This window comes from Aquarana catesbeiana, linkage group LG05 (assembly GCF_042186555.1).
Source record: "Aquarana catesbeiana isolate 2022-GZ linkage group LG05, ASM4218655v1, whole genome shotgun sequence".
In the NCBI taxonomy this organism is placed as follows: domain Eukaryota; kingdom Metazoa; phylum Chordata; class Amphibia; order Anura; family Ranidae; genus Aquarana; species Aquarana catesbeiana.
In genome coordinates, this window is record NC_133328.1 from 488,251,386 (window position 1) to 488,323,474 (window position 72,089).

Here is a 72,089-nt window from a genome sequence, read left to right on the forward strand (position 1 = left end):
CAAGCACAACAGGGTCACAGTTATCCTAATAAATAAGACACAGAGTACCAGGCACACTCTGGGAACTGAGTTCTTTGACAAAGACAAACCTCTCAAACTTTTCCCTAAATTCACCCACCAGGGCTCCTCCCACCTACGCCCCAGAATAAAATCATTTGACACTATATCAGTACAACTGTGCTGATTGGCTTTATTTCACATAATGTGGACGGTTTTAACGTGCTGGAAAAAAGGACCAAAATCCCAAAAGCACTGAAGAAAGTCAACACACAAATAGTCTTTTTACAGGAAACACATTTCAAAGCCACAAACCTCCCCCGTCTTACAAACAATTATTTCACAACTGCCTACCATACCACCAACCCCACAGCAAAAACCAAAGGTGTCACAATCCTAATAAATAAAAGTTCCCCTTTTATTCTTACAGAGTTAATCAATTAATCGATCCGTATGGCGGTTACATCTTCCTAAAAGACACCTGGGAAGGTAAACCAATAACCTTAGCTAACATTTACTTCCCTAATAAGTCAAACATAACATTTTGTCAAAAAATAATCCACAAACTCAAATGGTTTGCCACAGGCTGCATCTGAGATTTTAATATCCCACTGAACCCCCTTCAAGACACCTCTACAGGACATTTCCACGTAACATACAGGATACTAAAACGCATCAAAAAACACCTACAATCCCTATCTCTTGTAGATACGTGGAGAACCACACAACCATCACCCACTGACACCACTCCCTTAAACAACTGGGAAGCACATGAAAGCATGATCGGGTGGTGAACTGATAAAATGGGATGCAAGGAAAAAAAAAAACATGAAAGAGAAATCACAGCATTATCCAATAAAATAGCAGGATTAGAAATGACACACTAACAGTCCCTCTCCACCAAATTAGGGGTGTACAATGCAGGAAATCCCTTAAACATATACTAGAACATAAAACCAAAAGATCCCTTTTTTTCTAAAAAAAAAAAAAACATATTTTATGAATGGAGACAAAAGTGGGAAATACTTAGAAAAGGCCCTTAAAGACACCAAAACAGGATATATACACGCCATCTGCAATAAAGAAGGGATATTAGAAAACAAGCTGACCTCTTCCACAAGTTCTATACCAAACTATATAACATACAACCCCAACACAAACCCCCTCACCTGTCAAAAACAAAAGTAGAAACAATCCAAGATTTTCAGAAAGATAGCAAAACCCTTGCTATCAAAAATCATAGGACCAAAACAATTAGGCTTATGCCAGTTAGGGAAGCCAGAGATAACATAACCAAAACTTTGAACCTGATCCACCATACAAACAACTCAAAGATCAAAGGCCTTATGCTGTCCACAGACGCTGAAAAGGCCTTTGATAGGCATGGGAAACAACATGCTAAATGGGATAAAAGCCCTGTACCAAAACCCCCAAGCCAAAATTAAGATAAACTATATCTTTTCTGACCCAAAAATATAAGTAATGGAACCCGACAGGGATGCCCCCTCTCATCCCTCCTCTTCATATTGACTCTTGAACCACTTATCAGAACAATAATCCTTGAAAATGCAATACATGGATTTCAAGTCAATAATAGTGAATACGAAACTGCGGCGTTAGCAGACGACTTGTTATTTTTTCTTACCCAACCCCATATCTCCATTCTCAACCATAACAAATTTTTTTAAAACCTTTGGGTACATCTCCAACTTTAAAGTCAACCAAAACAAATCTGAGGCACTTAACCTAACGCTAACTCCCGATCAACTACACCTTACACAAAGGAAACAAAACATCCTCAAATAAATGGGAATTAACCTGACACCGAACATAGATTCCTTATACAAGCCAATTTCAAACCCTTAACTCCATTTCTACAGATCTTAAAAAATGGACTTCCAAACAATTTTCTTGGTTCGGCTGGGCATCCATATTAAAAAATGACAGTACTCCCAAGACTATTATACTTCTTCAATGCACTACCCATCCAAATACCACCCATCCAAAAGCTATCGGGATTGCAAAGGAAATTTCTATGGGCAGATAAAAACCCAGAATCGATCTCTGCCTGCTCACCCTCCCTAAAACTAAAGGAGGCATTGGTCTCCCAGATTTTAGAAAATATTATTTCGCAACACACATTTCTAGACTGATTGACTGGCACTGCCACGGCAACAACAAAGACTGGGTAAACCTAGAATTATCTAACAGTAGACAATAGCTTTTATTCTACCCTTGGACCCACTACTCCCAATTCTCCAACACCCTAAAACAACACCCACTGATCACAACAACTTTAAATATATTCCACAAGATTGCCTTACCATACAAACTAGCCTCCATTCCAGGTCCCCGATCATCAATAACCCTGACTTCCAACCAGGTCTTAACCAAAAATTTACCGAAAACCAGAACATATCAAAAAGTTCCTAGCAACACACTGCCTCCACAAAGGCAAACTAAAAACACAAAGGTAAACTAAAAACACGAGAGTCGTTGAAGTAGGAGTTTTGGGAATAATTTCCTGGCTATTGGTTCTACATACAACTCCATGATTTTCTTCAAAATAGCAAATATAGAGCATCATACTGTCTTCCCATGATTCCCTTAGAATCAATATGCTTCAAGAGATCTGTGACTCACAAAAACACCTCACTAGCCTATATGTGGCTAAACCAAATAAATAAATAGTCTAGATTATGCATATATATTATATGCATAATCTAGACTATCTATATACATGGTAATCTCATTCCTTAGGTCCTTACAATCTAAACCTCATTAACTAAATTTTAAAAGGCCATTCCTTTAATATTATTAACATGGTTCATTTACTTAGAATTGTTTATTTAATTCTAAGAATACTTCAGAAAGGGCTATATTTTATTTGACCATTAACATGTATGTTCTCCCTCATGTTTCCCCAACCTTAATGTACCTCCAATGTTAATCTTACTACATTTTGCCTCCCCCCATTCGTAACCTTTTACATTTTTTTTCCTGATGTACAATGTAATTTGTCGACCACCATTAATGTAAACTGACATTATTATTCTTGTGCCTTATCTGATATACTGTATGTCACACTGTCGATCTGTACGCATTTATAAAAATTTAAATAAATCTTGATTGTGAAAAAAAAAGGATTTATATAGTGCCAACAGTTTGTGCAGCGCTTTACAATGTTAGGGCACACAGTACAGTTACAATACAACTTAATACCCACTTCAATACTGGGCACTTTCGCCCCTTTCGTTCCCAGGCCAATTTTCAGGTTTCAGCGCTCTTGCACTTTCAATAAGAATTGCGCGGTCATGCAACACTGTACCCAGATGAAATTTTTATCATTTTGTTCACACAAATATGACTTTCTTTTGGTTGTGTTTATTCACAAATCAGTTTTTTATGTTTTGTGATATAAGCAAAAAAAATAGTCGAAATTTTGAAAAAAAATATTCTCTACTTTCTGTTTTAAAAGAAATCCAATAAAAATCTAATTTTTCATAAATTTAAGCCAAATTGTATTCTGTTACATGTCTTTGGTAGAGAAAATCCCATTAAGTATAATAATTGGTTTGTGTGATCACAGACAGATGTACACAGATGATCATGTACAGATGTGCGCAGATGATCACGGACATATGTGTGCAGATGAACATTGGGACATATGATTTTACTGTTACATATCTTACATATGTGGGGGACAGGTGTTTTTACTGGGTGGGGACATGTGTGTGGGGACAGTGTTTTGGGGACACTATTTTGGGGACATTGTGTGTTTACATTGTGTGGGGACATGAGTGGGGACACTGTGCCGGTGATCAGTGTGTAAAAAGCTGTAAAAAACAGATCGTACTCACTGATCACCGGCCGGCTGCAGTGATCTGCTCTCTTCTCCTCACTGACAACTTATGTGTGAGGAGAGGAAAGCCGATCGCCTAGCAACCAGCTCTCTATTTACATCACATGACAGCTGTGATTGGACACAGCCATCATGTGATCAGGAGGGCCAATCACAGAGCCCTCTTACCGATCGGAGATGCGCCGTGTCCGGGTGACACAAGCGCATTGGGATCGCGCTGCTGTGCGGGCACTCGTGCACAATCCCTCTCCTTCTGAGGGGCATTCCTGAACATCCACTCAGAATAAGGAAGCACCCACCTCACCGTATATTTGCAGTGGCTGGGTGGGAGGTGGTTAATAATATACAGTATCTAACAAAAGTCAGTACACCCCTCAAATTTTTGTAAATATTTTATTATATCTTTTCATGTGACAACACTGAAGAAATGACACTTTGCTACAAATGTAAAGTAATAAGTGTAGAGCTTGTATAACAGTGTAAATTTGCTGTCACCTCAAAATAACTCAACACACAGCCATTAATCTCTAAACCGCTAGCAACAAAAGTGGGCCCAATTAGCCATTTTCCCTCCCGAGTGTCATGTGACTTGATAGTGTTACAAGGTCTCAGGTGTGATTGGGGAGCAGGTGTGTTAAATTTGGTGTTATCACTCTCACTGTCTCATACTGGTCACTGAAAGTTCAACATGGCACCTCATGGCAACGAACTCTCTGAGGATCTGAAAAAAAGAATTTTTGCCCTACATAAAGATGGCCTAGGCTATAAGAATATTGCCAAGACCCTAAATCTGAGCTGCAGAATGGTGGCCAAGACCATTTAGCGGTTTAACAGGACAGGTTCCACTCAGAACAGGCCTCACCATGGTAGACCAAAGAAGTTGAGTGCACGTGCTCAGCGTCATATCCAGAGGTTGTCTTTTGGAAATAAATGTATGAGTGCTGCCAGCATTGCTGCAGAGGTTGAAGGGGTGGGGGTCAGCCTGTCAGTGGTCACACCATACGCCGCACAATGCATCAAATTGTTCTGCATGGCTTTTGTGCCAGAAGGAAGCTTTTTCTAAAGACGATGCACAAGAAAGGCAGCAAACAGTTTGCTGAAGACAAGCAGGCTAAGGATATGGATTAATGGAACCATGTATTGTGGTCTGATGAGACCAAGATAAACTTATTGGGTTCGTATGGTGTCAAGCGTGTGTGGCGGCAACCAGGTGAGAAGTACAAATAGAAGTTTATCTTGCCTACAGTCAAGCATGTTGGTGGGAGTGTCATGGTCTGGGGCTGCATGAGTGCTGCCGGCACTGGGGAGCTACAGTTTATTGAGGAAACCATGAATGCCAACATGTACTGTGACATACTGAAGCAGAGCATGATCCATTCCCTTCGGAGACTGGGCTGCGGGGCAGTATTCCAACATGATAACGACCCCAAACACACCTCCAAGACAACCGCTGCCTTGCTAAAGAAGCTGAGGATAAAGGTGATGGACTGGCCAAGCATGTCTCGAGACCTATATAATAATAGGCATCTGTGAGGCATCCTCAAATGGAAGGTGGAGGAGCGCAAGGTCTCGAACAACCACCAGCTACGTGATGTCATCATGGAGGAGTGGAAGAGGACTCCAGTGGCAACCTGTGAAGCTCTAGTGAACTCCATGCCAAAGAGCGTTAGGGCAGTGCTGGAAAATAATGGTGGCCACACAAAATATTAACACTTTGGGCCCAATTTGGACATTTTCACTTAGGAGTGTACTCACTTTTGTTGCCAGCAGTTTTGACATTAATGGCTGTGTGTTGAGTTATTTTGAGGGGACAGAAAATTTTCACTGTTATGCAAACTGTACACTCACTACTTTACATTGTAGCAAAGTGTCATTTCTTCAGCGTTGTCACATAAAAAGATACAATAAATTATTTACAAACATGTGAGGGGTGTACTCACTTTTGTGGGAAACTATATGTAAACTCTCCTAGGGGGTCATTAACTATAGTGATGCAGCGCTAATTAGAGCTAATTACCGGGAATTAGCGCTAATCACGCTAATTGGTGCTAAAACGGTATTCACTATAGTGCTGGTAAAATAATACTGCCAAAATCAAATTTACTCTAGTTCCCTGAAAACAAATAGCACCCAAACCCTTATGCCCCTGTACACACGGTCGGATTTTCCAACAGAAAATGTGCGATCGGAGCTTGTTATCGGAAATTCCGACCGTGTGTGGGCTCCATCTGACTTTTTCCATCGGATTTTCCGACACACAAACTTTGAGAGCAGGCTATAAAGTTTTCCGACAACAAAATCCGATCGCGTCAATTCCGACTGCGTTTGGACAATTCAGACGCACAAAGTGCCATGCATGCTCAGAATAAATTCCGAGACGGAACTACTCGGTCTGGTAAAATTAGCGTTCAAAATGGATATACCACTTTCGTCACGCTGCAATGTTTTAAAATGTTTAATGCAGTGCACTCTCTTCTTTTTAATGCTAGAAGAATGAAGTTGTTTTGCTGCTCCTATTCACACAGACTTCTCACAAACTTCTTTCTTTATTATTTATCGTGATTTCATCAATATAATATTTTTATTTGTCACATCTACCGAAAAACATTATTTTTTGTATGTTTTTAAAATAAATATGTTTTTTTTGTTTTTTTTAAAGCCTGATCTTGTGTTTTATTTTTCTTTTTTTTTTTTTTACTCCAGAATAGTTTTGTGTGTGTTTTGTGTGTCAAGTTACCACAACACCATTATTATCTTGTATTATTTAATTTCAAGGAGGTTGCTTGTTGTTGGTGTCTCTTGTTAATTTCATATTGTATTTTTGAAATGTACCTGCCTCCTCACAAACAAACTGTCCTTTTCTAAGGAAAACACACATAGGCGAGTATTATAAAACAAACCAAAAATTTATTAAGGGGTCCTAACCAAAGAAAGAGGGAGGCAACGCTGGAGAAACAGCAGAAATTGGTGAAGCCTTTGGCCCCCAGGGCACACATCAACTATTTTACTGCAAAATTGGTGGGCTGAGGGAGTACAATCTGGTCCAGAAGTCCAAGAGATCATGAACAACAGCAGATGACATGTATGTCCCCAGGCTGTGGTCATACAAGAGCCTGCATCTTTTGTCAGACCAGACTGAACCCAGGCCTTCACTCTCTTGTCTTCCTTCCATGCTTACTTCCACGCTGTGGCTGTGGTGGTGGAGTTGTGGCAGGAGGAGGAGGATGATGATGCAACCCACTCAGGTGGGTATTGGGTGTGATTTCGCCCCTCAACCCCTTATTTAATGTTTTATAAATTATTTCCTCACACATGAGGCATTGGCCCTCCTGCATGTCCTGCAGTTTTGTGGCAGCCATGGAGACAAAGGCCTCTTCACGAGTGGGGGTGGTTCTGAGGGACACAGAAGCCTCCTGAATCAGCCTGAGTGCTGAATCCTCCACGTTACTCCCCTTCCTGGGTCTTTTGTTTGGAAGTTTGTCTCTGTTACCGATCTTGACGTGTCCCCGACTATCCCTGTCTGCTTGTGACCCTGACCTTTGGCGCGTTCTCGACTATCCCTGTTTGCCTATGACCCTGACCTTTGGCGTGTTCTCTGTTATCCTTGTCTGCTAGTCACCCCAACATTTGGCTACCTCCTTACTATACCTTGCTGTCCTGGGCTGCTGTTTCCTCTCCATCCTCCTGTAGCCTACCGTGACCATGAGTGTGAGCTGGGAGACCCTGGGGGCTGCGACCTGGAGCCAGTTGCAGCCCAGTCCATCCTCACCACTAGAGGCTCTGGTGAACACCTGCTGGCTCTTAGACTCCGCGCCCTCGGGAATCTATGCTCAAACTCCCTGTGGGATCTGTGTTGGTGCTCCTTGGGGTGCATCTGTCACCTGGACTCAGGTGACCTGACAGTTTGCACGACCATGGACCCGGCTGATGTGCCGCTACCTGCCGATGATCAGCTGCAGGGCATAGTCCACAGACTCAAGACCCAGGAATCTAATCAGACCCAGGTGAAGCGATTCCTTCAGAATTTGGCTTCCCCTTTTGAACAACTTCAAGCCTCCTTGGGCTTCCCAGTTTCACACTCGCAATCGGCTGCTATATCAGCTCCGCTTACAGTCGCAGCCGCTAACCCTTTGCACTTACCAGCTCCGTCCCGTTACTTTGAGGATTCCAAGGCCTGCAGAGGGTTCCTTATCCAGTGTACCATTCATTTCAAACTCAAAAAACTTCCAGTCTGATCGGGCAAAGGTAGCTCTCCTGTCCAGCGAGGCTTTAGCTTGGGTTGCCCCTATGTGGGAGAGGAAAGACCCAGTGGTTTCCAGCCTCTCTAATTTTTTGAAACTCTTCTGGAATATCTTTGAGGAACCAGGTCGTGTCTCTTCAGCAGCCAGCACCCTTTTACGTCTCCGCCAAGAGTCTGCTTTTATGGGACAGTATGCTCTTTGTTTCCACATACTGACGGCTGAGCTGAGCTGGAACAACGAGGCCTTAGTCACAACCTTTCTGCATGGCCTTTCTGATAGAGTGAAGGACGAATTAGCAGGAAGAACCATCCCCACTGATCTGGACGAAGTTATTTCCCTGTGTAAACAGACTGATATTCGTTTTCAGGAAAGGACCCTAGAAAAGCGATGCCAGCACTCCTTGGTCCTTAGTCAGCCCGAGCTCCCCTCTTTTCATCCTGTGGAGCATCTCCTGTTTACTGAGGAACCCTTGCAGCTGGGCCAGACCAGGCCATCCCATGAGGAACGTGCTAGGCGCAGAACTCTGGGCCTGTGTCTCTGCTGTGGGGAAAAAGGTCATTTTCGTAACACGTGCTCATTTCGTCCAGGAAAAGCTCGGGTAATACATCTGGAAGGTGGAGTATTGGACCCAGAAAAGTCATCTTCTCATCTCCTTCTTTCAGTGTTTCTTCATGTTGGCATTTCCTCCCACTCGGCCTTGGCTTATCTGGAATCGGGAGCCGCTAGCAACTTTATGGACTGGAGAACTGCATCTTCCATGAACCTTACCCTTTTACCCTTCACCACTCCATTGGTGGTCTCAGTGATTGATGTCACTGTTCTTCCAGGGGGCCCTATCCGCTTCCAGACCCCTCCTGTTAAGATGTCAGTAGGGATACTCCACCAGGAGTGGATATCCTTTCTTATCCTTCCTAAGGTCTCAACCTGTATCGTATTGGGGCTTTCTTGGTTGCAGCTACACTCTCCACACATTGACTGGACTTCTGAGCAGATCCTGGCTTGGGGTCCCTCCTGTTTCTCTGCCTGCCTACTCAAGGTTGCCCCTAAGGGGAGGGGAGACTTCCCGTGGCTACCACCTCAGTATCCTCTGCCTTTCCTGCTGCATATAGCGATTTCCGGGATGTGTTCTGTAAAAAGTCATCTGAGGTGCTTCCTCCTCACAGGTCCTTTGACTGTGCCATTGACCTTGTTCCCGGAGCAGCTCTATCCAGGGGTCGTACCTACCCTCTGTCCATCCCACAGACCCAGGCCATGTATGAGTATGTTGCGGAAAATCTAGAAAAGGGATTCATCTGGAAATCCTCATCGCCTGCAGGAGCAGGGTTCTTTTTTATTGCCAAAAAGGATGATACCCTAAGACCCTGCATTGACTACCGAGGCCTAAACGCAGTAACAATCAAAAATTGATACCCCCTACCCCTAATATTGGAACTATTTGACAGGTTGAAAGGTGCCTCCATTTTTACCAAGTTAGATCTCAGGGGTGCATACAATTTGATCTGAATACGGGAAGGGGATGAATGGAAAACTGCGTTTAACACTAGAGATGGGCATTATGAGTACTTGGTCATGTACTTGGAGTGGCGTCATCTCTTGGAGGGTTCCCTACATTCCATAACAATTTGCACTGACCATAAAAATCTGCAGTACATACAGAATCCAAACAATTGAATCCCAGACAAGCCAGGTGGAGTCTCTTCTTTTCCCATTTTAACTTCACCATTACATTCAAACCTGGTTCCTACAACAGTCGGGCTGATGCACTCTCTAGATCTTTTGACATTCAGGATGAGGAGCCTACCATTGAACCTGAGCCAATTATCCCTACTTCATGCATGCTTGCCCATTCTACCACCCTAAAGTCAAAAATTCCTCCTGGCAAGACCTTTGTCCCACTGAGCTAAGAGCTAAGATCCTTCGTTGGGGGACATGACTCCAAGGTGGCAGGTCATGCTGGGTTTCTTCGATCCTTCCTCCTCATAAGTCACCACTACTGGTGGCCTACTATCCATTCGGATGTCAAAGACTATGTTAAGTTCCATTTGAAGTTCCCCTCCAAGCCTGGTCCAAAGCGGGGGAGGGGGAGGCCTCGTAATAGTAGCAGTAATACATTCATGACCTGTCTGTCTCTTACCTGGTCTGTGTATCAGCCTTGAGGTTGTACTCTCACACCTGCATGCTTAAGTAATCTTCCCTCAGTGTGGCTCCACCCTAGCCTCAACAGGAACCACTATTTAACACCGTATTCTCCAAGCCTGCCTTGCAATATTGTGTGTTTGGCTTCCTGTTTGCCGTGTGCTCTAAGTTTGTCTCTGTTACCGATCTTGGCGTGTTCCCGACTATCCCTGTCTGCTTGTGACCCTGACCTTTGGCGTGTTCTCTGTTATCCTTGTCTGCTAGTCGCCCCGACATTTGGCTACCTCCTTACTATCCCTTGCTGTCCTGGGCTGCTGTTTCCTCTCCATCCTCCTGTAGCCTACCGTGAGCGTGAGCTGGGAGATCCTGGGGGCCGAGACCTGGAGCCAGTTGCAACCCAGTCCATCCTCACCACTAGAGGTTCTGGTGAACACCTGCTGGCTCTTAGACTCCACGCCCTCGGGAATCTATGCTCTAACTCCCTGTGGGATCCGTGTTGGTGCTCCAGGGGACCTGCTTTCCTGAACCACCCCGAGTTCCATCTGCAGCAGTCAGCCTTAGGGTCCACTATCTTAGTGGTGGACTCGTGACCCCAATGGGGTGCATCTGTCACCTGGACTCAGGTGACCTGACAAACACTTTATTAAATCAGCAATTAGTGATCAATAATAACATCTAGTAAACATCATTTATTTATTGACCAGAAATCTGTAGAAGAATGCTATACCTGACTCAAGCTGGGCTCCTCCACTTCTTCCTGACTGGAAGTCCCAGGTTGGACATCGGAAGCCTCAGCTGGGGTGAAAGATAGGGTGGAAGGAAGGGTTGAGAGGGATTCCCTGACTTCAGTCTGGTCTGTCAGAAATCGCAGTCTCTCATAGTACCACAGCCTGGGGACATAAACGTCATCTGCTGCAGCTCCTGATCTCTGGGAATCCTGGACCTTCTTGCACTCCCTAAGATAAATGCTCCTCAGCCCACCAATTTTGGCTTTTAAATAGGGGATGGTTGCTGTGGGGACCACCGGCTTCACCAACTCCAGCAGTTTCTCCAGCACTGCCTGCCTCTTTTGTTTATGATTATATTGCAGGTGTTTGACCTGCCACAGACAGGGCAGCTCCCTGTACTTGTCTATGAACAGGGGGAGGAAGTTATGTTCATTGAAGCCATCCATTTTATCTGCAATACACAAGACAAACCTTAATGTCAGGCTAAAGTCTCCTAATCTTGTCCCAATATAGGCCTCAATCTCTAAGCAGTATAGGCCCAAGTTTAAATGTTACCTTCGTTATCACGATCGGCGCTTCCGATACTCCTTCCTCCGCTTACAGATCGTACATACTATGCACGCGTGTTACACTTTATATACACTGCGCATGCATGAAACTCCGCCCGCCCCTGACGTTCTTTATAGTCTATACCCCGCCCCTTCTCAGCCGGTGCAGTGGGAAAGAGCACTTGGCAGAGACAGAGCAGGTGCGTGCTAATTACAGCAACGAGGAGGAGGAGGAGGGAAGCCCGGAGCCAGAAATGTCACGATCCCGGAGAAAACAAATTAAGGCATCAAATATGTCCTTTGTTGAGATGGTGGAGATGGTCAACATGCTGAAGAGGGCCGACTATGACGGGAAGTATGGACCCTACCCCAACCCCAATGTCAGAAAGGCCAAGATCATGGCGAAAGTTGTGAAGAGTCTGCACCGAAATTTTGGGGTACGGCGATCCAAGGATCAACTCAGGAAGCGGTGGTTGGACCTCAAATTAAGGGAACGATCAGTATAGAAGGATCAGGAGAGTGCTTCAAAAAGGTAAATAGTTGTCCTGTGTTCCTATTCGTTATTTTTATAACGTCCGTGCTGCTCCATGTGCTTTTCTTTACTGTTGTACAGTTTAAAATGGCAACTTTCATGTTCATGGACTATTCGTTCGTATGAAACATTGTTCGTTCGGCCAATAAAACACCATGTTTTGTCCAGATGCATTTCAATACATTTTTTCTGGCCTACTTCTCTTAAAATAATTTTGGTGTCTTGATGGGTTTGTAACTAGAATGAACTGCAAACTAGATTCTGTGTAAGAAGAGGACACTCAGCAGCTGTTTACACATTTGGAAGCTGAAGCACTAGTGTGGGACACAAGAACATCCTTTTTATTAGTTGGTCCCCACCAAGTAAGTATTCAAGCTTGACAAAGGAAAACAATATTTCTTCATCTTGGAACTCTGCCAAAATAGACAATTGTACCCCACTTCCAAGCAATGTTTCATATTCCTATTTCTGCCATCAAATATCTGTGTGCTAAGTATACCTATTTTTTTTTTTTACATAGGGGAGAAAAGACTCGGAGGACACCCCTCATCAGAGGAGACCACAGACCCCCCACCTCAGGAAGAAGGGGAAATCCCCCAAAGCCAAGCGGAGGAGGAGGAGGGAGACGTGGTGGAAATTGTCACCACAACAGGTGAGTGTCTGCGACCACAGGCTCAGGTAAGATATGGATGCCTGCATATTTATAATACATGGTGTGTTTTTTTTATATATTTTTACTGTAGGTGATCGTGATGTTGTGGAAGAAGGTCATTTCACCAGTGAAAGTGCACAGATCCTGATCGGGGAGACTTGGAAAACATCAAGCAAAACATCAATGATGTTCAAAACTAAATGAAGAACATCATTGATGTTTTAGGGAGAGTTTAAAACCCCTCCAAATCCCTTACTTCTTTCTGCTTTATTTTTCTGAACATTTTTTGCACATTTTTTCACATATTCTAGAAAAGCCAAATTTTGAAGATGCACACAGTGTGTCAACATGTGCTATCTGCCATCACGGGAGATCAATGGACGCGTTTTGGGGTGCAACCCCTTCCACAATAATAAAGTAGCTGAGAGGAAGGGGTTGCACCCACAAAACATGTCCCTTGACCCCCCATGATGGTAGCTAGCACATGTTGACATTCGGCAATTTGTGTGCATCTTCAATATTTGGCTTTTCAAGGGGTGACTTCACCCCATCTGAACGCAATGTCAAACACAGTTTATAAATACTCATGTCTGATATTGCCTTCAATTTCTACAAAAGTTGAACTTTGTAAGTTCCAGATTTGTGTATTTCTTGTTGGTTTTAAACATGCCTGTTTTACCTTAAAATGACATTTCTACTTTTATTGTCACCTTAAAAATTGTTATACAACAAACATGTTGGTTTGTTTTAAAAACCTTTTATAAATGCACACGTGATTGTGCTTTGATTAAAAAGATTGAGAATCAACAATGTGTGGCTTCTTTCAGTGCTCAAAAGCATTTTTGGGTTGTAAAGTTGGTGTTTTCTGTGGCAATGGGGGTTATTTACTAAAGGCAAATCCACTTTGCACTACAAGTGCAGTTTCTGTTCAGTCTCAAGTGCACTTGTAGTGCAAAGTGTCTTTGCCTTTAGTAAATAACACCCAACAGTGCTTTTTAATTTTACACAATCACGCCATTTTCAGGACTCCCCAAATTTCAGTCAGGGTCAGCTAAAAGAAAGACAAGCAGTAAATCTAAGCAAATATTTGTTCAGTTTAAAAAAAAATTTATTTAAAAAATGTCTCAGACATTGTCTGGCATATTGATGGCCTCCTACTGCAAAGTATTCCATGTATCTTAGACGGACCTCGCAGGCACTCTGGGGAGGCAAGCCAGGACGGCCAGCTTCAAGCACCATCAGGGTTGGTTCATTGAGATTAATTCCGGCTTCAGGCCCAACTGAGCCAGCATAGTTCACAGAATTTCTCCTTAAAAAGTTGTGGAGAACACAGCAAGCCAGGATGATGTGATTGAGTTTATATTCCGCCATGTATATCGGTGTAAGAAATAGGCGGAACTGGCTGGCCATTATTCCAAACGTGTTCTCCACCACTCTTCTGGCTCTGGCCAGCCGGTAATTAAAAACCCTCTGGTCCAGGTTAGGGTCCTCATAGGGAATGGCCGCATAAGATTGTCCCCCAGCGCAAACGCTTCATCCGCAACTAAGACGAATGGGAGTCCTTCCGCATTGTCTTCTGGAGGTGGCAAGTCCAAGCTGCCATTCTGGAGACGCCTGTACAACTCTGTGTGGGCGATGACTCCACCATCTGACATCCGACCGTTCTTCCCCACGTCCACATACAGGAACTAGTAAGTAGTCGACACCACCGCCAACATCACAATACTATTGAACCCCTTGTAGTTGCAATAGTATGACCCCGAGTTGGGTGGTGGGACTATGTGGACATGTTTCCCATTAATCGCCCCTCCGCAGTTAGGAAAGTCCCGCTGCTGGGCAAAGTGGGAGGCCACAGTCTGCCATTCCTGTGGGTTGGAAGGAAACTGTGGAGTCAAACAAGAAAAAAAAAAATCATTTTGCACATAAACTTGGAAAGCAGATTAGACACAAACATTCTTGCCCAACATCAGTATAACATTTATTTTAGGGAGTATTTAAAGACAAAGGTATAAGGTCCACCTATCAGATCCCCCCCCCCATGGGCCATTTTAGAAATTTATGGGGGGGAGATGTTTTGGACCGGTAACCCTCTCCACTTCATTGAGAGCTGAATGCATAAAAATGTGTATTACTTTGTCCAGCCCCTCCTTACTTACACTATTGGCAGCCCACTGGACAGGTAAGAAGTGTCATAATACAAAGATATAAATACACACTGTACACATTTTAGCACATTTTTACATTCTGCTATTACCTATCAAGATAATAATAGGATACAAAAACTTTGAACATTACCATTTGAAAGTATTCAGGTAGGCCTTTGCACTACATGCTTTGGGGAATTCATCCATAAATCTGACCACAAAAGAGGTGGGTATAGTGTGTATGGGTTTCCACCATCTGACATCCGGCCATTCTTCCCCACGTCCACATACAGGAACTCGTAAGTAGTCGACACCACCGTTAACATCACAATACTATTGAACCCCTTGTAGTTGTAATAGTATGACCCCGAGTTGGGTGGTGGGACTATGTGGACGTGTTTCCCATCAATTGCCCCTCCACAGTTAGGAAAGTCCCGCTGCTGGGCAAAATGGGAGGCCACAGTCTGCCATTCCTGTGGGTTGGAAGGAAACTGTGGAGGCAAACAAGAAAAAAAATTAATCATTTTGCACATAAACATGGAAAGCAGATTAGACACAAACATTCTTGGCCAACATCAGTATAACATTTATTTTAGGGAGTATTTAAAGACAAAGGTATATGGTCCACCTATCAGATTCCTCCCCCCTCTCATTTTAGAAATTTTATGGGGGGGGGGATGTTTTGGACCGGTAACCCTCTCCACTTCATTGAGAGCTGAATGCATAAATAATGTGTATTACTTTGGCCAGCCCCTCCTTACGTACATTATGGGCAGCCCACTGGACAGGTAAGAAGTGTCATAATACAAAGATATAAATACACACTGTACACATTTTAGCATATTTTTACATTCTGCTATTACCTATCAAGATAATAATAGGATACAAAAACTTTGAACATTACCATTTGAAAGTATTCAGGCAGGCCCCTGCACTACATGCTTTAGGGAATTCATCCTTAAATCTGACCACAAAAGAGGTGGGTATAGTGTGGGTTTGGCAAAGTCAGCAGATAGAGGATGGGGGATAGATAGAGGATTGGTATCAGCTGAGTTAGCAGTTGGGGGAGGGAGGGTTCCAAATGATTTTGGGACCCAAAAAAAAAAAAAACCTGGCACTCTGCCTGAATTTAAAGCACATATCACAATTTTAAACATTTTAGGGGGTGTTTAGGGTAAAGCACTACTATGGAGCTGACAAAATACATTGTTAAGTGACTACACAAGGTGAATATAGACCCAGAAGAGCATTGCTGGGGAGGTAAGTGAAGGCAAATATGTATGAAGGACAAAAAAATGACATAAAATAACATAAAAATCCAGCATGCATGAGGACAAAGGGGACATTCACAGCATATTACAATCATGGTAATTAGGGACTGAGGAAAGAAATACAATATATTAGCAAACATTCTATACAATAAAATGTGATATTAAAGGATAAAAATCTTACCTTAATATAGTCCTTCTGCAGGACCTGGAGGATGGCAGAACAGGTCTCTGGGATAATGATCCCCAGAGCCTGGGGGGAGATGCCTGTTGAGAACTTGAGGTCCTGCAGGCTTCTCCCCGTTGCCAAGTACCGCATGGTGGCGACTAGCCTCTGCTCCGGAGTGATGGCTTGCCTCATGCAGGTATCCTGCCTGCTGATATAAGGGGTCAGCAAAGCCAACAAACAGTGAAATACGGGGGCCGTCATCCAGAGAAAGTTCCTGAAATCATCAGAATTATTCTCACGGATCTCATGGAGCAAAGGCATGTGACAGAACTGGTCACGCTGGAGCAACCAATTCTTGGTCCATGTACTCCTCCTCGCCCTGCTCATGGACTGGGCTTGTGTCAAAGTAAGAACCCCAACACCAGGCCCCCGCACAGCACGAACTCTACGATGAGTACGTACACGCAACATGGCTAGAAAATGGTCGGCTGGTCAGAACAAAGTAACAGAATGCACTGAAGAACAGCAAGGCCTGTGAAGAGCAACCTGAAAATTAGTAACGAACGAACAAGAACATAATGACAAAGTCAATAGTAACTCACTGCACGCACTGAAGAACAGATACAAACTCACAAGCACAAACTGAACACCAGAAAAGCGAATTGAAAACCACGAGTGTGAAAAATCGCGAATCGTCTCTCACCAAACTTTTACTAACACAAGATTAGCAAAAGGAGCCCAAAGGGTGCCGCGCTTGGTACTCAACAAGTTTGAGCCAACATCCGTCAGAAAAAATTCATGGATTTTGTTGTCGGAATGTCCAATCAGTGTCCGACCGTGTGTACGGGGCATTACTCTGCTAAAACCTGGAGTAGTGCACATGGAAAAAATGTTTATAGCATTATATCATTGCCTAAATGGTACTGAAATATGCACTACAGGCATACCCCACTTTTAAGTACACAATGGGGGTTTATTTACTAAAGCTGGAAAGTGCAAAATCAGGCTAATTTCTGCATAGAAACCTATGAGCTTCTAACCTCAGCTTGTTCAATTAATCTTTGGTAATAAAACCTGGAATCTCATTGGTTTCTATTCAGAAGTGAGCCTGATTTTGCACTTTTCAGCTTTAGTAATTAAACTCCATTGTGTACTTAAAAGCGGGGTATGCTTGTATGTTGTTTAAAGATAATCTGCTTTTAAACTGTGTGAAAAAATTATTTCTACACTGAAATATCTTTAAAAGTCTGAGAAGAGATAAATTCCCCGTCTCTGTACAACTAGGTGCCAACACATCTGAGCATGCTCAGACCTGCAAATAACTCTCATTTTAGCTCCTTTTACGGGGGCGCTATATTAAATACCAAAATGAGCACTGTGTTAAAGTGGTTGTAAACCCTTACAACACACTTTTACCTACAGGTAAGCCTATATTTTTTTATATTGTAAAGCACTGCGTAAACTGTTGGCGCTATATAAATCCTGTATAATAATAATAATAATACCTGTAGGTGCTGTAAATATCTCCTAAACCTACACGGTTTAGGAGATATTTACAAATCCCCGTACAAGGATTTCTTCTGCACATGCGCCGACCTATTCGGCGCATGCGCACTTTAGAAATCTCACGCTGTGCCATTCCAAGTAAGGGTCATGACGTGACTGGCTGATCCCGCGCACACTCGCGGGAGTGACGTCACACGACTCCAGCCAGTCACAGAGCCGGAGTCCGCAACCCTGGAAGGAAGATGGATGCTTCCAGACAGCGAGGAAATCGGGGACATTGCAGGCTTCGGTTTAAGGTAAGTGACACATAATGGGCTACTATGCGATGCATAGTAGCCCATTATGCTTTACCTTTGCAGCAGTGGCGGGACAAGGTATTCCAGTGCCCAGGGTGAAGATGCCAAAATGCGCCCCCCCCCCGGTCTCAGAGCACAGGGTCGGAGCTAGTAGAAGCATTTGCAGCACACAAAAACATACGGAATGGTTGCAGAGTGCACCAGTATTACTATTTACATTTGTGGTTGGTTGGTCATCACAGTGATCACAAAGCACACAGCCAATTAGATTGCTTTGATGACGGCTTGGTTCGCGGTCAGTAATGAGTAACCTGGCTTCCCAGGGGTGACTTCTGAAGATTGTAAATGGTGCTCTAGAACTATGATATGTGGGTTGTAGCGCTGATCATTGTATTCTGACAGTGGATGAGTCCTGCTGTCAGAGTACAATGGCACAGAGGGGGGATTCCTCCATCCACCTTGTTTTGAGCGGATGAAGGAATCTGTAGCATGTACTAGGGTAAGCATTTGCAAGAGTACTTGTACTTGTAATCGCACTGTAAAGAATCAAATGTGATTTGAAAAGGAATGTGGTGTGATTCCTGTCTGAATCACATGCAGCTTCCCAAACCACTCCTGTGTGAACCCAGGCTTGTCATAATGACTTCAGTCTGGGTTCACACTGGAGTGGTGCGGAAAACCACATGTGATTCAGACAGGAATCGCACCACATTCCTGTTCAAATCACATGTGATTCTTTATAGAGTGATTTGAACCCACTCATTTTGTATAAGCTCAAACCGCACCGCAAAGATATTGGCAACTGGTATCAGCAAGTACTTGAGCTATTGGTACAAAACAGGTATTGGTGCAACCCTAGTCTGTAAACAGCTTTAGACATTGTGTCAGGGTATTTAATGAACTCAAAGACAAAGCTCCTGGGCAAACAAATCTACAAGAAATTGAATGGATCCCCCCAATCCACACAACTAAGGTGGATGAGGGAATCCTTTCTGCTAAGACATCTATGTCAGTGCTGCAAATCTAAGGAAACATTTCTGCTGGTTTGAGAGAAGTTGATCATTAAATTGATGTCTCTTTAGCAAGAATGACTACAGAAGGATGGTAACTTGTGCGGTCCTTGCTGGACCAGTTACATTTCCATCCATCTAAGGCCAGGTTTAGTAGCTCCTGTTGTTTTCTTATGCCTGGGGAGCTCAGTAAGCCTCCATGTATAGTTCTTTAGGACCCATTCACACGTGGAGAAGACATGTGTGTCCTGTGCAGGGCTCTTTTATCAGCACATGGATGTATGGGCATTGTGTGCATATCACTGTGTCAGCATCCCATTCACTTCTATTGGGACCCGCACCTGTATGTCATATTAGGATGCAGAGGTTGTGTCCATGCAGCCTCATGTCCCAGTAGATATGAATGGGGTGCTGACACGGGGATGTGCACAACACCTATGTACCCCATGCTGATAAGTGACAGCCCTGCATGGGAGATGCATGCCCGCACTCCTTGTGAATGGGCCCTTATTAAAAATAGAATCTGAAAGTTGTCTTCACAATTAGCAGTGATATGCAGCCTAAAAGTATCTCACTGTTACCTGTTGGCTGAGTAGAGGCAGTCTTAGCAGCACAGAGACACAGGAGAGAACAGCACTCAGTTTGGCTGTGCAGGTAGACAGGAGGGGTCAGAGACAAGGGCACAGGAGGGGAGGGGGGTCACTATACAGAGCAGGAATAAGCTCTGAGATGCCTAGAGCAGGGAAAGATAACACATCAGGGTTTACTTCCTCTTTAAAGAGCATTTTATGGGAGTGAAAATTGGCGCTATTATAGTCCAATGCAAGTTTTAGCCATTGATTCTAATAGTACAATTGTAACTTCCCCAAATACATTCTTTTAATGTTGAGATGAAATGTATCTTTCTCTGAAATAAATTTTCCTTTGCAACATTATTGCTTTGACTTCAACTATTTTGTTTTTAAGAATGCTAGAATGTGGAATGTTTTGATGTTTTGGTAAAATATTTTTTTCTCTGTAACTTTCACATGTTACTCTCCATTTCACAACAATCTTTACCCAAACTCACACAGGTGTCTTTACAAACCACAAACAATACCATTGCTGATGCAAATTTAAAATGAGTCACAATTTTTTGTGCTTTTTATTATTTACAAATCATAATTCGTAATTTCGTAATCATAATTTGAGCCCAAAAGATGTGATATGTTTACCAACATCAGAAATCAAAATGTAATTCCTAAAAATTTGAGGGTAATATCACTATTCTACACTCACCCACAAAGAACCACCAAATATCACAGAATATATCAAGAAGAATACCTCTTGAGTAATGTAATTCCATTTATGTCCAAAGAAATGTAGTATTTATGTGTAGGAGGTTTTGACATGTGGCTTAGAGGTTAGAGCTTCTGCTTAGCATCCCTGAGTGTTTGGGTTCAAATCCCAAACACTCACAAATTTACCTCAAGCCATGTCTTGTCATTTGTACCATTTTGACACTTTTGGCTACCCCAAAGCACCCTCCCCATGTTGAGGGCATGTGGCCTGGTACGGTTCAGGAGGGGGGGCGCTCTCTCATCCCCTCCCACTTTTCCTGTGGCCTGCCAGGTTGCGTGCTCGGATAAGGGTCTGGTATGGATTTTTGGGGGAACCCCACGCCATTTTTTTAATTGTGGCACGGGGTTCCCCTTAAAATCCATACCAGACCTGAAGGGTTTGGGGTTTCCCTTAATATTCATACTAGACCCAAAGGGCCTGGTAATGGACTGGAGGGATCCCATGCCATTTTTTTCAATGACTTCTTTTATCTGTATTGCCAGGACCGACAATTCATTATAGCCGCGAGTACTTTTAAATGACTTTCTTTCCTTTAGAAATGTCATTTTGTGCAGGGACTGTTCTAAACAAGGGAAAAATGCGCCACTTTACAGGCATACTATAGATACCCCCCAGGTACAAAATTTAAAGCAATATTTCACTTTTATTGCTTCATTTTAAGCTTTAATTAAATCACTGCTCCCAAAAAACGGCCATTTTTAAAACTTTTTTTTTGCATTGATACATGTCCCCTTGGGCAGGACCCAGGTCCCCAAACACTTTTTATGACAATAACTTGCATATAAGCCTCTAAAATTAGCACTTTTAATTATTCATGTTCGTGTCCCATAGGCTTTAATGGTGTTTGCGTGTTCGAACACATTTTTTGCCTGTTCGCATGCTCTGCTGCAAATTGAACCGGGGGTGTTAGGCTCATCCCTACGATTCTTCATTAATCCATGCTGATTACTGCTAATGATACAGTTCTCATTACTAAAATCTTGTATATAGTCCCTTATCATCCTCTCCAAGAGTTTACATACTATTGATGTTAGACTAACTGGTCTGTAATTTCCAGGGATGTATTTTGGGCCCTTTTTAAATATTGGTGCTACATTGGCTTTTCTCCAATCATCTGGTACCATTCCAGTCAGTAGACTGTCAGTAAAAATTAGGAACAATGGTCTGGCAATTACTTGACTGAGTTCCCTAAGTACCCTCAGGTGAAAGCCATCTGGTCCCAGTGATTCATTAACCACTTGCCGACTGCCTCACGCAGACATACTGAGGCAGAATGGCACAGGCAGGCAAAGTAACGTATGGGTACATTACTTGCCTGCCCGAGGCGGTCAGCATCCCTCCCGGAGCGATCCGTGCTGGGGGGAGGCCACTGATTCATGGCCACCACCTCGCGATCACTCCTGGCGAATGAGAAACTTCCTCTGCCTCTGTAATGTAAGCAGAGGCAGAGGAAGTGATGTCATCTCTCTTCCTGTCGGTCTTTTTGGTCCGGCGCATGAGGAGAGAAGACATCCAAGTAAGTGCACCAACACTACACTAACAGTAGAACATGCAGGCACACTTTTCACCCTCAATCACCCCCGATCACCCCCTGCACCCCCTGTCACAGTGACACCAATAGCAGTTTTTTTTTTTACTGATTATTGCATTGGTGTAGTTTTGTGACTGTTATAAGTGGTAGGGCAGTTAGTGGTAGGCCCCTTTAGGTCTGGGGTACCCCCTAAACCCCCCTAACAAAGGTTTAACCCCTTGATCACCCCCTGTCACAAGTGTCACTAAGCGATCGTTTTTCTGATCGCTGTATTAGTGTCACAGGTGACGCTAGTTGGGCAGGTAAGCATTTAGATTCACCGTCAGCTTTTTATAGCGTCAGGTACCCCCATATACTACCTAGTAAAGATTTTAACCCCCTGATTGCCCCCTAGTTAACCCTTTCACCAGTGATCACCGTATAACTGTTACGGGTGACGCTGGTTAGTTAGTTTGTTTTTTATAGTTTCAGGTCACCCGCCATTTATTACCTAATAAAGGTTTAATCCCCTGATCGCCCGGCGGGTGATATAAGTTAGATTTTAGGGTCAGATAGGGTCTGCTTCGCCCCAGGAAGCGTCAGGTTAGTGCCAGTACCGCTAACCCTCACGCACGCAGCATACACCTCCCTTAGTGGTATAGTATCTGAACAGATCAATATCTGATCTGATCAGATCTATACTAGCGTCCCCAGCAGTTTAGGGTTCCTAAAAACACAGTGTTAGCAGGATCAGCCCAGATACCTGCTAGAACCTGTGTTTTGCCCCTCTGCCCGGCCTAGCCCAGCCCACCCAAGTGCAGTATAGATTGATCACTGTCACTTACAAAACACTAAACACACATAACTGCAGAGTCAGGCCTGATCCCTGTGATCGCTAACAGGTTTTTTGGTAGTGTTTTGATACAGTCGCTAACAGTCAGGAGCTTTTTTACCTGTGAGTCTCACTACTGTACCACTAAATTTAGAGCCCAAAATGGCAAATCGAAGGTACAGTAGTGAAGAGGCCTACACATTTCTGAGCATGACAGATAGTGAAGAGGAAGTCACTCATTTGTCAGATTCAGGCTCAGAATACGATCCTGTAGAGGACAGCGGCTCCATGATAGATAGCTCTGACGACGGAGTTGTGGTCCCTGCCAAGGTCAGGCATACCAGACCCCGATCTTCTTCTGCTGTCATTGAGGTGCAAGAACCGCAGGTCCCTCGTATGGAGCAGAGAAGTACTAGCGCCGCTATTCCTTCTGGTGAACCGGCAAGCACCAGCGGCCTAGTACACCCTGGTCATCGTTAAACCAGCACTGCGGTATCACGTGGTGATGTGGCGAGTCCCATAAATGCAGTTCAAGCTGGTGAGGTGGCAAGCACAAGTAGTGTCCCGTTGCCACCAAGAAGAAGACAAACACAGGCCCGTTGTGCCCATAGTGCCCTTCCTGCTGCATTTGCCAATCCTAATTGGGAACCCACCACTTCTGCATCACCCGTACTTCCCCCATTCACTGGCCAACCCAGCATTCAGGTGGAAACAGTTGATTTTACGTCACTTGATTTTTATTCGCTGTTTTTCACCGAAGATCTCTATAGATCTATTGTGGACCAAAGCAATTTTTACGCTGGTCAACACATCGCCACTATTCCCCAGTCCTCCCTTGCCAGAGATTGGAAACCAATTACGGTTTCCGAATTTAAGCTCTTTCTGGGCCTATCCCTCAACATGAGCATAACTAAAAAGAGTGAGTTTCGGTCATATTGGTCCACTGACCCAATTCACCATATGCTCTTGTTCTCTGCCTCCATGACCAGGGCACGATATGAGCAGATCTTGCGGTTCATGCATTTCAACAACAATGAATTCTGTCATCCTCTTGGAGACCCTGGATACAATCAGCTCTACAAAATTTGGCCCCTCGTCAACCAAAGTTTTGCAGACTTGTTTACTCCCCATCAAGTTGTCTGCGTTGATGAGTCCCTGATTAAGTTTTCTGGCCAATTATCATTCAAACAGTACCTTTCCAGCAAGCGTATCAGATACGGGGTCAAGATGTATAAGCTCTGTGACAGGGCCACAGGCTATACATGTAGTTTTATGGTTTATGAGGGCAAAGATAGTCACGTAGAGCAGACAAACTGCCCTGACTACATAGGAAGCACTGGCAAGATTGTGTGGGACTTGGTGTCACCCTTATTCGGAAAGTTTGATCATCAGATTGGAGCATGTGGCACCGTGCGACCTAAGATTCCCATCTTAGGCTGGGGGAGAGAGCCTGCTTGAAGTGTAATAACTTGCTCGCTAAGAATGTTTTCGTTCTTACCTCCCTTCATGCAGACACTATGGTCCAAATTACTACGGCGACTGATGTTGTGGAGAAACCACTCTGTGTCCATGAATATAACCTTAACATGGGAGGGGTGGACCTTAACGACCAGTTGTTGGTGCCGTACCTATTTGCCCGTAAGGCCAGATGCTGGTACAAGAAAGTGTCTGTTTATTTTTTTCAATTGGCTTTGCTGAACGCTCATGTGCTATACAGAGCTTCAGGATGGACTGGATCCTTCCTTAAATTCCAGGAAGAGATCGTCAGAGCCCTTCTGTTTCCAGACATTGCTCCACCTCTAGTTCCCAATCCAAATGCAGTAAGCCGACTGCATGAGAGGCATTTTCCTTATGTCCTCCCGAGTACCCCTACTCAACGAGCCCCCCAAAGAAGATGTCGTGTCTGCAGCAAGCGCAGATATAGGCGTGACACCCACTATTATTGTCCCTCCTGTCCTGACAATCCTGGTCTTTGCATTGGTGAATGTTTTGAATGCTACCATACACTAGTTGAGTATTAGCGTAGGGTAAAGCACTGCACAGACTAGGCACACTTTCATAGGGTCTCCCAAGATGCCATCACATTGTGAGAGACCCAAACCTGGAACCGGTTACAGTTACAAAAGTTACAGTTACAAAAAAAGTGTAAAAAAAAAAAGTAAAAAAAAAAACCACAAAATATAAAATAAAAAAAAACAAAAATAGTTGTCATTTTATTGTTCTCTCTCTCTCTATTCTCTCTCTATTGTTTTGATCTTTTTACTGTATTATATTCTGCAATGTTTTATTGTTATTATGTTTTATCATATTTGCTTTTCAGGTATGAAATTTTTTTATACTTTACTGTTTACTGTGTTTTATTGTTAACCATCATTTGCTTAGCAGGTAAGCCATTCAGTTGCAGCGCGGATTTATTTATCTTGACAGCAACGTACTGGTATGTTGCTGGATTTCGAGTGGTTATACCAGAATGATGCCTGCAGGTTTAGGTATCATCTTGGTATTATTCTTTTCAGCCAGTGGTCGCCTTTCATGTAAAAGCAATCCTAGTGTCCCCCCCCACCTTCTTCCATGTTTTTCTCTGGCTCTCCTGTCCCAACGGGAACCCCAGAATGCAGCTGGTGATTTGGCCAGCTGACCATAGAGCTGATCAGAGACCAGAATGGCTCCAATTATTTCTATGGCCTAAGAAACTGGAAGCTATGAGCATTTCATGACTTAGATTTTGCTGGATGAAAACATCGCCATTGGGAAATTGGGAAAGCATTTTATCATACCGATCTTGGTGTGGTCAGATGCTTTAAGGGCAGAGGAGTGATCTAGGGTCTAATAGACCCCATTTTTTTCCAAAAAAGAGTACCTCTCACTACCTATTGCTATCATAGGGGATATTTACATTCCCTGAGATAACAATAAAATTGATAAAAAAAAAATAAAAGGAATAGTTTAAAAATAAGATAGAAAAAAGCAAAAAAAAAAGCACCCCTGTCCCCACCTTTTCTCACACAAAGGCGGCGAACATAAGCGTCGGTCTGGCGTCAAATGTAAACAGCAATTGCACCATGCATGTGAGGTATCACCGCGAAGGTCAGATCGAGGGCAGTAATTTTAGCAGTAGACCTCCTCTGTAAACCTAAAGTGGTAACCTGCAAAAGCTTTTAAAGGCTTTTAAAAATGTATGCACGTTTGTGCGCAATTTAAAAGCATGTCGTATTTGGTATCCATGTACTCAGCCTAAGATCATGTTTTTTATTTCATCAAACATTTGGCAATATAGTGTGTTTTAGTGCATTCAGATTTTAAAAAGTGTGTTTTTTCCCAAAAAAATGCGTTTGAAAAATCGCTGCGCAAATACTGTGTGAAAAAAAATGAAACACCCACCATTTTAATCTGTAGGGCCTTTGCTTTAAAAAATATATATAATGTTTGAGGGTTAAAAGTAATTTTCTTGCAAAAAAAAAATTTTTTCATGTAAACAAAAAGTGTCAGTGGTTAGAAAGTGGTTGGAAGAGTGGGTGATGTGTGACATAAGCTTCTAAATGTTGTGCATAAAATGCCAGGACAGTTCAAACCCCCCCCCAAATGACCCCATTTTGGAAAGTAGACACCCCAAGCTATTTGCTGAGAGGGTGTCTACTTTCCAAAATGGGGTCATTGGGGGGGGGTTGTGCCATCTGGGTATTCCATGGCCTCCGAAACTGTGATAGGCAGTGAGGAGTGAAATAAAAAATTTACACCCTTAGAAACCCTGAAGGCGGTGCTTGGTTTTCAGGGCCCCATACGTGGGTAGGCTCCCAAAAAGTCCCACACATGTGGTATCCCTGTACTCAGGAGAAGCATCAGAATATATTTTGGGGTGCAATTCCACATATGCCCATGGCCTGTGTGAGCAATATATCATTTAGTGACAACTTTGTGCAAAAAAAAAGTTTGTCATTTTCTCGCAACTTGTGGCAAAATATAAAATAATCCATGGGCTCAACATGCCTCTCATCAAATAGCTTGGGGTGTCTACTTTCCAAAATTGGGTCATTTGGGGGGGTTTGTGCCATCTTGGCATTTTATGGCCTTCAAAACTGTGATAGGTAGTGAGGAGTGGAATCAAAATTTACACCCTTAGAAATCCTGAAGGGGGTGATTGGTTTTTGGGGGCCCCGTACGTGGCTAGGCTCCCAAAAAGTCCCACACATGTGTTATCCCAGTACTCAGGAGAAGCAGCAAAATGTATTTTGGGGTGCAATTCCACATATAACCATGGCCTGTGTGAGCAATATATCATTTCGTGACAACTTTTTGTAAAATATTTTTTTTTTGTCATTATTCAATCACTTGGGACAAAAAAATTACATATTCAATGGACTCAACATGCCTCTCAGCAATTTCCTTGGGGTGTCTACTTTCCAAAATGTGGTCATTTGGGGGGGTTTGTACTGCCCTGCCATTTTAGCACCTCAAGAAATGAGATAGGCAGTCATAAACTAAAAGCTGTGTAAATTCCAGAAAATGTACCCTAGTTTGTAAACGCTATAACTTTTGCGCAAACCAATAAATATACGCTTATTGACTTTTTTTTTACCAAAGACATGTGGCTGAATATATTTTGGCCTAAATGTATGACTAAAATTGAGTTTATTGGATTTTTTTTATAACAAAAATTAGAAAATATAATTTTTTGTCAAAATTTTCGGTCTTCTTCCGTTTATAGCGCAAAAAATAAAAACCGCATAGGTGATCAAATACCATCAAAAGAAAGCTCTATTTGTGGGAAAAAAGGACGCAAATTTTGTTTGGGTACAGCATTGCATGACCATGCAATTAGCAGTTAAAGCGACGCAGTGCCAAATTGTAAAAAGTGCTCTGGTCAGGAAGGGGGTAAAACCTTCCGGGGCTGAAGTGCTTAATGTTAAGTTTCCCAAGTCTAATTTTAATTCTGTCCTCTGTTAACCATGGAGGTGCTTCCTGTGATGTGTCATGAGGATAAACACTGCAGTTTTGGTTACTGAAGCCCTCGATTCCCTCATGAAGACTGAGGAGAAGAATAAATTCAATACCTTCGCCATCTCCCCATCCTTTGTAACCAGTTGTCCTTCCTCATTCTTCATGGGGCCAATATGGTCTGTCCTCCTTTTTTTACTGTTTACATACTTAAAGAATTTCATGGGATTTTTTTTGCTCTCCTCCGCTATGGGTCTTTCATATTCTTTCTTTGCCATCCTTATTGCACCCTTACATTTCTTGTTGCATTTTTTATAAAGTCTGAATGCTGATGATGATCCCTCAACTCTATATTTTTTGAAGGCCTTCTTCTTTGCTTTTATATGCCTTTTTACATTGGAGTTAAGCCATCCAGGACTTTGGTTATCTCTTTTAAATGTATTACCCAATGGGATGCATTGGCATTGTGAATGTCAAAAACAAGGATAGCCAATGTCTATTAACCATTAAATCAATAATTGACTTTTCACAATAGTTTTTATGTTTAACCACCTCAATACAGGGCACTTAAACCCCCTTCCTGCTCATACCAATTTTCAGCTTTCGGTGCTCTCACATTTTGAATGACAATTACTCAGTCATGCAACACTGTACCCAAACGAAATTTGTGTCCTTTTTTTCACACAAATAGAGCTTTCTTTTGGTGGTATTTAATCACTAATGGGTTTTTTATTTTTGTGCTATAAATAAAAAAAGAACGTAAATTTTATGAAAAATTGCCTTTTTCTTTGTTTTTGTCATAAAATTTAGCAAATAAGTAATTTTTCTTCATAATTTTTGGCCAAAATTTATACTGCTATATATCTTTGGTAAAAATAACCCAAATTAGTGTATATTATTTGGTCTTTGTGAAAGTTATAGAGTCTACAAACTATGGTGCCAATCACTGAAAATTGAAAACATCTGATCAGGCCTTCAGTACATCAGGTGAATCTCATTTCTTGAGTTACTAACAAGTCAAAAGTACAAATACCCCCTAAATGACCCCTTTTTAGAAAGTAGACATTCCAAGGTATTAAGTAAGTAGCATGGTGAGTTTTTTTAATTTGCAATTTTTTCCCACAATTCTTTGCAAAAGGAAGATTTTTTTTTTTCAAAATTGTCATATATTAACTGGTTATTTCTCTCACAGAGCATATGCATACAACAAATTACACCCCAAAATACATTCTGCTACTCCTCCTGAGTATGGGGATACCACATGTGTGGGACTTTTACACAGCCTGGCCACATACAAAGGCCCAACATTGAAGTAGCACCTTGAGGCGATCTACGAGCATAAATTGCACATCTCATTTCTCAACCACCTTTTACACTTTTGAAGGCTCTGGAGCACCAGGACAATGGAATTGCCCACAAAATGACCTCATTTTGGAACGCAAACACCCCAATGTATAATCTATGAGGCATAATGAGTCTTTTGAACGGTTATTTTTTTTCCAGAAGTTTTTGGAAAATGTGGAAAAAAAATGAAAACGCATTTTTTTACACAAAGTTGTTCATTTATAAGATATTTCCAACACATAGCAAATGCATAGCAAAAATGACACCCCAAAATACATTCTGCTACTCCTCCTGAGTATGGGGATACCACATGTGTGGGACTTTTACACAGCCTGGCCACATACAAAGGCCCAACATTGAAGTAGCATCATCAGGCGATCTACGAGCATAAATTGCACATCTCATTTCTCAACCACCTATTACATTTTTGAAAGCCCTGGAGCACCAGGACAAAGGAATTGCCCACAAAATGACCCCATTTTGGAAAGCAAACACCCCAATGTATAATCCATGAGGCATAATGAGTCTTTTGAATGGTTATTTTTTTTCCAGAAGTTTTTGGAACATGTGGAAAAAAAATAAAAACGCATTTTTTTTACACAAAGTTGTCCATTTATAACATATTTCCAACACATAGCAAATACATAGAAAAAATGACACCCCAAAATACATTCTGCTATTCCTCCTGAGTATGGTGATACCACATGTGTGAGACTTTTACACAGCCTGGCCACATACAAAGGCCCAACATTGAAGTAGCACCATCAGGCGATCTACGAGCATAAATTGCACATCTCATTTCTCAACCACCTATTACACTTTTGAAGGCCCTGGAGCACCAGGACAATGGAATTGCCCACAAAATGACAACATTTTGGAAAGCAAACACCCCAAAGTATAATCTATGAGGCATAATGAGTCTTTTGAACCGTTATTTTTTTTCCAGAAGTTTTTGGAAAATGTGGAAAAAAAATAAAAACGCATTTTTTTTACACAAAGTTGTCCATTTATAAGATATTTCCAACACATAGCAAAAATGACACCCCAAAATACATTCTGCTACTCCTCCTGAGTATGGGGATACCACATGTGTGAGACTTTTACACAGCTTGGCCACATACAGAGGCCCAACATCCAAGTAGCACCATAAGGCATTCTAGGAGCATACATTATATAGATAATTTCCTGGCAACCTATCATTTTTGAAGGCCCTTCATATTTCTAACACATAGCATGTACATACCAAGAATTACAATCCGAAATAAATTATATTGCGGAAAGGGTAAAAAAAAAGCAAAAAAAGCATTACCTGTGCTTTTAGTAGTGTTCACAGAAGAGAGCACTGGTCCAGGCAGCAGTCAGGGATGTGCTATAGCGACAGCAATAGTAATTATCCAGGCAGCAGGCAGGAATATTGTCTATAGTCAGCACAAGGATATTGTCAGCACAGCCAAAGCATTTGTCCATAGAAATTGTCCAGGCAGAGACAGCCAGCACAGCCATAATATTGGTCCTGGTACACTGTTACCTGCAGTGTTACCTGCATTATTGACACTTTTGTTCCTGTCTTTAGATCTGTCTGGTTTGTCACGGAGAAGATCACCTCTCTGTGTTACTGGTAATGCTGAGGGCTCTGTTAAAGAGAGACTCAGGGTAACCCCTATCCATGAAGCGTGAGTTCATTTTACAAGCTTCCATCTGGAAGTTGGATTCATTACTATATTTATGCTTCCAGCTTAAAAATTGGCCGACTAGAATACCTCTAATGCCCTGTACACACGGTCTGATTTTCCTACGGAAAATGTGTGATAGGACCTTGTTGTCGGAAATTCTGACCGTGTGTGGGCTCCATCACACATTTTCCATCGGAATTTCCGACACACAAAGTTTGAGAGCTTGCTATAAAATTTTCCGACAACAAAATCCATTGTCAGAAATTCCGATCATGTGTACACAAATCCGACGCACAAAGTGCAGCGCATGCTCAGAATAAATTAAGAGACAAGAGCTATTGGCTACTGCCCCGTTTATAGTCCCGACGTACGTGTTTTATGTCACTGCGTTTAGAATGATGGGATTTTCCGACAACTTTGTGTGACCGTGTGTATGCAAGACAAGTTTGAGCCAACATTCGTCGGAAAAATCCATGGATTTTGTTGTCGGAATGTCCAATCAATGTCCGACCGTGTGTACAGGGCATAATAGTATGTTTGGGGTGACCAGAGTCTGCCCTCAAGAGAGAATTGTCAGCTGACGGTTTCCTATAGAGCTTGGATGAAACACCAGCCTCATCGCCCACCAAGACAACATCAAGGAACTCTATCTGTCTCTCATCCATAGTACCAATAAAGCTCAGATTTAGACAATTATCATTGATATACAGAAGCCATTCACTAATGTCCCCAACTTCCTTGGTGCAAACAAAGACCAAATTGTCTATGTAGCGCCGGTAAAATTTAACCCTAGAAAACACTAGACTACCAGCACCAAAAATGTGGAACCTCTCCCACCATCCCATGTATAAATTGGAAAACGTGGCACCCACGGAGGCCCCGCACTTCTGGAGATAGTAGTCCCCATCAAACATAAAAAAAATTATGGGTAAGTAAATATTCCAAACTACATAAGAGGAACTCTTGATGGACTAAAGAGTAACTGCTGGTGTATTTCAAGAAATAAGCCACTGGCCTAAAGGCCTAAAGATTGAGGAAATGAGGAATACAGACTTGCTACATCGCATGTAATACATACTAGATCAGGGCCCCATTCAAGATGTGCTACATCTACTAGAAGTTGCTTGGTAACTCTAAGGAAATCAGGCAAAGCGGAAACCAGAGGCTGTAGTTGGTGATCAAACCATTGAGCCAAATGCTCATTCAGGACCCGATACCTGCCACTATGGGTTTACCATATAAAGGACTAAACCCTTTGTGCAGTTTAGGAAAGTGATGAAAAATGGGCATTATTGGGGCTTCTAAACATATTTCTCTCACCCACGATAAAAATATCTGCTGTCACTACCTATCCAAAAAAATATCTGCTGTCACTACCTATCCAATAATGTGTGCAGATCCTTGCTAAAAGTGGATGTAGGCTCCCCTTTTAATCTTAGGTATGTATTTTGATCAGACAACTGGTGAATAGCTTAATTTCTATAAATCTCGGAATCTAAAACTACTAAAGACCTCCCCCCTTGTAGTATTTCTTATGACAATATCACTGTCCTTACCGGGACACATCAAGGCCTCTCTCTTCAGACTAGTGAGATTGTCATGTTTTGGGGAATCCCTACATCTGTGCGCCAGGTGAGTCAGGTCCCTCTCCGCCAACCAACCAACCATTCAGGCAGTGGCTTACTTCTTGAAACACACTAGCAGTTACTCTTTAGTCCATCAAGAGTTCATCTTATGTAGTTTGGAATATTTACTTACCCATAGTTTTTTATGTTCGATGGGGACTACTATCTCCAGAAGTGCAGGGCCTCCATGGATGCCAAGTTTTCCCCCTCCCTCACCAATTTATACAGGGGATGGTGGGAGCCAAGTTTTCCCCCTCCCTCACCAATTTATACAGGGGATGGTGGGAGAAGTCCCGTATTTTTGACGCTGGTAGTTCCCATCGTTCTAGGGTTACATTTTACCGTCGCTACATAGACGATTTGCTCTTTGTTTGCACCAAGGAAGTTGGGGACATAAGTGAATGGCTTCTGTATCTCAGTGATAATTGTCTCAATTTGAGCTTTACTGGTACTATGGATGAGAGACAGATAGAGTTCCTTGATGTCTCTGGTCACCCCAAGCATACTATTAGAGGTATTCCAGTCGGCCAATTTTTAAGGCTGAAGCGTATATGTAATAATGAATCCGACTTCTAGATGGAAGCTTGTAAAATGAAATCCCGCTTCATGGGGTTACCCTAAGTCTGTCTTTAACAGAGCTCTCAGCATTGGCAGTAACACTGAGAGCTCTCAGCATTGGCAGTAACACTGAGAGAGGTGATCTTCTTTGTGACAAACCAGGCAGATCTAAAGACAGGAACAGACGTATCAATAATCGTGACATGTCTGGGTCTGTTAATATTCCTGTCTTTGACTTCTTTCAGTTTTGAATTTAATAGAATTATTATTATTATTATTACTATACGGGATTTATATAGCAATGACAGTTTGCGCATCGCTTTACAACATCAGGGAAGTCAGTACAATTACAATACAATTCAATACAGGAGGGATCAGAGGGCCCTGCTCATTAGAGCTTACAATCTAGAAGGTAGGGTCAAGTGGAACAAAGGGTAGTAGCTGTGGGGGATGATTAGAGGGATAACATGAAAATACAGTTGTTAGGCGTGGGTAGGATAGGCTTCTCTGAAAAGGAGGGTATTCAGGGATCATCTAAAAGCTAATAGAGTAGGAGATAGATGGACAGATTGGGGTAAGGAGTTCCATAGGCTTGGAGAGGCTCTGGAAAAGTCCTGGAGACGAGCATAGGAGGAGGTGATGAGAGAGCTAGAGAGCAGGAGGTCTTGAGAAGAAAGAAGAGAACAATTAGGTTGGTATTTTGAGACTAGGTCAGTGATGTAGCTGCGGGCAGGGTTGTGGATTGCTTTGTAGGTAGTTGTTAGTATTTTGAATTTAATTCAATGGGAGAGCATAAGCCAGGGGAGGGATTGACAGAGAGGAGTAGCAGAGACAGAGCGGTTGGTAAGGTGGATGAGTCTGGCAGTAGCATTCATGAATGACTGAAGGGGGGATAGGGTATGCAGAAGTAGGCCAACGAGGAGAGAGTTGCAGTAATCGAGGTGAGAGATGACCGGGGAGTGAATTAAGAGCTTTGTTGCGTCATTGGTTAGAAAGGGGCGTATTTTGGAAATGTTCCGGAGGTTGAGCCACCAAGATTTGGACAGTGATTGGACTTAAAGGGGAGTTCAGAGTCCAGGACTACTCCTAGGACCATGCCATGTGGGGATGGGCTGATAGTTGTACCATCAATTTTGACAGAGAGATCAGGGGAAGAGGCACGTGGGGGAGGAAAAATGATAAGTTCGGTTTTGGATAGATTGAGTTTTAGGAAGTGGTGCGACATCCATACTCATATATCTGATAGTAAAATAGTGATACATGAGGAGACTGAAGGAGTGGGTTGAGGGGTAGAGAAATAGATTTAAGTGTCATCAGCGTAGAGATGGTATTGGAAGCTGTGGGAGGGGGAGGCTATCAGCTGACCCAGGGAGGAGGTGTAGATTGAAAATAGGAGAAGTCCAAGAACAGAACTTTGGGGAACCCCAACAGAGAAAGTAAGAGGAGAGGAGGAAGTAACGCTAAAGGTGCAGTTAAATAAGTAGGTAGATAACCAGTGAAGAGTACAGTCACGGAAACCAAAGTCATGGAGTTTTTTAAGGAGTAGGGATGGGCCAAACACCCCCCCCCCCGTTCGGTTCTCACCAGAACATGCGAACAGGCAAAAAATTTGTTCGAACACGCGAACACCGTTAAAGTGTATGGGACACGAACTTGAAAAATCAAAAGTGCTAATTTTAAAGGCTTATATGCATGGTATTGTCTTAAAAAGGGGACATGTATCAATGCAAAAAAAAGTTTTAAAAACGTGCGTTTTACGTAAACGGGTGACCCCACCCTCTCTGACAACACGGGGAAAGCCATAGGGAAGTCCCCATGTGTCAGAGGGGGCGGGGTCATTGGGTGGCCCCGCCCTCTGATATATAAGAGCTGTCACCTGAACAGAAGCGTCACACAGTGGGAGACTCCCATTGAGGCAGATCGGAGGACGAAGCGGAGAAGAAGGAGCCGGAGGAAGATGCCGGACGAGAAGACCGAAGGAAGAAGCAGAGGTAGATAGAGGAAGAAGAGGGGGAAGAACAAGATGGAGGAAGAAGAAGAACACCAAAGGAAGACCAGAAGAAGATGGAAGAAGAAGCGGGGAAAGAAGAAGATAAAGGATTAATAAAGGAATCGTCAAAAACCATCTATTGTCTTTTTTTAACATTTTTGACACCTTTTTTGTGAAATGGTAGGGTTACATTTGTACCCATTACCAATTCACACAGGGGGGCCAGGATCTGGGGGTCCTCTTGTTAAAGGGGGCTTCCAGATTCCGATAAGCCCCCCACCCGCAGACCCCCACAATCACCGGGCAAGGGTTGTGGGGATGAGGCCCTTCTCCCCATCAACATGGGGACAAGGTGCTTTGGGGGGCTACCCCAAAGCACCCTCCCAATGTTGAGGGCATATGGCCTGGTATGGTTCAGGAGGGGGGAGCGCTCTCTCGCCCCCCCCTCTTTTCCTGCCAGGTTGCGTGCTCAAATAGGGGTCTGGTATGGATTTTTGGGGGGACCTCACGCCATTTTTTAAAACATTTTTTGCTCGGGGTTTCCCTTAAAATCCATACCAGACCTGAAGGGCCTGGTATGGAATTTGGGGGGACCCCCATGCATTTTTTTTTTAATTCTGGTTCGGGGGTTCCCCTGTGGGGGAATACCATGCCGTTTTTATCAATGAATTTTTATGTGTATTGCCGGACCGACAATTCATTATAGCCGCGAGTAGTTTTAAATGACTTTTTTTCCTTTAGAAATGTCATTTTGCTGTCAGACTGTTCTAAACATGGGAAACATGCGCCACTTTACAGGCATACTATAGATACCCCCCAGGTATGAAATTTAAAGGAATATCACACTTGTTTCACTTTAAGCATTATTAAAATCACTGCTCCCGAAAAGACGTCCGTTTTTAAATGCATTGATACATGTCCCCTGGGGCAGGACCCAGGTCCCCAAACACTTTTTATGATAATAACTTGCATATTAACCTTTAAAATTAGCACTTTGATTTCTTCCATAGACTTTTAAAGGGTGTTCCGCGGCTTTTGAATTTGCCGCAAACACCCCAAATTGTTTGCTATTCGGCGAATGGGCAAACAGCCAATGTTCAAGTCAAACTCATGTTCGACCCAAACATAAAGCCCATCCCTATTGAGGAGTAGAGGGTGGTTAACCATATGAAAGGCAGCAGAGAGGTCCAGTAGTAGGAGTACAGAATAGTGTCCCTTAGTTTTGGCTGTTAGTAGATCACTTGTTAGTTTTAGGAGAGCAGTTTCTGTGGAATGTTGAGGATGAAATCCAGACTGAAGGGGATCAAGAAGGCTATTATCAGCAAGGTGGATGCTCAGTCGGTTGTAGACTAGAAGTTCAAGGAGTTTGGATAAAAATGGGAGCAAGGAGATTGTGAAATATCTGCCCGTGTTGTACAATGATCCTATAGCTGTGTGAAGTTGGCACCCCATGTTTGTAAAACCTAAATAAAAATATACCATTTGTTTGTGCCACGTTTGTGCTGATTTGTGCTGCAAAAATGAGCGTCTGTGCCGGTTCGGTTTCTGAGATATTAAACATTCTATTCAATGCAAGCCCCACCCACTTTGCACCCCATATTGCCGAATTTTATAAACAAACACGCCATTAGTTTGTGCCACATTTGTGTGGTTTATGCAGCAAAACTAAACATTTGTGTTGCTTTGGTTGCGGAGATATTGTGAGTTATAGTTGCTGAAACCCCGCCCACTTTGCACCCCATATTGCTGAATTTTAAAAACAAATGCACCATTCGTTTGTGCCGTGTTTGTGCTGGTTTGTGCCGCAAATATAAACGTTTGTGCCACTTTGGTTGCGGAGATATTGAGTGGTATATGTTGTCAAACCACATGGACTTTACACCTCGTTATTAAATCTTACATACAACTAGATTTATTTGTTCGCGGTTTGTACAGATTTGGTGAATATTGTACATGATGTTTTACTTCACATGCGTAGTTTTGCCACCCCCACAGGGACCCCCCCTTCCGATTCTCTAGCGCTGACTGGAAGAACAGACGGAGGAGGAAATCTGGGGAGGGGGCGGGCACAGCTGCCTCTGGCTCTATTGAACTAGAGCCAGCTTTCAATCAGGCGGCAGCAGGGGCGTAACTAGAAATCACAGGGCCCCATAGCAAAATGTTGTATGGGGCCCTCCCCCTGCAAACAGCCCCACCCCCGACCGCTGTGTAACAGAGCTCAGTCGGAAATGTTTGGTCAAGCTGTGACAAAAGTCCCGCCCTCCTCCTAGACCAGCTCGTGTGATAGACAGAACACCGCATCTATCACACGAGCTGGTCTAGGAGGAGGGCAGGACTTTTGTCACAGCGTGACCGAACCTTTCACACTGAGCTCCGTGACACAGCGTGACTCCGCTTTAAGCTACACTGCAGCCACAGCGTAGCTCAAAGCGGCCCCAGGGAAGGCAGCCTACCGGGCCTCACTCAAGTGCGGGCCCCATAGCGCCGCGTGGGTCGCTATGGCGGTAGTTCCGCCCCTGGGCAGCAGAGAGGATCTCGACAGTATTGTCGGGATCTGTCCCAGCTCTGCGCTGTCAGCATATAGTGGGCAATAGCCCGCCACATGCACATGAGTTTTTTTGTCACAGGAGAGCATACTATATGTCATTTTGTGAACAAAAAGAAAACTAAGGCCAAAACAGGTTGGGTCATAGTTCTCTTTTAACAAAAGTATAAACCGGGTGTTAACCAAGCAAAACAGCACTCCAGTAAATTCTCTTATATAAGTCACTTCTCTTTTTAAATGCTTTTTTTGAAAAACATCTATGTCAGTAAACATTCTTTTCCTGACAGACTCCATGGCAGACTACGTGTGGGTTAACCCCACCTCCTCTCCAATGCTATAGGACCCCTCTCCCATAAATTTGAGCTCACCACTAGAGACTGTGTTCCGTAATAAGCCAACTCATGACCAAAGGGTGGGAACTCCGTCTGCCATGAAGTCCATCAGGAAAGGAAAATTACGGCAAGTATTTGATAATAAATTTTCCGTTTTCCTGACAGACTTCATGGCAGACTACGTGTGGGAAATAACTAACCAAACCACACGGGTGGGTATGCTGATAAAAAGAAGTTTAATTCTCCCTGTCAACCGACTGGGCTCTTAAACCAAAGATCGAAGAGAATAGAGAAGTAGGTTCTATGCAATAGTGTGACATAAAGGTATTAATGGAGGCCCATGAGGCCGCCTTGTAGATGACATCAGGAGCCACATGCTGGGCTGCTGCCCACGAAGCCGCCATACCTCTGGTAGAGTGTGCTGTCATCTCCTCTGGAGGAGCCAGGCCCTTAGCCCTATAAGCCTGCTAGATAGATTGGACAATTCAGGTCGCAATCGTTCTGGATGAAGCCCATTTCCCCTTGTTGTTGCTGGAGTGTAGAGCAAAGAGGAAGTCGGAGCGTCTAACGGAGGATATAACTCGTAGGTATTCCTTCAGCATTTCGCCTACATCCAGAGGATGAACTTCAGAGGAACCTGGGGTCCTGAATGTAGGTAGGACAATTTCTTGGTCTTCATGGAACACCAAAAAGACTTCGGATTTGAGCCAAGCATAGGGATGAGGACCACCCGGTCAGGGAAGCAAGTCAGGAATGGTTCTTCGTGACCCAAGGACCCAATCTCAGAAACCCTTTTAGCCAAAGTGTTGGCTACTAGAAAGGCGGCTCTTGCAGAAAAGTCCTTAATAGAAAGATCCCGCGGTGCTTAGTCCAGACAGTGAGTCGAGGACCAGGGGAAGATCCCATCTGGGGAATCTTGATCTTGTTGCCCCACAGAAAAACTGCAGAGTTAGAGGGTGAACAGCCCACGATGTACCAGAGAAGGCTGACAAGGCAGAGACTTGGACCCTGAGGGAGTTGATGGACAGAGACAGATCTAGACCGGATTGAGGAAAGCTGAGAATATCCTGGGTTTCCCGGGTCCCTGAATGATCTGCCCGTAGAGGATGAGAATTTGAGACAAACTTGGCCCAAATTCTCTCATAGATTTTATTCGTGCTTGCCCTTCTCGAGCCCATGAGGGTGGAAATTACACACCCTGAAGCACACCCGAGAGACTCCAGCCTTTCCCTCCGAAGAACCAGACCATCAGTCTCAGTAATGCCAGACAAGGGTGCAGGACTGTCCCCCTGAGAAAGAAGGTTCGGCCTGAGAGAAAGAGGTAGCGGGTCCCGGAAGCTGAGTGGGTCAGGAGGGGAAACCATGGCCTGTTCGGCCAGTAAGGTGCTATCATCACCACCTCGACCGCCTCCGCTTGAAGCCTCCGTAAGGATCTGAGGATGATCGGGAACGGGGAAAAGGCGTACGCCCTGTTGGAGCTTCCACTGATCTGTCAGGGCATCTATTCCAAAGGCCTGGCTGCAACGACCCCAAGTGTAATACTTCTTGATTTTGAAGTTGTAGGGGGATGCAAATAAATCTACTTCGGGATTGACTCCCAAGGACAGGATCCACTCGAACATCTGAGCATGCAGTGACCACTCGTTGTCCAGCTGAGTGTGCGACAGGAAGTCCGCTTGGACATTCTAGACTCCAGGGACAAAGACTGCTGAAATATTGGCCAGATTTTTCTGAGCCCAGGACATGATGGGCTCGACTTCTTGGAGCAGAGTAGAGCTCCGAGCTCCCCCCTGTCTCTTCACATATGAGAGCGCTGTGGTGTCGTCCATCTTCAGTAAAACTGACTTCCCCTTCAGGAGATGAGTGCAAGATTGGAGGGCAGACCAGGCTGCCCGTAACTCCAGGACATTTGAGCCGAGGTTGTGAAGACGGGCACCCCTCTTGCCTTGAGCAAGTTCTGACCTGCAAAAGGCTCCCCAACCAGCACCACTGGCATCGGTCAAGACCGTGATCCACGAGACGGGGGCGATGGAGTGGCAGGTGAGCAGATTTCTGCGCTGGAGCCACCAGAAGAGGCTGTTCCTCATCACTGAAGTTATGTGAATGGACAGAATGTCCCCCGAATTCCATTGTTGTAGAAACCCTATCTGAAAAGGGCGTAATCTCCCTAGAGATCACTTGACCATGGGGGTTGTAGAGACCATTGTGCCGATAATCTTTAAGCATTGCGAGGCTTTTAGGTGTGAAGAGCTCGGAGCTCGTAAAATTCTTCCTTAAATGACTGGAATATTTTCCACGGGGAGAGAGATGGAACTTTCTACCGTGTGGAACTAAATACAGTATATAAGGCATTGGACTGGTTCCAGATTGCTTTTTCCCCAGACGTGCTGGAAGAGAAGCAGACGCGCCCCCACCAGACCCGCCTGTGCAGGCCCAAACTTAAAATAGCTTAGCTGGCTTTCATCCACTGGGCGCCTGGCTCTTAGCGGGCTTCTGGAAGGATGCCTGTCTTCTGCTCCAATTCCTTCTGATATCTCGGCCGGGCCTGTAAGAGCGTGCTTCCCTTGAACGCTCAGTACTATGTCTTCTGTGCTGAGGCCTTTTCTGATTGAACAGATTGAGTAAAATATAAATCTGCACGTGTATGCCAATAAGCAGCTGGACACCAGGGTCAATCAATCAAATCCCTTAGGTCAAAATATAAAAAAATGGTGCAGCGCTAAATAAACTAAACATCAAGGGATAATATATACGGCTAAATGAGAGGATACCTATACAACATAAGATGTCCTTATAATTGATATTCAAACAAAGTGTTTTTAAATGTATATCAAAGTCCAGAAATATCCATAAAAATCCCAAAAAATCCAAAAAAATCCAAGGAAAATCTTAAGCGATTCCACCAAGTGAACATGATAACATGCTGGTATAGGTGACTGATGTGCCCTTCACCGATATCTGAAATAGCCTCTCACCTGACGACCAGGACCCTTTAATTACAGAGGGCCATGTAAGCCTTCCCTTACGGGTCATATAAATGGATGGTATTCAAAATCAGGGACCAAGAGCTCCGTCACACACCAGGTGGGATAATTCAGGATGTTCCAATGGTATATATAATAGAAGAGGGACAACATATAGTGCTCTCCGTTTGCCAAACAATTTATTTAAAAGATTAAAAATTCACTTACATAGCAAGCACTTCTCAAGTGCCAGTGAAACAGCAATGAGCGATGGTGTGTAAACACAGACAGAATAGAGCATGCGCGGTGGCCGCGGGTGACGTCACAACGTCTCGTTCTGGACGCGTTGGGTCCCAGTGGGCGGGGACTTCTTCAGCAGAATTTTTAATCTTTTAAAGCTCTTGGTCCCTGATTTTGAATACCATCCATTTATATGACCCATAAGGGAAGGCTTACATGACGCTCTGTAATTAAAGGGTCCTGGTCGTGAGGTGAGAGGCTATTTCAGATATCGGTGAAGGGCACATCAGTCACATATACCAGCATGTTATCATGTTCACTTGGTGGAATCGCTTAAGATTTTCCTTGGATTTTTTTGGATTTTTTTGGATTTTTATGGATATTTCTGGACTTTGATATACATTTAAAAACACTTTGTTTGAATATCAATTATAAGGACATCTTATGTTGTATAGGTATCCTCTCATTTAGCCGTATATATTATCCCTTGATGTTTAGTTTATTTAGCGCTGATTGAACAGATGCCTAACCTGATGCAGGAAGCCCGACTTCCCACCTGTGGCCCGGGCTATGGTGCTATCCAGTTTGTCACCAAACAGCGAGGACACTTCAAGGGGATCCTACACCAGGCCTACTTGGATGCTGGGTCAGCGAGCCAGGGGCGCAACCACAAGGCTCTCTTGGCCATGACCGAGGACAGCATAGTCCGAGCCGACAGGCGGATAAGGTCGATTGAAGCCTCCCCCAGGAAGGCTACCGCCAGCTTCAGCTCCTGGATTACCAAGCCCCTGGCCAGTTCTTCTGAGACTCCTCTGATCATGGAGTCTACATTCTCCATCCAGACCTTCATGGCCTTGGATATGGCCGCAAGGGCCAAGGCGGGTTTGCAAGCCATCCCGGCTGACCCGTAAATCCTTTTAAGATCTTGATCTATTCTTCTTTCAAGCCCATCTTTGAAAGATACCGCCTCTTCCAGAGGAAGAGTGGCACGTTTAGCTAGTCGCATCAGAGCTGCGTCTACGAGGGCAGCGTTTTTCAGATATTTCACTTCCTCAGCCTTGAAGGGGTATAACCTGGAGGTCCTACTTGACATAGAGGTCTTCTTATCTACCTTGCTCCATTCCTTGTCAATAATATCCTTTAATTCAGAAAGGAGTGGAAAATTGGAATGTTATTTCTCCAGATGCTTAAAGAATTTCTTCTGTTTAGCCGGGGGAGTAGAAGAGTCTTCCCACTTAAAGCTGGATTCTGGCCAGCTAAATTTTTTTTAAAGTCAGCAGCTACAAACACTGTAGCTGCTGACTTTAAATAAGTAGACTTACCTGTCCTGGGTGCCCGTGATGTCGGCCACCCGAGGCCGACCCGTCCCTCGGCTCTCGGGTCCCGGCACCACCATCCTAAGTAAGGGAAACAGGCAGTGGAGCCTTGCGGCTTCACTGCCAGTTACCTACTGCGCACGTCCGAGCAGCGCGGCGCTTTGTGAATGGGACGCGATGTGTTGTGGGACACACACAGTTCCCATAACACACCGCTCCCCATTCCCCAGAAGACAACACGGGGAACAGAAGACTGAAGGTGGTGGTGTAGGAAGAGGCAGATTAGGAAGACTGCCTAGCAACAGCCATTTTTTTTTTCCTCCATTTTTTTAGGTATTTTTTTTGTGCAATTTTTTTTTCAGGGTGGACCTCCACTTTAAGGGCCTCTTTGACCGCTTAAATTGAAGAAGCCAGGGTGAAGTCGGAGCCTCCCTCCATCTCGCTGTGCGAGGAATCAGGGGAGGAATCATAAGGCTGGAATGGGCTCCTGAGCCTCGTCAGCCAGGGAGCCAGATAATGTGGTGGACTGGCTCCGCGTGTAAAATGTACCCCGCTCTTTGTGGGATTGTTATACCATCCGTTTGACCAGTGTCTCCATTTGCCGGCTTTCAGCATCTTTTCCTGACTGCCTTGGCATAACGAGGGTCACATAAGGACTTGACTTCCAGGACCCGGGTCCCACAACCCCAGCAGGATATGTTATCAAAACAGCTGTTGTGGCGGTGGGTGTGGTGTTTGGAGGAGGAATGGTAACATCTCCTTTGTTGGGAGGAGGAATGGGAACATCTCCTCTCTTGGGAGGAGGAATGAGAACATCTCCTCTGATGTTGGGTCCTAGACGGAGAGTCACGTCTGGACCTTGATGAAGAAGGTGGGCGTTGCGGCCTGGCAAGGTCCCTGTCATCTTGGACAGTAAGCTGATGGTCTGACCTAGAAGGGCTAAAAAAGGAGAACGTGACGTTTAGGGAATCAGTCCATCTGCACGTGGACCTGGCCTTCCCCTTCTCATGCCCCACATACCTGGAGCGTGAGGGCTGGCCGCACGGAGGCGGTGATCTGTCCATGGCACCCTGGCGGACGAATAGGAGATGATCCTGCAGCTTTGTAGGAACACTCACACGTCCTGGAACAAAGGAGTACAAATAGCAGTGCAGCTTCCCCTCTAAGAGGCATCTTAGCCCCCCTTCCCTCTTTTACCATAGTCCCAGGCTGAAGCTGACCATGATCTGGGAACCTGGGGCCTGAGGAGATGACGCAAGCTGCCTGTAGTAATCCCAATGCCCTGTACACACGATAGGATTTTCCGATGGAAAATGTGTGATAGGACCTTGTTGTTGGAAATTCCGACCGTGTGTAGGCTCCATCACACATTTTCCATAGGAATTTCCGTCATACAAAATTTGAGATCTGGTTCTCAAATTTTCCGACAACAAAATCCGTTCTCGGAAATTCCGATCGTGTGGACACAATTTCGACACACAAAGTGCCACGCATGCTCGGAATCAAGCAGAAGAGCAGCACTGGCTATTGAACGTCATTTTTCTCGGCTCGTTGTATGCGTTGTATGTCACCGCGTTCTTGACGTTCGGAATTTCTGACCAACTTTGTGTGACCGTGTGTATGCAAGACAAGTTTGAGCCAACATCTGTCGGAAAAAATCCCATGGATTTTGTTGTCGGAAAATCCTATCGTGTGTACACGGCATTAGAATGACAGGGCTCTCAGGGATTCAAACATCCCCGCCGGAATGACGTCACCACCATGCCCAGACTGTGCCTGCACAGTGGCTACCTGCTGTAGAGCGCCTGCACAGCTGCCGGGTCACCTGTTGCACCGCATATGCGCAAAACCAAGCCTCGTCTTCATCCGAGGATCTCACATGTGCAGTAGCGAGCCCGGAAGAGGGAGCTGAAGCCTGGAGCGCAAGCGCCATAGAAGCAAAAAGAAAAAGAAGACAGCAAGGCACATGAGGTAAAAAGAGCTTTTATATACAAAAACTGCTACCATGGAGAATCTTCAGACCTGCCAGCCGTTTCACTGAGCCTGGGCATACGAAGGCCATCTATACCACAGGACACAGAGGCCTGGAGCCACACACCCGCCCATGGCTGGGCCCTGGGCTATCTTGAAACTGCCCGGCATCAACTTCCACGATCAATTTTGGACATCCGTAAACGTAAGTGCATTGACTTGTAGGTTCAATGAGGAGGACAAAAAAGGAACGCAGTCTCTAGTGGTGAGCTCAAATTTATGGGAGTGGGGTCCTATAACATTGGAGAGGAGGCGGGGTTAACCCACAGGTAGTCTGCCATGGAGTCTGTCAGGAAAACGGAAAATTGTATCATACTTACCGTAATTTTCCTTTCCTGACGCCAATCCATGGCAGCATACTAGTGATAGGCTCCGCCTTTCTCCCCTCCCTCAGGACCAATGAAATAGCATAAATTAAAGGCCAGTTAGGCCCCGCCCCATTCTTCGTAATTAGCTAGATACTGAAACGCACAAGGGTGAGTCCGTATGCTGCTATGGATTGGCGTCAGGAAAGGAAAATTACGGTAAGTATGATACAATTTTCCATTCTCCTGATGCCACCATGGCAGCATACTAGTGATACATATCCTAGCTGACAGGGTGGGTTCTACTTAACAAACCAAAATAATTATTTTATATATATATATATATATATATATATATATATATATATATGTATTTTTTTTTTTTCAAATGGGACAGAAGACTGAACAGTCATTCCTCCGAAGCCCACTGATGACAAGGCACCCAGATCTATTCTGTAAAGGTGGAAAAGGTGTGCTGGGAAAAGCATGCCACTTTCCTCTAGAATGAATCCATAGATGCTTTCAACTGGGCCGCCTACGAGGCCTCAAACCCTCTGGAGGCCTCTCCTACCACTGAAGAAGGCTCAAGACCCATTTCCCATCTGCACAACTTATCATATGAACTGAAAAGAGCAATTGTGGACAGAAACCTCTTTCAAGCTCTGGGAATGACCAATTTGTGTGGTTTTCTTGCTTGAACATCTGGAAAGTTAGGCAATGGACAGATGATTGATAGATCGAGGGCTGTCGCTACCTCTGATATATGCTGAACTACAGGATGCAGCTCTACTCCTGTAACAAAAGCAATATGCTTTTCTGAAGCTCTAAGGGCTTGAAACTCAAACCGACTTCTGTTTGACGATTCGCGCTAAATAATGGTTAGTTAGCATGGTCTTAAACCGAACACTGCCCTGTTGGAGTAAACAGTTGAAATAAACCCCAAACAGCATCGAAAGATTTTAATTGTGAAAGATTCTCACTCGCGGTTGATGAAACCTCCTGACGGTCTTCAAAATTTTGCAAACTAAAGGGCTTTTGGCTAAATTAAACCCTGTTCTTGCTGACACCTGCAACCTCAAAAGAATATAGGATAAGGTTCGTGTCCAATCTGACCTACAAGAAGACCAGAACAGCTACCACCAGAGGTGCAGTAAAAATAATATCTTGCCATGCAAAATAGAAAAAAAAAGACAAGTTTGTTTCAGATCTTGGCATAGAGGCTGTTAGTAGAGTGCCTTTCGCACCCCCCAAAGTAGAGCTCACTCTTGGAGCAATCTAGGTTTTGCGGCTTCCCCTTCCCACCATTATGCTTGCATCTCTAGTCTGTGCATGTGTGAAGGGGAATCGACTTCTGTATTCTGAAGTAGCCAGGAAGCACCAAGACTCCTATGGTCAGAATGGAGGGGTGGTCGTGACTCATTCTTGACAGCTTTTTGACAGAATTTCATTACGAGAGAAGTTGGGTAAAAAACATATACAGTAGACTTGATTGCAGTTTCATGGAGAAACTCAGCTTCTGTTCTCTGCTTTGGGGAGTGGAAATCGAGTCAGACCTCTTCTTAAATTGGCATTTGCTATGAGAAGCAAAGAAGCCTGTCTGTGTTAGGCCACCTGTGGACAAGCCTCCCCCTCATGCTCTGACAAGCTTGCATGATGGACAGTATTGTCCGTGTATTCCAGTCCCATAGGAGGTAAATTGCTTCCGGAATTTGCTGGTGATCTTCCTACCCAGACATTCTGGGTTCTACATCTCTCAATAGCATATTGCCGTGAGATCCTCCCTGGAGCTGAAAATACGCAATTACTGTCCTGTTGCTCAACCGCAAGAGGACTGGTCACCCTTGATTCTGTGTAGCAAGGTCAAAGTGATAAAAAAGGCTGCCTGACCTTCCAGCGCTTTCGAGACTACCTTCCTTGGCTAGCAATCTCCGCTTGCCTTGACCGATGACCCTCGCAGTGCGCCTTTCAGGCTGTCTTGCCGATTGGATCAATGTGATGAATCATGTCAGCTGGTTCGTGACATCCTCAAGGTCTTTACATCACCGCGGACCGCTATACATACTGCGTGACACTGACCATAGCTGTGCCGGATCCTGTTTCCTCCATTGTAGTTGAAACTAGCACCGGTGCCCATACACCCAAGGAGTCATCGGTATGAATGACAACATTACAGCCAGGAGGCTGAGACACCTAGAAGTCTTCCAGGAAGTAGAGGCATCTGATCTCAGAATTCTCCTTATGACCGTCACCATCCTTTTCTGATGGAAGCAAACCAGAGGAACCAGTAGAGCCCACACAAGCACTTTAACTGTTGGAAAGCAAAAGTTGGCCTTTTTTTTTTTTTTTATGTAGAAAGGAATGACGCCCAGGTAGTGGCGAATCTGGAGACCCCGTTCTCCAGTAGGAACTGACACGGCACTGAGACCTCTGTGAATATTCTTAGAGATATTCATAGGCTAAAAGGTAGGCTGATAAAGCGGAGATGTGTCCAACCAATCGCCAAATTTACTTACTTTGGAATAAAAAAAAGAAAGTAAAACATTTTGGGATGTAAGGCTAAGAATCGTGACGATCTAGCGAAAGCCTCCAGCCATCTGCTGCAAGCGAATGCTTCTCTCCAACCCCCGCAACCTACAAACAGGGGTGGGTAGGAAACCTACAATCTCTCCTGTGAGATGGGACCGGGACAGCTCCCCTCTGAGTCTGAAGTGTAAGTATTGTAACCGCCATGGTTGCAGTGGATCTAGCAGCTCCGAGGGGGAGAAAAAGGTCCAGAGAAGGAACAGCGAGGAATCCACTGAAGTGACCATGAGTGCCTATCCTCCAAGGATCTGCACAATCCACTGTCCAGTAAACCATGATGCGTGTCCACTGGGACTTACCTTAAAAGTCTGGGGATACGCCCAGTAAAAGGGTTTTGTGGGTACCTGCGGTACACCCAAAGATTTTCATTTATGGACCTTATGAAAGGTTGCCCCTAGAGGAGCGGAACCTAGCGGGAGAAACATATTTCTCCCTTTATTTATTATTATTTATTTTTAGTTATATATTTGTTTTTTTTTTACTTTCCTGCTTTCTGTTATGGGAGAAGAACGGACCCTCCTCCTGTCACTTCTGACATGGCTGTCTCTGGTTTCATATCAAACAGAGATCTTGCACTATAAAGTGACTATTCCAATTTTGTTTCTAGGAAGCCAAACACAGCCATGGGTCTCAACCATAGGGTACCCCTAGCCGTAACTGAGTATAGCATTGCTTTGGCCAGGCACCAGGTTAAGACTATTGCTGCTTCCGCAGTGAAATTTGCCGATACATCTTGGCCGGGTCCCAATATATCAGCCCTAAGGATTTCCTCCCCAACCATATCCTGGGAGCAGAAACCCAAAGTACCCGTCACCAAGGTAAGGGCCTCTGTTGAGTGGCAGGCCCTTCCCACCCGCCACCCTATTGGACAACAGCTGGTCCCACTGTAGGCATGGATTTCAGCGATGCTATGTCCGCCTTGAATTAAACCAGTTTCCTAATGGAAAAGTGATTGCTAATTGAAAGGGTAAATATGACTTTGTCTTTTAACCCATGTAATGGTCTGCATGACTGCCTGGATACACAGTTCTCCAAAGAAAAACTGACACCAAGTAGCTCCAGATCTTCCTCTGGTGCAAGGGAGCTAATATCATTTGCAGGCTGCGCGCTCTCCTCAGGAGTACTGAGAGGATGAGTGATCCATGAGGCAGGTTGTTCTGCTAGTGGCTAGACCCGCAACAAGGGGGCTGACTAGCTAGAGTAATTACAGTGAGTTTAAAACAGAAGTTTTGGGCCACCTTATAAGTAATAAAGACATTCGGTATTACCTGTCAGCTGCAAACTTCAACCAGGCCGACTTCACTCACTAGCCTCCTGGGCATAGGCACTGTGCCACAGGTCCTGCAGGACTCTTGTTGGGATGCTGGGTCTGGGAAAAAAGAGCTAAGACGTTTTCCTTGGAACCTCTCTCCTGAGTGGGAGCGGCATCCGAGCTATGCTGGCCTCTGGCTCTGGCCTTTGAGAGCGTGGGCGCGCGGAGCTGAAGCAAATCAAAGCAATCCGCATGAGAGGGCACTCTTTTCCTGAAAACTTACCGACACGGTGGTCCCCACCCCAAGTGTTGAGGGTCTTTTGTATGAGTGGTGACTGATACTCGAACCGTGGAGAAATGGCACAACCAGCTGAGAGACGGACAGCCATAGAAAGACAGAGAAGAGGAAAAATAGATAAGGCAACAGCGACTTCGCTTCTCCCTCTAATAATGTATATCTAAATATATACATCTACACACTCTCTCCTTTCTCTTTTTTTTTTTATTTTAAATAATATGCATGCATATATAAATATATGCACATACCGCTCCATATAACACCCCTCCCACATACATACATACCAACCAACATAAGAACACACACATGCATACACAAACATATATATGAACATATATACATACTGCAGAGGGTCAGCCTGTGGCAGGGTCAAGAAAGGGTTAATCAAAGAGGGCAGATATTTCCCCTTTAGATATGCTAATTGTCAGCTGGGCTGAAAGTCTCAGAGAGGAGCTGTTTGAGTAGGAGAAAGAGACACAGGAGCATGCTGTGAGAAAATGTCCATTGCTGGATGGTGTGCTGGGTGAGCTTAACCACATAAAGACTGTAGCTCTGATTGGAGCCATGAACTATTATCTATAAGCCTGTGTGCTGCTGAACTGTGAGCTGTACCTGAGTGCACAACCGTATGACAAGACAAGTCTGTCTTATCTTATGTTTATTTTGCCACTTTGCTAAATAAAGCCACTTTTGTTATAATGGATTGTCCCTGAGCCAGCTGTCTACCCCTCTGATCTCCTACAATACACACATCCATATAAATACACACATCCATATACATACATATATACACACACACACATACCTATCTATCTATCTACACATACACACACACACACACAATATATATACATACTCAACCTACAAAAAATAAGCTATACCTACAGCCGGCCTAGGACAGCAAAGGACAGAGAACCTGTCTAGGGGGAGTAATTTACCCAGACCAGTGCCACTGCAGGAGGAAAAGAACAGGAGGTGCAGAAAATGACAGGAGACAAACAAAGGCAAAGGTAAGAAGGATGCATAGCTGGCCTCCCCCCCAACAAGCGTTGCAGACACCAACCTTAAAGGCAGATTTCATTCCTAAATAGGAAAAACTGCTCAGCTCCATTGAGACCCACAGAAGGAGCTCCCAAGCTACTCTGGTGCTTTTAGCAGCCTGATACTGGGACTTCGTACTGGGAGAGGCTTAACCCAGCTGGAAGCTGCCTGGAGGCAGAGGGGGGAACATAGTACTGCTTACTCTTCACTGGTGCATGGAGGTATGAGGACAAAAAGAAGAATGGGGCGGTGCCATGGTGGCGTCAGGAAAAGAATGTTTACTGACATAGATGTTTTTCAAAAAAAAAATTAAAAAAAGAAGTGACTTATATAAGAGAATTTGCTGGAGTGCTGTTTTGCTTGGTTAACACCGGGTTTAAACTTTTGTTAAAAGAGAACTATGGCCCAACCTTTTTTGGCCTTAGTTTTCTTTTTGTTCATAAGATGACATATAGTATGTTCTCATGTGACAAAAAAAACTCATGTGCATGTGGTGGGCTATTGCCCACTATATCCTGACAGCGCAGAGCCGTGACAATACTGTCGATATCCACCCAGAACCTGTGCCCACCCCCTCCCCAGATTTCCTCCTCCGTCTGTTCTTCCAGTCAGCACTAGAGAATCGGAAGGGGGAATCCCTGTGGGGGTGACAAAACTACGCATATGAAGTAAAACATCATGTACAATATCCACCAAATCTGCACAAACCACAAACAAATAAATCTAGTTGTATGTAAGATTTAATAACGAGGTGTAAAGTCAGTGTGGTTTGACAACATATACCACTCAATATCTCCGAAACCAAAGCAGCAAAAATGTTTATTTTTGTGACACAAACCAGAACAAATGCGGCACAAACAAATGGCGCGTTTGTTTTTAAAATTCAGCAACGTGGGGTGCAAAGGGGGCGGAGCTTCAGAAAATATAACGCACAATATTCCCGAAAACAAAGTGGCACAAACGTTTATTTTTGCAGCACAAACCAGCACAAACGCGGCACAAACGAATGGCACGTTTGTTTTTAAAATTCAGCAACGTGGGGTGCAAAGTGGGCGGAGCTTCAGAAAATATAACGCACAATATTCCCGAAAACAAAGTGGCACAAACGTTTATTTTTGCAGCACAAACCAGCACAAACGCGGCACAAACGAATGGCGTGTTTGTTTTTAAAATTCGGAAATATGGGGTGCAAAGTGGGCGGAGTTTCAGCAAATATAACGCACAATATCTCGGAAAAGAAAGCGGCACAAACGTTTATTTTTGCGGCACAAACCAGCACAAACGCGGCACAAACGAATAGCGCGTTTGTTTTTAAAATTCAGAAATATGGAGTGCAAAGTGGGCGGGGTTTCAGCAAATATAACACACAATATCTCCGCAACCAAAGTGGCACAAATGTTTATTTTTGTGGCACAAACCAGCACAAACCAGCACAAACGTGGCACAAACTAATGGCACGTTTGTTTTTAAAATTCCGCAATATGGGGTGTAAAGTGCGTGTGGTATCATTAACTATAACGCACAATATCTCGGAAACCAAAGCGGCACAAACCTTTATTTTTGCGGCACAAACCAGCACAAACCAGCACAAATGCGGCACAAACGAATGGCGTGTTTGTTTTTAAAATTCAGCAATATGGGGTGCAAAGCGGACGGGGTTTCAGCAAATATAACGCACAATATATCCGCAACCAAAGCGGCACAAACGTTTATTTTTGCGGCACAAACCAGCACAAACAAATGGCATGTTTGTTTTTAAAATTCAGCAATATTAGGTGCAAAGTGGGTAGGGTTTCAGCAAATATAACACACAATATCTCCACAACCAAAGCGGCACAAACATTTATTTTTGCAGCACAAACGCGGCACAAACAAATGGCTAGGGATGAGCTTCGTGTTCGAGTCGAACCCATGTTCGAGTCGAACATCGGCTGTTCGATCGTTCATCGAATTGCGAACGATATGGGCCGTTCGCGCCAAATTCGTGTGGCGCGTCACAGCCCATAATTCACTGCGGCATCGCAGTGCATTGCTGGCTGATGATTGGCCAAGCATGCACTATGACCCGCATGCTTGGCCAATCACAGCGCCGCCTGAACAGAGAGCCGTAATTGGCCAAAGCCAAGGAGGCTTTGGCCAATTATGGCTCAGGGGATTTAGTACACGCCCCACACTATATAAGGCTGCCTGCACGGCGGCCCTGTGTAGTGTGTGTTCCGGCGTTCATTGAGAAAATTGAGTACTGTCCGTGATACTTTTTTTATTTGCACTAACATACAATTTTTCAGGACAAGCTTTCGGGGTATGTCCCCTTCTTCAAGGTCCAAGCAGTACTGATTCATGATTGTATGTTAGTGCAAATAAAAAAAGTATCACGGACAGTACTCAATTTTCTCTGTCACAATTGCACTAATACGGCTACAACAAATCAAGTATGGCGTTCATTGAGAGAGAGAGAGAGACAGACAGTGACATTTGATTTGAGTTAGATAGATTAGGCAGAACAGTCAGTCAGTTAGCTGCACTTACAGTGTATTGTGTATATATATGCATCCCAGGTGTTGCATATATATATATATATATATATATATATATATATATATATATATATACACTGTATAGTTTAGCTAGATCCGTTCTTGTTATCTTCCTACTGACAGGCAGGCTTGTCTTGTTACAGTATTTACAGCTACCTGAAGAAAATTGCTGGTGTTCCTTTGATCCTATTAGTACCACAGTCAGGCAGCTAGACTATTTACAGTTAGTGCAGTGCGTCCTGCTCACAGTGTTCAGCTAGATCCATTCCTGTTATCTTCTTACTGACAGGCAGGCTTGTCTTGTTACAGTATATACAGCTACCTGAAGAAAATTACTGGTGTTCTTTTGATCCTATTAGTACCACAGTCAGGCAGCTAGACTATTTACAGTTAGTGCAGTGCATCCTGCTCACAGTGTTCAGCTAAACCTACAAGTTAGTGGGGTGCGTCCTGCTCACAGTGTTCAGCTAAACCTACAAGTTAGTGTGGTGCATCCACCTCACAGTGTTCAGCTAAACCTACAAGTTAGTGCAGTGCATCCTGCTCACAGTGTTCAGCTAGATCTGTTCCTGTTATCTTCCTACTGACAGGCAGGCTTGTCTTGTTACAGTATATACAGCTACCTGAAGAAAATTACTGGTGTTCTTTTGATCCTATTAGCACCACAGTCAGGCAGCTAGACTATTTACAGTTAGTGCAGTGCGTCCTGCTCACAGTGTTCAGCTAAACCTACAAAAGTTAGTGGGGTGCGTCCTGCTCAGTGTTCAGCTAAACCTTCAAGTTAGTGCGGTGCGTCCTGCTCACAGTGTTCAGCTAAACCTACAAGTTAGTGGGGTGCGTCCTGCTCACAGTGTTCAGCTAAACCTACAAGTTAGTGTGGTGCGTCCACCTCACAGTGTTCAGCTAAACCTACAAGTTAGTGCAGTGCGTCCTGCTCACAGTGTTCAACTAGATCCGTTCCTGTTATCTTCTTACTGACAGGCAGGCTTTGTCTTGTTACAGTATATACAGCTACCTGAAGAAAATTACTGGTGTTCTTTTGATCCTATTAGTACCACAGTCAGGCAGCTAGACTATTTACAGTTAGTGCAGTGCATCCTGCTCACAGTGTTCAGCTAAACCTACAAGTTAGTGGGGTGCGTCCTGCTCACAGTGTTCAGCTAAACCTACAAGTTAGTGTGGTGCGTCCACCTCACAGTGTTCAGCTAAACCTACAAGTTAGTGCAGTGCGTCCTGCTCACAGTGTTCAGCTAGATCCGTTCCTGTTATCTTCCTACTGACAGGCAGGCTTGTCTTGTTACAGTATATACAGCTACCTGAAGAAAATTACTGGTGTTCTTTTGATCCTATTAGTACCACAGTCAGGCAGCTAGACTATTTACAGTTAGTGCAGTGCGTCCTGCTCACAGTGTTCAGCTAAACCTACAAGTTAGTGGGGTGCGTCCTGCTCACAGTGTTCAGCTAAACCTACAAGTTAGTGTGGTGCGTCCACCTCACAGTGTTCAGCTAAACCTACAAGTTAGTGCAGTGCGTCCTGCTCACAGTGTTCAGCTAGATCCATTCCTGTTATCTTCTTACTGACAGGCAGGCTTGTCTTGTTACAGTATATACAGCTACCTGAAGAAAATTAATGGTGTTCTTTTGATCCTATTAGTACCACAGTCAGGCAGCTAGACTATTTACAGTTAGTGCAGTGCGTCCTGCTCACAGTGTTCAGCTAAACCTACAAGTTAGTGGGGTGCGTCCTGCTCACAGTGTTCAGCTAAACCTACAAGTTAGTAGGGTGCGTCCTGCTCACAGTGTTCAGCTAAACCTACAAGTTAGTGTGGTGCGTCCACCTCACAGTGTTCAGCTAAACCTACAAGTTAGTGTGGTGCGTCCACCTCACAGTGTTCAGCTAAACCTACAAGTTAGTGGGGTGCGTCCTGCTCACAGTGTTTAGCTAAACCTACAAGTTAGTGGGGTGCGTCCATCTCACAGTGTTCAGCTAAAGCTACCTGTAGAAGGTTGGTGGTGTTCTCATACTACAGGCAGGCAGTTGATTTTGCTAGCTGCAGTATCAGTATATATATATATATATATATATATATATATATATATACATATCCCAGCTTAGTGCAGCTACAGGCCATTAGTATGTCTGGAAGGCCAAGAAGGAGAGGCAGACAGTCACAAGCCAATAAGAGAGGGCAAGCAGGCTCTGTGTCTAGTGCTGGTCATGGAGACGGTGCATCCTCATCAGCATGTGGCCGTGGGACACGCTTGGGCTTTTTTGCGGCAGCTGGCCGTGTTGAGCCACAACATGCGGAAGACTTGGTCGAGTGGATGACCAAGCCGTCCTCATCCTCCTCATCCTCTCTCACCCATGCCCAGGGTACTTTGTCTGGCAAAGCAGCGGCCTCTTCCCTCGGCTCAATGTCATCAGTGACTCCTTCCCTAGCCCCACCATGTCCTCCTGAGGAGTCCCTCGAACTGTTTGACCACAGTGTTGGGCACATGCTCTAGGAGGATGCCCAGCGTTTGGAAGGCTCTGATGATGATACTGAGCTCGATGAAGGCAGTAACATGAGCGCAGACAGAGGGGGTGCCCAAGAAGGACAGCAATCTGGCAGTCATGCTCCCCCTGCTGCAGCATACTGCCAGGTTTGCTCCAGTGATGAGGAGGGAGGGGATGATGAGGTCACTGACTCAACGTGGGTGCCTGATAGGAGAGAAGAGGAGGAGGAGGAGGAGGCGGCACATCACCAACGAGGCAGGATGCCCTCCAGGGGCCAGCCTAAGGGCAGCACATTGACTGCATCACACCCCAAAGCTCCACATGTGCAGGGCGCTGCAGTCTCTGCGCGTTATTCAAAAAGTTCTTTGGTGTGGGCCTTTTTTGAGACGAGTGCATCAGATCGCACCGCTGCTATTTGCAACATATGTCTCAAGCGTATCTCGCGTGGCCAAAACATCTCCCGCTTGGGTACCACATGCTTGACCAAACATATGTTGACCTGCCATGCAGTTCGTTGGCAAGCGTATCTAAAAGACCCACACCAAAGAACAAAGAGGACCTCTCCTTGCTCCTCATCAGCTGAGATCTCAAACCCCACTATACCTTCAGTCCTCTCTGAGACCTGCACTGAGAGGAATGAAGGTGTAGAATTAGGTGTGTCACAGCCAAGTACTTGTGGGCAATCTGCTTTTGGTACACCGACGTCAGATTGTACCAGGCAAATTTCCCTGCCCCAGCTGCTGCACCGCCGAAAGAAGTTTGCTCCCAGCCATCCACATGCGCAGCGGTTGAATTCTAGCTTGGCAAAATTGCTAGCACTTCAACTGCTGCCTTTTCAGTTGGTAGACTCTGCCCCCTTCCGTGAGTTTGTGGAATGTGCGGTTCCTCAGTGGCAGGTACCTAAACGCCACTTTTTCTCACGGAAGGCGATTCCGGCTCTCTACCGGCATGTGGAAGGCAATGTCCATGCCTCGCTGGACAGGGCGGTCAGCGGCAAGGTGCATATTACCGCTGACTCATGGTCCAGCAGGCATGGACAGGGACGTTACTTAAGTTTCACGGCGCATTGGGTGACTCTGCTGGCAGCTGGGAAGGATGCAGGACAAGGTGCAGTAGTGTTGGAGGTTGTTCCACCACCACGCCTCCAAAATGCTAATGATTGTGACACACCTCTCTCCTCCACCCCCTCCTCTTCTTCTTCCTCCATGCCCTCTTCCTGTGCTTTGTCCTCGGAACCAGCGGTGCTCCGTAGCCATTCAAGGGGCTACGCAAGTACGCAGGCCAAAAGATGCCATGCGGTGCTTGAGCTGGTGTGCTTGGGGGACAGGAGCCACACTGGGGCAGAGGTTCTGTCAGCTCTGCAGGGGCAGGTTCAGAGATGGTTGACGCCACGCCAACTTAAGGCAGGAATGGTGGTTTGCGACAATGGCACCAACCTCCTCTCTGCCCTCCGACAGGGACAAATGACCCATGTGCCCTGTTTGGCTCACGTCCTTAACTTGGTGGTGCAGCGGTTCTTGGGCAGGTACCCGGGCTTACAGGATGTCCTGAGGCAGGCCAGGAAAGTCTGTGTGCATTTCCGCCGGTCATATAATGCCAGTGCTCGGCTGACGGACCTCCAAAAGGAGTTTAACCTGCCCAAGAACCGCCTAATCTGTGACATGCCCACCAGGTGGAACTCAACATTGGCCATGCTGCAGCAGCTGCACACGCAGCAGAGGGCCATCAATGAGTACCTGTGCGACTATGGCACCAGGACAGGGTCAGGGGAGCTTGGTTTTTTTTCCCCACGCCAGTGGGCCATGATCAGGGATGCATGCACTGTCTTGTCACCATTTGAGGAGGCCACAAGGATGGTGAGCAGTGACAGTGCATGCATCAGTGACACTGTCCCCCTTGTCCACCTGTTGGAGCACACGCTGCGTGGAATAATGGACAGGGCACTTGAGGCAGAACAGAGGCAGGATGAGGAGGACTTCCTTAGCTCTCAAGGCCCCCTTTATCCAGACAGTGTTTCTGCATGCCCGCCGATCACACAGGAAGAGGACGAGGAGGAGGAGGAGGAGGAGGAAGATTGTGTCAGTATGGAGGTGGAGCCTGGCACTCAGCATCAGCAGCAGTCTTTGAGGGATCAGTCCCAAGAAACACATGGACTTGTACGTGGCTGGGAGGAGGTGGCTGCGGACCATGTCGTCCTTAGTGACCCAGAGGACTCTGGACCGAATGCCTCAGCAAACCTACGCTGCATGGCCTCCCTGATCCTGCAAAGCCTGCGTAAGGATCCTCGTATTCGTGGTATCAAGGAGAAGGACCAATACTGGCTGGCAACCCTCCTTGATCCACGTTACAAGGATAAGGTTGTGGACCTTATCTTGCCATCGCAGAGGGAGCAGAGGATGAAACATCTTCGGGAGACCTTGCAGAAAGGTCTGTGCAACGCGTTCCCAGAGACTGGGAGGTTACAAACTCCTGTTTCTGGACAACGTGTTGCTGAGGCTTCGGTCAGTCAAAGAAGGAGCGGTGGAGAAGGTGGCCGTCTGACCGATGCGTTCAGACAATTTTTTGGTCCGCAGCCCCAAGGTATGATCGGTTCCAGCAACCATCGCCAGCGTCTGTTTTACATGGTGCAGGAATACCTAGGGGCAAGATCAGACTTGGACACCTTTCCAACCGAAAATCCTCTGGGTTACTGGGTCTTGAGGATGGATCACTGGCCAGAGCTTGCACAGTATGCAATTGAGCTACTGGCCTGTCCTGCATCCAGCGTTCTTTCGGAACGCACCTTCAGTGCTGCTGGAGGCTTTGTAACCGATCACAGGGTGCGTCTGTCCACCGACTCGGTCGATCGACTGACCTTCATAAAAATGAATCAGTCTTGGATCACCACCAGCTACCAAGCACCTGATGCTGATGTAACCGAATAATTTTTTTTTAAATCTCAGATCCCTTCAAAGACTGCCTATGCTGATCCTGAGTGACTATCCCTGAGTAATTATCCTCTTCCTCCTCAATCATCACGCTGATAGCTTGAAAGAACATTTTTGGTTCTGGGCGCCACCACCAATGCCTAAGGCACAATTTTTCAGCCCCTGTTTAACAGGGGCGTGTGATTACAATTTTTGATGCAATACTTTGCAGCAGGGCTCGTTCCTGCGTTCCAACTAGAGTGTCTGTGAGGGGTTGCAGTGTTGTAGCACCAGCACCAGTGCCTAAGGCCCAATTTTTCTTCCCCTGTTTAACAGGGGCGTGTAATTACAATTTTTGATGCAATACTTTGCAGCAGGGCTCATTCCTGCATTCTAACTAGAGTGTCTGTGAGGGGTTGCAGTGTTGTGGCCACCACCACCACCACCACCAAAGGCCCAATTTTTCTGCCCCTGTTCAACAGGAGCATGTAATTACAATTCTTGATCTAATATTTCACAGCAGGGCCCATTTCTGCACCCACCAAGAGCGAGTGAGGACTTACAGTGAGGTGGCACCAGCACCACCACCACCACCACCAAAGGCCCAGTTTTTCTGCCCCTGTTCAACAGGGGCATGTAATTACAATTCTTGATCTAATATTTCACAGCAGGGCCCTGTGAGGGCTTACGTTGTTGTGGCCACAACAACACCTAAGGGCCAAATTTATGCTGAGTATATAGGGCAGGCCCCTACTTTCAAACATCTAACTTACAAACGACTCCTACTTGCAAACGGAAGGAGACAACAGGAAGTGAGATGAAATCTACCCCTAGGAAGGGAAATTCTCTCCTGTAAGAGTTAATATGGGAAAAACATTTCTCCTTTCCACTGATGCTTTCCAATCCTTGTTCCACAAAAAAACCCAAATTTTCAAAAAACATTTGTCATTGGGACAAAAAGTGAGGTGAAATCTTCTAAAGAGGAGGAAAGACAGCAAAACAAATGTCACAGGGGTGATAACCCTTCCCTATGTTTTCCAAAAAGCTTAAAAAAGATTTTTTGGCTGGAGCTAAACACGTTAAAAATGTACCCGTTCAAAATGACAAACAGATTCTACTTAACAACAAACCTACAGTCCCTGTCTTGTTTGCACCGCCTGTATACTGCTGTTCAGAGTATATAGAGCCTTGTGGCCCCACACCTTTCCTTATTTCAATTTGGGTGCGGGGTTCCCCTTAATATCCATACAAGACCCAAAGGGCCTGGTAATGGACTGGGGGGTACCCATGCCGTTTGTCTCACTGATTTTCATCCATATTGCCAGGACCCGACATTACATTAAACCCGCAAGCAGTTTTAAATGAGATTTTTTCCTTTAAAAATGACATTTGGTGCAGGGACTGTTCTAAACACGGGAAACACGCGCCACTTTACAGGCATACTATAGACACCCCCCAGGTACGATATTTAAAGGAATATTTCACTTTTTTTTTTTTTACTTTAACCATTATTAAAATCACTGCTCCCGAAAAAACAGACGTTTTTAAAAGTTTTTTTTGCATTGATACATGTCCCCTGGGGTAGGACCCGGGTCCCCAAATCCTTTTTAGGACAATACCATGCAAATTAGCCTTTAAAATGAGCACTTTTGATTTCGAACGTTCGAGTCCCATAGACATCAATGGGGTTCTAACGTTCGTGCGAATTTTCGGTCCGTTCGCAGGTTCTGGTGCGAACCGAACCGGGGGGGGTGTTCGGCTCATCCCTACAAATGGCACATTTGTTTTTAAAATTCAGCAATATGGGGTGCAAAGTGGGCGGGGTTTCAACAACTATAATGCACAATATCTCCGCAACCAAAGTGGCACAAACGTTTATTTTTGCGGCACAAACCAGCACAAACGCGGCACAAACAAATAGCGTGTTTGTTTTTAAAATTCAGCAACGTGGGGTGCAAAGTGGGCGGGGTTTCAGCAAATATAATGCACAATATCTCCGAAACCAAAGCGGCACAAATGTTTATTTTTGCAGCACAAACCAGCACAAATGCGGCACAAACGAATCGCGCGTTTGTTTTTAAAATTCGGGAATATGGGGTGCAAAGTGGGCGGGGGTTGCATTAAATTGAATAAATAAGTATGGAAGCTGCACTTAGGACAAACGTATAGGTGTGCAGCCCCCCTAAAGGAGTTTCCCTAAGGATCCTCCACAGAGTAATTGGATATGAGTTGAAAGGGGTGTGGCGCTCCCTACGGGGTTAATGGGATAGTGTATGGAAGGGGAAAGGGGTTGTCTGTTGGGTTATATTATGTCCAAAGGTGATATCCCCCAATCATAATCCTAGTAGAGGTACAAAAATTATATATGTATACACACAGCAAAAGTAATTAAACAAGAGGCGATCTTCAGTGATTGTGTGCAAATACAAAAGACCTTATATGTAAAGGATGTGTGCTGAGACCCCTATATCTGTGATAGGTCTGCACCATACATCGCCACAAGTGAAATAATTATCCAAACCATAAACGTAAAAAACTTAATGTGTGCTCTACCTATCCAGTGCAGATAATACTAAGCATATAGTGTACTCTGCCTAAAACAGTGCAAAATGTTATCACATAAGTGATCAAAGTCCAGTGAGCAAGTGGTTGCACCTCACCCTAAATGGTGCAAATATAAATCAATTATTAATAGTCATAGTCCTTAAAGTGGAAAAACTCTTCAAACACAGTGTTTCAGGGAATTTTCTTAGCAGGAGAAAACCGTGACTAGAGTGCCCTCAGGTGGTTTCTGTGACTTTTGTGCTCCCCCTTTTGGGTCCCCACTCACCGGATCCAACAACCCCAGGGGGGCAAACAGCATAGAGTATCTCGATCACGATCTGCTCTCCTCCACGATCATATAGGGCATTCAAGATGGTTTCCGTACTGTTGGTTTAAGGTATTCCCAATGGCTCCCCGGATCCTCCAACCCCAAAAAGACAAGCTGCATGGGGTATCACGGTCACGATCTCCTCTTCACCACAATCCTACAGAGCATCCAGGGTGATTTCCGTAATGTTGAATTAACTTATTCCCAATGGCTCCTTGAAAAATCTCCTTTCAAGTTATCTGTTCTGCCTGTCTGCTGGTCATCTCTTTCCACAACTTCCTGGATTCCCTGCATGCTTTGCAGCTTCCTGTACTTCCTGTACTTTTTGGGGTTGGAGGATCTGGGGAGCCATTGGGAATACCTTAAACCAACAGTACGGAAACCATCTTGAATGCCCTATATGATCATGGAGGAGAGCAGATCGTGATCGAGATACTCTATGCTGTTTGCCCCCCTGGAGTTGTTGGATCCGGTGAGTGGGGACCCAAAAGGGGGAGCACAAAAGTCACAGAAACCACCTGAGGGCACTCTAGTCACGGTTTTCTCCTGCTAAGAAAATTCCCTGAAACACTGTGTTTGAAGAGTTTTTCCACTTTAAGGACTATGACTATTAATAATTGATTTATATTTGCACCATTTAGGGTGAGGTGCAACCACTTGCTCACTGGACTTTGATCACTTATGTGATAACATTTTGCACTGTTTTAGGCAGAGTACACTATATGCTTAGTATTATCTGCACTGGATAGGTAGAGCACACATTAAGTTTTTTACGTTTATGGTTTGGATAATTATTTCACTTGTGGCGATGTATGGTGCAGACCTATCACAGATATAGGGGTCTCAGCACACATCCTTTACATATAAGGTCTTTTGTATTTGCACACAATCACTGAAGATCTCCTCTTGTTTAATTACTTTTGCTGTGTGTATACATATATAATTTTTGTACCTCTACTAGGATTATGATTGGGGGATATCACCTTTGGACATAATATAACCCAACAGACAACCCCTTTCCCCTTCCATACACTATCCCATTAACCCCGTAGGGAGCGCCACACCCCTTTCAACTCGCATTAAATTGAATGTTTAATATCTCGGAAACCGAACCGGCACAAACGCTCATTTTTGCGGCACAAATCAGCACAAACGCGGCACAAACAAATGGTATATTTTTATTCAGGTTTTACAAACATGGGGTGCCAACTTCACACAGCTTGATCCTATCTATGCTGAGGTGCTATCTAGAGGTTTCAGATCAGTATCTCATAGAGCCCCCACTATAAGTGGCACTTTATCCCCAAGTCTTTACACAAGCAGACCTTATTGTCTGCATTAGTTACAATTCAAAGGCTTGAGTAACTAGGGTATCATTTTCATTATATATTGATTTTCCTACTTTTTTCTGTCCTTTCTTTCCCTTTTTTTAGCCCACCCCCTTCCTTTGTTCCATCTTCCCTCCTTTCCTTCCATTTTCATCTTCCCTTTCTCCCTCCCCTTCTTTTCTCCCTCCCCCTTTTCTTCCTTTCAGAAAAAAATAGTCTTTATATGTACATTTACATATTTTCTAGATTATGGTCAGTGATGTGGTAATTTTTTGTGTTCCCTCTTTTTGACACTCTTTGAAATGCTAACCGTTATATGCTATTATATACATTGTGTATTCTGTATATTGTATATGATGTTGTGTATTCAAATATACAGTCAGGTCCATAAATATTGGGACATTGACACAATTCTAATCTTTTTAGCTCTATACACAACCACAATTAATTTGAAATGGAACGAACAAGATGTGCTTTAACTGCAGACTTTCAGCTTTAATTTGAGGTATTTACATCCAAATCAGGTGAACGGTGTAGGAATTACAACAGTTTGGATATGTGCCTCCCACTTTTTAAGGGACCAAAAGTAATGGGATAGATTAACAATCATCCATCAAACTTTCACTTTTTAATACTTGGTTGCAAATCCTTTGCAGTCAATTACAGCCTGAAGTCTGGAACGCATAGACATCACCAGACGCTGGGTTTCATCCCTGGTGATGCTCTGCCAGGTGATTGACTTGGCCATTGCATAACATTTCACTTTTTTCCCTTAAAAAAACTCTTTGATTGCTTTCGCAGTATGCTTCAGGTCATTGTCCATCTGCACTGCGAAGCGCCGTCCAATGAGTTCTGAAGCATTTTGCTAAATATGAGCAGATAATATTGCCCTAAACACTTCAGAATTCATCCTGCTGCTTTTGTCAGCAGTCACATCATCAATAAATACAAGAGAACCAGTTCCATTGGCAGCCATACATGCCCACGCCATGACACTACCACCACCATGCTTCACTGATGAGGTGGTATACTTTAGATCATGAGCAGTTCCTTTCATTCGCCATACTCTTCTCTTCCCATCACTCTGGTACAAGTTGATCTTGGTCTCATCTGTCCATAGGATGTTGTTCCAGAACTGTGAAGGCTTTTTTAGCTGTTGTTTGGCAAACTCTAATCTGGCCTTCCTGTTTTTGAGGCTCACCAATGGTTTAAATCTTGTGGTGAACCCTCTGTATTCACTCTGGTGAAGTCTTCTCTTGATTGTTGACTTTGACACACATACACCTACCTCCTGGAGAGTGTTCTTGATCTGGACAACTGTTGTGAAGGGTGTTTTCTTCACCAGGGAAAGAATTCTTCGGTCATCCACCACAGTTGTTTTCTGTGGTCTTCCGGGTCTTTTGGTGTTGCTGAGCTCACCGGTGCATTCTTTCTTTTTAAGGATGTTCCAAACAGTTGATTTGGCCACACCTAATGTTTTTGCTCTCTCTCTGATGGGTTTGTTTTGTTTTTTTAGCCTAATGATGGCTTGCTTCACTGATAGTGACAGCTCTTTGAATCTCATATTGAGAGTTGACAGCAACAGATTCCAAATGCAAATAGCATACTTGAAATGAACTCTGGACCTTTTATCTGCTCCTTGTAAATGGGATAATGAGGGAATAACACACACCTGGCCATGGAACAGCTGAGCAGCCAATTGTCCCATTACTTTTGGTCCCTTAAAAAGTGGGAGGCACATATCCAAACTGTTGTAATTCCTACACCGTTCACCTGATTTGGATGTAAATACCCTCAAATTAAAGCTGAAAGTCTGCAGTTAAAGCACATCTTGTTCGTTTCATTTCAAATCCATTGTGGTGGTGTATAGAGACAAAAAGATTAGAATTGTGTCAATGTCCCAATATTTATGGACCTGACTGTAGGTTCTGCTGATATGTGCACAGTTATACACATGGGGAGGATTATATACATACACAGATATCTTACTACATACAAAGTTTTATATCATGTGTAAATGTTTTTCCTTTTTCATTTCTTTCAGTTTAAACATAAAAACTATTGTGAAAAGTCAATTATCCGTTTAATGGCTAATAGACATTGGCTATCCGTGTTCTTGATATTCACAGGTGATGTTCATGGATAATCAACGTTTCACATGTCTATGTCTTAATTATTTTATTGTCTAGAGGGGTGTTTATATATATATATATATATTTATATATATATATATATATATATATATATATATATATATATATATATATATATACCTGTATGTTGGTGAAGCACTTTGGCTATGAGTGAGCACCGTGATCAGTGTGAAACACGTTAGCGGTGCGTGTTTGACTGTACTTATCTGTGGATGTATTTGGATTCTGTTTTTATAAAATAAAAGGCAAACATTTGGAGTGCAGCTGTCCAGCGTTTTTGTTTTCATGTTCCTTTTGCAACCAGAACCGGAACGCAGTCTATCATGGAAACAGCTGATATGGGGAGAGGTGATTACCTTTGAACTCTCATTACTCTTTATGCCCCGTACACACGGTCGGATTTTCCGATGGACAATGTCCGATCGGAGCGTGTTGTCAGAAATTCCGACCGTGTGTGGGCGCCATCGGACATTTTCCATCGGATTTTCCGACACACAAAGATGGACAGCAGGAGATAAAATTTTCCGACAACAAAATCCGATCGCGTCAATTCCGACCGTGTGTGGCCTGTTCCGACGCACAAAGTGCCACGCATGCTCAGAAGAAATTCCGACACGGGACAGCTCGTTCTGGTAAACTTAGCGTTCGCAATGGATACAGCACTTTCGTCACGCTGCAATGTTCAAAATGGTTTAATACAGCGCACTCTCTTCTTCTTTATAATGTGACAAGAATTAAGTAGTTTTGATGCTCATATTCACACACACTTCTCACAAACTTATTTCGTTACTATTTATCGGGATTCCCTCAATATATTTTGATTTCTCACATCTGACAACATATTTTTTTTTTTTTTTTTTTGACTTTATTGTAGATTCTTTTTTTGTGTTTCTCTTTTTTAATTTTTTTTTTTGGTGATTTTGATTTGTACTCCCAAAAATGTTTGTGTGTTTTTTGTGACAAGTTCCCACAACACCATTGATATGTTGTTCTATTTAATCTGGAGGAGATTGTTTGGTGTTGTTGTCCCTTGTTAATTTCACATTTTATGTTTTTAGAAATGTACCTGAATCGTCACCAACAAACTGTCCTTTTTGGATGAAAACACACACAGGAGAGTAGAATTTACAGAAAAAATTTTATTAAGGGCTCACAACTATAAAAAAACAAAGAGGGAGGCAACGCTGGAGAAACTGCAGAAGTGGGCGAAGCCTTGGACCCCCAGGGCAGACATCAATTATTTAAAAGCAAAATTGGTGGCCTGAGGAGTCCATATCTAAGGGAGGGCAGTCTGGTCCAGAAGTCCCAGAGATCCAGAAAGCAGCAGATGACATCTGTGTCCCCAGGCTGTGGTCATACGAGAGACTGCAGCTTCTGTCAGACCAGACTGAACCCAGGGTCATCACTCTCAGGTCTTCCTTCCACGCTTCCTTCCAGGCTTTGGCTGTGGTGGTGGAGTTGTGGCAGCAGGAGGAAGAGGAGGAGGAGGATCGTCGATCTCAATGACATCCGTCTTGGGTGTCAGTTCCCCACTCTCCCCCTTACGTAGGATTTTATAAATCAGGTCCTCAGAGATCTTGCGTTGGCCCTCCTGCATGCCCAGCAATTTGGTGGCAGCCATGCAGGCAAAGGCCTCTTCAGGACTGGGGAAGGCTCTGAGGGACGCCGAAGCCTCCTGGATCAGCCTGTATGCTGAATCCTGCACAGGACTGGGAGTCATCTTCCTGGCTCGTTTATGTGGCAGGCGGAGGGGAGGAACCTGAGACTCAGTCAGGCTGCGACTGGTCCCAGGCTTCTCTTGGCTGACACTTAGCCCCGCCTCCTCCTGGCTGCCACTAATCCCCGCCTCCTCCTGGCTGACACTAATCCCCGCCTCCTCCTGACTGCCACATTCCACAGCCTCCTCCTGGCTGAGGTCTTCCTGTGTATGAAAAAGGGACATAGTTTTAGTATTTTTTACATCAATCACACACAATTTTCACCTCCTGACTGCTGCAAATTGAATGTTAACAAATATAACAGACTATCATTCTGAGCCCAGCATTTTGCATTCTTGTCCCAATTTTGGGTGCCCACTACTGTCTATTGATATGTAAAACACTTTTTTTAATCAGCAATTAGTGATCAATACTAACATCTAGTAAACATCATTTATTTATTGCCCAGAAATCTGTAGAAGAATGCTATACCTAACTCCAGCTGGGCTCCTCCACTTCTTCCTGGCTGGAAGGCCCAGGTTGGACATCAGAAGCCTCAGCTAGGATGGAAGGAAGGGTGGAAGGAAGAGTGGAGAGGGATTCCCTGACTTCAGTGTGGTCTGACAGAAATCGCAGTCTCTCATAGTACCACAGCCTGGGGACATAAACGTCATCTGCTGCAGCTCCGGATCTCTGGGAATCTGTGACCTTCTTGCGCTCCCTAAGATATGTGCTCCTCAGGCCACCAATTTTTGCTTTTAAATAAGGGATGGTTGCTGTGGGGACCACCGGCTTCACCAACTCCAGCAGTTTCTCCAGCGCTGCCTGCCTCTTCTGTTTGTGGTTATAATGGGGATGTCTCACTTGCCACAGACAGGGCAGCTCCCTGTACTTGTCAATGAACAGGGGCAGGAAATTGTGGTCGTTGAACCCAGGCCAAACTCCCCTAATCTTGTTACAATATAGGCTTCCATTTCGAAGCAGTATAGGCGCAAGTTTAGATCCTAACTTCGTTAGCACGATCGGCGTCTCCGATGCTCCTTCCTCCGCTCACAGATCATACGTAAGACACGCGCGCGTTACGATTTATACACACTGCGCATGCGTATAACTCCGCCCGCCCCTGACGTTCTTTCTAGTCTATTCCCCGCCCCTTTTCGTTCGGCGCAGTGGGGGAAGAGCACATGGCGGATAGACAGCAGGATCCTGCTAATTACAGCAACGAGGAGAAGGCCGGAGCCTGAAACGTCCCGATCCAGAAGGAGATTAAAGGACTCAAATATGTCCTTTGGGGAGATGTTGGAGATGGTGGACATCCTGAAGAAGGCCGACTATGATGGAAAGTATGGGCCTTACCCCAACCACAATGTCCGAAAGGCCAAGATCATGGCGAAAGTGGTCAGGAGTCTGCACCGGAAATTCGGGGTACGACGTTCGAAAGATCAGCTCAGGAAGCAGTGGTCAGACCTGAAATTACGAGAACACGAGCAGTACCGAAAGATCCGGAGAGTGCTGCAAAAAAGTAAGTATTTGTGCTGTGTTCCTATTCTTTTTGTGTTTATTACGTTCCTGCTGCTCCATGTGCTTTTAGGAACTGTTGTACAGTTTAAAATGGCAACTTTCATGTTCATGGACACATTATTCGTTCGGATCACACATTTTTATTTCGGACGATAAAATAACATTGTTTAGGCCATATGCATTTGGCCACCATTTTGACGCCCTATACAATTGGGTTGTGTAGATGGCTTTGTTACTAGAATGAAATGCAAACTAGATTGTGTGTAAGGAGAGGACACTCAGCAGCTGTTTTCACATCTGGACACTGGAGCACTAGTGTGGGACCCCAGAACACCATTTTTATTAGGGGGGGGCACACAGGTGCTCCAGTGTATACTATAGGGGGGTCTCCATCTGTGAAGCTTGTACAAAACAGGTAAAGTATTGAAGCTTGACAAAGAACACTCAAAATTCTACATCTTGGAACTCTGCTAAAATAGATCATTGTACCCCACTTCCAAGCAATGTTTCATCTTTCTATTTCTGCCATTAAATATCTGTGTGCTAATTATACCATTTTTGTTTTACATAGGGGAGAAAAGACTCGGAGGACACCCCTCATCCCAGGAGACCAGAGCCCCCCCTCTGGAAGAAGGGGAAATCCCCCCAACACAAGCTGAGCAGGAGGAAGAAGACGTGGTGGAACTAGTCACCACAACAGGTGAGTGTCTGCAACCACAGGCTCAGATAAGAGATGGATGGCGGCATTTTTTTGCAAACCTAATTTATTTTGGGTTTCCTCTCTTTTTAGGTGATCGTGAGGTTGTGGATGAAGATCCTTTCACATCTGAAAGTGCCCGGATCCTGATCGGGGAGATCATGGGGTGTAATTTACAATTGGAAAACATCAAGCAAAACATCAATGTTATTCCAAAATATAAAAACATCATTGATGTTTTGGGGCGAGTTTAAAACCACTCCAAATCACTTTCTTCTTTTGTGTGCTACAATGTGCTAAATGTTTTTGTGATTTTTCCCAAAGCCAAATTTGGAGGATGCACACAGTGTGTCAACATGTGCTATCTGCCATCATGGGAGATCGATGGACGCATTTTGGGGGTGCAACCCCTTCCTCAATAATAAAGTAGCGGTGAGGAAGGGCTTTCTCCCCCAAAACACGTCCCTTGATCCCCCATGATGGCAGATAGCACATGTTGACATTGTGAAATTTGTGTGCATCTTCCAAATCTGGCTTTTCCTGGGGTGATTTCCCCCCATCTGAACGCAATATCAAACACAGTTCCTAAATACTCATGTCTGATATTGCCTTCAAGTTCTACCAAATGTGAACTTTGTAAGATCAAGATTTGTGTCTTTCTTTTGGGTTTTACACAGGCCTGTTTTCTATAAAATGCACATTTTGATTTTGGATAATGACACCACAAAAAATGTTATACAACAAACATGTTGGTTTGTCAGAAAAACCTTTGGTAAATGCACATGTGATTGTGCAGGTATTAAAAAGATTGTTCATCAAGAATGTGTTCATTATTGTCTCAACGCTACAACACTTTTGGGGTGATGTAATTGTTGTTTTATGAGAAAATGGGGGTAATTTCCTAAGGGCAAATGCTCTTTGCACTACAAGTGCAGTTTCAGTGCAGTTGCAACTGCACTTGTAGTGAAAAGTGTCTTTGCATTTAGTAAATAACAGCCAACAGTGCTTTGTATAAGGTTACACAATCACAACATTTTCTGGACTCCACACATTTCTGTCAGGGTCAGCTCAAACAAACACAAGCAGTAAATGTCCACAAAGAAGAGCCTGGGGGGGAGATGCCTGTCGAGAACTTGAGGTCCTGCAGGCTTCTCCCTGTGGCCAAATACCGCAGGGTAGTGACCAACCTCTGCTTCGGAGTGATGGCTTGCCTCATGCAGGTATCCTGCCTGCTGATATAGGGGGTCAGCGAAGCCAACAAACGGTGAAACACGGGGTCCGTCATCCTGAGAAAGTTCCTGAAATCATCAGGATTATTCTCACGGATCTCACAGAGCAAAGGCATGTGACAGAACTGGTCACGCTGAAGCAACCAATTCTTGGTCCATGAACTCCTCCTCACCCTGTTCATGGATTGGACTTGTGTCAAGGTCAGGACCCCAACACCAAGCCCCCGCACAGCACGAACTGTACGAGGAGTACGCATACAAAACATGGCTAGAAAACGGTCGGCTGCTCAGAACGAAGTAACAGAACTCACTGAAGAACAGCAAGGCCTGTGAAGAGCGACCTGAAAACCAGTAACGAACGAACAAGAATACAATGACTACCTAAAGTCACGCGGAACTTGCTGCACGCACTGAAGAGCAGATACAAACCCACAAGCACAAACTGAACGGCAGAAAACGATCTGAAAGCCACGAGTCTGAAAAAGCGTGAATCGTCTCTCACCAAACTTTTACTAACACGAGATTAGCAAAAGGAGCCCAAAGGGTGCCGCGCTTGGTTCTGAACTGGCCTTTTCTAGTCTCGTCGTACGTGGTGTACGTGACTGCCTGGTTGTCGATCGGAAATTCCGACAACTTTGTGCGACCGTGTGTAGGCAAAACAAGTTTGAGCCAACATCCGTCGGAAAAAATCCTAGGATTTTGTTGTCGGAATGTCCGAACAAAGTCCGACCGTGTGTACGCCCTATTAAAGTGGTGTTAAAGATTCAGCTTTTTAAAAAAAAAAAGCAAAAAAACAAACATATTAGTCTTACCTGCTCTGTGCAGTGGTTTTGCACAGAGCAGCCCAAATCCTCTTCTTTTCAGGTTCCCTGCCGGTGCTCCTGGCGCCACCTCTTTGACCAGTGCCCCCAATAGCAAGCCACTTGCTATGGGGGCACTGGTGTGTGGTTGCTGCTGAGCCCTGCTCTATGTGTCCATATGACACATAGAGCCGCAGCTCGGCCCATCCCCCACTTTCTTTTCATTGGCTCACTGGCTGTGATCGACAGCAGTGGGAGCCAATGGCTCCTGTTGCTGTCTCAGTCAATGAGGAGAGGGAGTCCTGGGACAGTGGAGGCTCTTGTACACATCACTGGACCAAGAGGGGGCTCAGGTGAGTGTTGGGGGGCTGGGGTCTAAGCACTAACTGTCACTCACCAGAGCTCCTGATGGTGGAGATGGATTTTGCTACATGTTAGTACCAGGTCACTGTCTTCAGGATTACCCCACCAGGAGATGGGAAAGCCCGGGTCCAGCAGAAGATATAGCAGATGAGGATCAAGCAAAAGCGTAGTCAATAAACAAGCCAAAGGTCGGTAACAACTGGTTGCAGGTTTGGAACAAGTGGAAGCACAGTTGAGGAACAAGCCAAGTTGTCGAAAATGAATGGTTGAAAGTTGGAGTCAAGCAGAAGCGTAGTTGAGTAGCAAGCCAAAGATCAGGAAAGTATGGTTATGAAGAAAAGGTGAGCTGAAGTATGCAAAGTGGCAATATATCAGCTGAAGCAAGTTCAATAATCTAGCAAATAGGAAGTGCAGAGACATGGCTTAAATCAGGAAGTTCATGTGCGGAGCAAAGAGTTTAGCGCTCACCGGAAGCAAGAACCAAGGCAATATTGTCCTAAGAGATCGGAAAAGGAGCTATTCAGCATCTCAGGTGACACAGTGAGAAGAGCCACATCCAGACCCCACAGAGGCCACAAGTTCAGATCTGGACCCTGACAGGTGGAGTAAGAACAAGATACTTGAAGGTTTCTTGCCAGAAAACAGACCCTAGTCTTCAGCACATTTTCCTATGTTCCTTGTTTCACAGACTATGCTGGCTGGAATGCACAGACATAAGACAAATGCACATAAAGAAATAAATCTAAATTTAGAATAAGATAGATAGATGTGACACTTTGGTAGCCTAATTTTCTTTTTATTTAATAATTGTAGTTAGACATAGTAATCTGCATTTATTTTACTGCATTCAGTGATATATTAAGTAAAGGGACTACATGGAAGTGGGGACATTCTGTTAATTTAAAGTGTATAGCAGTGGGGAAAAAGAATCCAATTATTGGATTCTGTCAGCTGTCTGCTCTAAAAGTAGTTATTTTAATAATACATGCTGCATTGGCTTAAGCTCATTAAAACCCAAGAAACATCCAGCACGTGATTTTTTAAAACTTTCCATTGTAATGTCAGAAACCGATTCACTGTAGATACAATATTACAACAGATGCTTTGATCATTTTCCGTGAAGTATACTATATGATTGGATCATTTTCCCTTTTTTCAGCTATATTGGAAATTGTGCTAGCTTAAGAAATGCATACTGAAAACGAGCAGCTCAATTGGGACAGTGCTGGATATGACCTTGAATATTAGCATAATAATAGCAGTTAAATCTCCTTCAAGTCTTGTTACAGTTGCCTATTTTTGAAAGTTCTTTGAACGTGACTGTTTGACTGTTCAAGTAGCATCTGACATAACATATAATTTTATATAATCAGATACAAAAGCATTATTTGAATCGTGTTTTTTCTTGTTTTGGATAGCATGGGAAATATGATAAATCTATTGGGGAGATTTTCCTTCACTCTATTTCCACTGTGACACTCCTACAACAAATGTGTGGATTGGTTGTCACAGAAACAAGATAGCACAGGCAAAAAACAAAAAAAACAAAAAAAACAAAAAACATTTTCATATCCTCTAATATTTTCTCATAAAGATAGGATTTATTTTTTTACCTGTGCTAGTATGATAAATTTCCCAAAACGTCCTATATTGACAGGAAAGGAGGGGAAATCTTCCAGTAGGAAT